Source organism: Mastigoproctus giganteus, chromosome 11, assembly GCF_048544385.1.
Source record: "Mastigoproctus giganteus isolate SK-2022 chromosome 11, ASM4854438v1, whole genome shotgun sequence".
Classification (NCBI taxonomy): domain Eukaryota; kingdom Metazoa; phylum Arthropoda; class Arachnida; order Uropygi; family Thelyphonidae; genus Mastigoproctus; species Mastigoproctus giganteus.
In genome coordinates, this window is record NC_143585.1 from 157,059,256 (window position 1) to 157,131,344 (window position 72,089).

General features: G+C 39.1%; 1 protein-coding gene across 1 annotated transcript; it reads right to left on the reverse strand.

Annotated features, from left to right (window-relative positions):
• Positions 1-28,802: 28,802 nt before the first annotated feature.
• LOC150078527 (protein MMS22-like) lies at positions 28,803-32,395 on the reverse strand. The gene has a single exon (XM_090384595.1). The coding sequence runs from the start codon at positions 32,393-32,395 to the stop codon at positions 28,811-28,813; it is 3,585 nt and encodes a 1,194-aa protein (XP_090240721.1). The 3' UTR covers positions 28,803-28,810.
• Positions 32,396-72,089: the final 39,694 nt, after the last annotated feature.

Genomic DNA, 72,089 nt, shown 5'->3' on the forward strand with positions numbered 1-72,089 from the left:
AGACAATGAACGACAGGCCATCAGCTATACATTTGTAGTGATGAAATTGTGTACAGGTACGATCATCAATTAGAATTGATGAATATTTAAGGATTACAATGGACGCATCAAAACTCAATACGGCAAAGAAACAATTGGACATACTGGAAATTTAGGAAAAGAGCGCTCCGTTTGTAGCGCAGTGGGTAATAGCACAATTCGATCATTTCTGCAAACCACAATGCAGGGAAAAACACATTATTTGCAAAATTCACAAGTGATGCAGTTTTTTTTTTTGTCCGCCACTGTATATCTTGTGCCACTGATTGAAGAAATTGGCTATGCTTGAAAAAACCTGTCACCATAGTGCACTGGACATGCTATCTGGTTATCATCAGCTAGCAATACATTGGTCATTGAGACACATGGCAGCATTTGTGATGTATCCCAATTCACAATGGGTTCAAAAGGTGACATAAGTAACTATAGCCCTGTTAGTTTAACTTGTGTTCCAGAGAAAATAACGGAGTCACTGGTTAAAGAGCATTGCAGGATCATATAGACGGATTTTATGAATATCATAGAATGCCATTCAGGTGAACCTACTAGCTTCATACGTGCATTAGACATTGTACCAAGAGGCCTGAAAGCTGGAAGTATCTTTATCTATCTGGTTGGCATTCTTATTTGTTCAGAAACCTTTGATGAGCACTTGAAAAACAGTAAATGTGTTTTTGTTAAATAGCTCACTTATTTGGGTATGGTGATTGCACGAGGTGTGTGTGCTGTGATCAAAGAAATATCCAAACAGTTATTGTTCCATTGGCCTGTTGCACCAAGTATTTGGACTCATTAGACCAGCACATTGAATGCCAGTATCCAATCAGTGCGTTAACACAGCATTCGACATCGACAATTAGTGGTGAGGAGAGGGTCTGTTGGAGAACCCATAAGTGTGATTGCGAGGCGCAGTCACTTGTGATTTTGTTCTTGCATTTCCCATTTTGTACTGCCATGTCATTCGCCACTATGATTCCAACTCCCAGTACCCTTTGCTACCGGCGCCTCCATAGCCAGGTGGGCAGAAGCAGCAGCAGCAGCAGCAGCAGTGCATAGCACACGCTTCTTGATTAGACCGGGGTTCGAGTCCGTGATCACCAAATACAGAGGATGCGGAAAGGTCAGGGAATAACCACTGCATATCCCCGGAGCAATATGGCCTTGGTTGCTAATGCTCCTAAAAACCAAATAACAACAACAACCTTTGCTACCCAAGAACATTCATATTTTATATTACTTTACAGTACTGTGGGTGGTTTGATTCTTCCGACACCATCCCCGATACCTTAATGACAGTGGGTCATGAGTAACCGACAAGACTTGCCGTTTATGATATGAAAGCACCCAACGCTTTCATATCAAATACAGAGGATGCGGAAAGGTCAGGGAATGATCACTACATATCCCCTGAGCAATATGGCCTTAGTTACTAATGCTCCTAAAAACCAAATAAGAACAACAACCTTTGCTACCCAAGAACATTCATATTTTATATTACTTTACTCGAATCAAACCACCCACAGTAGTGTGGGTGGTTTGATTCTTCCGACACCATCCCTGATACCTTAATGACAGTGGGTCATGAGTAACCGACAAGACTTGCTGTTTATGATATGAAAGCACCCAATGCACGATCATACCCTTTTGAAACCTTGATTCCTGTACTATGACGTATAATGGGTATTTATCGCTTTGACATGAAGTCAGATGCAAAAACCACTACTGTAGCATAAAGCTGTTGGGCTTTTTATAGTGCGACCTATGCGACATAGCCTACGAAGCTGTTGGGCTTTTCATAGTGCGACCTATGCGACATAGCCTACAATGAATGGACTAGGTCATCGATGGGACTCGAACTTACGTGAGCAATTTTTTAGGAACTTTTTCACATCGTGACTGAGTTAGTTGTCCTCAGGCGAGAGTAGTATGGCTTTTTAACTGGAAACGCCAATTTTTCTTCCAGCAAATGCAAAATCGACCACGGAATATACGCAATTTACACAGTATATACGAAGCAGTCTGGCCGTAGCTACTGATGGTCCTAAACACCTACATCAACATGAGAAAAGTGTATATGACAAGATTGAGCAAATTTTTTTAATAAAGATCAGAGAATACTCCAAGATGGTAAAGATATTTCATGAAAAAAAAGATCCAGACTTTTTCATTACTATAGTTAATTGCGAAGAAAATTATCTATTCCTGTATGACACAGAAGTTAGGAAAGATTCAACCAAAGACTGTTTTAATCCCAGATACCAAAAAAAAAAAAAAAAAAAAAAATCAAAAAATGAAAAACATGCTTCATTTTCTTTCATCATGAATGGAATTATTTAACAACACACATCCCATCAAATCAGACTGTCAATCAAACATACTATTATGCAGTTCTCGCTGAGATGCTTAAAAGATTCGTAGAAAAAAACTTAGCATTAGTATTGAAGCAATCTTATATGGCATCTAAAAAAACCTTTCCCATTTCACCTATCCATTCACTTCAAATGTTTGTCTTGTTCTTTAAATTTATTTAAGTAGTCGAGCATCATTATGACAGATGGAAGTTTGTTGCGACAAACAACCATCCGCTGGCTACAGGCAAATTTCGGCGCATCTGTTCTACAACTGACTTTCCACAATTTGAATTTATGTCCCTTCAAATGAGTAATCTGAGCAAAAGGAAGAATCCCATCAGCATTGAGCATGCTTAAATCATTCAAGGCCTAATACGTATCAATCAAGTAACCTTGAAGTTGCCTAGACTCTAGACACTGCAATTAGAACTAAAGCCTTTCTTGGTAACAGCAACCGTTTGTTCCATTTACCAGTCTTGTTAGCCTTCCAGTACTCATTTCAGCAGCTCTACACCCTTCCTAAATGAAGCCTCCAGAGCTGTATACAGTACACTAGGTGTGATCTCACCATTGCCTTTTTCAAGGGAATAATCGCCTCCTTGTCCCTGCTAGAAAAATTACTCAATATCATTGACAACTCCCGAAAAGGCTACTCTTGCAGCCCTTTTGTACTCCGAAAATTTCATATCTGACTGCACAAAATACCCCCATGCAGTAGCGTAGCTACCCTTATTCGGGCCCGGAGGTAAAGAACATGTTCGGGTCCCTACTTAATTAATGAAAATTGCAAAAACAGGAGACAGCCAAAGATGATGGGCCCAGGCAATTCCTTGCCTGCCTACATGGTAGCTACACCACTGCCATGTCTTTTTAATTCTCCACTACCTTGAATGAAGCACCACACAGTTGATACGTTGCTTTGGGGTTTACAGCTACCAAAATGCAACACTTTACATTTGTCAATGTAAAACTTCAGTTGCCACCTGACAGTCCATCTACTCAACTTTTCTAGATCCTGGTCAGTAGTGTACTCTCATAAGTGTCATTAACAACTGTGCTAACTTTCTTATTGCCTGCAATCTTAAGCCTGGCATACCTTCAATATTATTGATAAATACACAAAAGTACTAATGGACCCATCACCGAACCCTAGGGAACTCCACTAATAACATTAGCCCTCGTAGAGCAGTATCCATTGATTACCACTCTGTCGTTTCCCACACAGCCGTCAATTTATTCATCGCAGCAACTTGCGCATAATGCCATACCGGTTTACGGAAAAGTCGTCCCCCGCATTTCGCCTCCAGCACATTTGTCCCCCGGCACATTTCTCCCCCCGCATTTCGCCTCCAGCACATTTGGCCACGGCACATTTCTCCCCCCACATTTCGCCTCGCACATTTTTCCCCCAGTAGATAATGAGTAGGCTACAGAAATGTAAATACTGTACAGTCAACTCTCGATAACTCGAATTTTTATTGAAGTCCCAGCCCCTTTAGTGGAGATTCCATGTCTCGATTACTCGAACTGAACTTCTGATAACTCTAACTTTTCCGAACAAATTTTCAAAATGACATTCGTGTACAAATTGTCACGTAGCTTTTAAACTAATTTCTCCCCTTTTGTATGTCTTCAGGGTTCTCTTTCCATTGTGAAAGATTATCTAGAACTGTTAATCCTTTCACAATGGAAAGAATACATACTCAACCAAGAGGGCGATAGTCACGTGGTTAGTGACGGACATGGGGGAGGGAACAGTGACTAATCGTACAGTAGTCTTTTCAGTAACAAGTGAATCTTGTTCTGATTTGTCTAAATTCAAACAATAAAAGGTGCTGCATCTGGCTCCCCTCACATTTAGTGGCACAGTCGACAGCGCGCGTTTGCTGTTTTCGCCGCCTCCACAGAGAAGTAAGATACAGAGTGAACTCTTGCTCAATTCAAAAACGTTCCACCTGCAAAGGGCGTGTTTGGAAGGCCCAGTTGTGAAAGTCGTAACTAAACATAACCATGCAGCTCAAGCTGCAAGGTCGGAAGCATTGCAATTGATTGGTCAATTACGGCAACATGCAACAACCACGAACGAACGGCCACAGAAAATTGTTGCATCCGTTATTGCAGAGGCTCATACAAATGTCACGGCATTACTTCCTAAAAAGGATTCACTTAAACGAACCATTTGTCATGTTCGATGCAACAATGGTACTCCTGCTTTACCGAGCAATCTACAGGACCTAGTAATTCCACAAAATTATCAAGAAATTATTATCGATGGCAATGTACAACAGTTTTTAATTATATTATAAATCAACAGGGATTACCTTTATTTTAGATATAGGAAGCTTCTTTTCCAACTCTCCTAGTCCAGCACACTAATAATTCTTGAGGATGGTGATATCAGTGATTAATTGTGAGTTGCTCTATTCCTGTGAACATGAAGCCCGAAGAGTTCTAGTCCGACTTAACGAATGTAGAGAATAACCCCCCCCCATATCCAATTTTATTAGACCCCTAAATTTAACTCTAAAGTCCAGCTACAGGACCAAAAGAAATAATCGGTCCATATTTATTAAACAGTTTAGACCTTTAAAAATCTAATTTTATGCCAATCTACATAATGATTTCCTTGCTGCCAGAGATATGGTGTTTGAAGACAGAAGTCTTGAGTGCTCATTGTTGAGACCGCACGGTCTGAACACTACAGTTCTGACAGTGGGGAAGATGTCTCACCTGTTTTGCAAAATTGATATCGCCATCCTCAAGAATTATTACCGAGTTGGATTAGGAGAGTTAGAAAAGAAGCTTCCTATATCTAAAATAAAGGTAATTCCTGTTGATTTATAATATAATAGAATATAGGAATTATCGAGCACTTAATAGCTCTCAATTATCAAATCTATTAAACAGTTTTTAATGTATGATTTTTAATGTACGAACTGCTCCCGGGTCGCATGCTTATTTTTCCCACTAGTAACAATCTTCAGTTATTGGTGCGTAGCCAGGAGTGGTTTTCTGATTGAACAAGAAGTATGCTGCAATTTCTGTTAGAATCAAAAAGAATAGTCCAAGATTTTCAAAATCGTAATGTGATTGATTACCTTAGAGGCATTGCATACAACTTCGAGTTTTAAACAATAATAATGCGCATTTATTCTATGATTGATTACCTTTGATTTGATTACCTTTACCTTTGATTGATTAATTCTATTAAAACAAAATAAATTAGAATTAATAAAAAATTAGGTGTATTATTTACATTTCTATAGCCTGGGGGCGAAATGTGCCGGGGGCGTAATGCGAGGGGCAAAATGGGGGGGGCAACTTTTCCGTATCCCTGCCATACCACTCCAATTTATAGAGCAGTCTTCAATGTGCAACAGTATCAAAAGCTTTCCTGGAATCTAAGTATATGATATCAAAATTATTTTTGCATCCAGTTCCTTTGTGACCACATCATACACTGGTGTGCAAAACTTAAAGACCAACACTATTTCTAAAGGTTACAACCACAAAATCTTTACTTAAGGTACTTTACTAATGAGAGTAGATTTAGTCTCAGCAGTGATTCTGGACGTTGGCTAATCTGACGAGAGGTTGGCCCACAGTATCACCCCGCAAAGATCACTGAAAGGGATCAATATGGCATTCGAGGTGTTCTCACCTGGGGAGGTGTTATCTTGGATGGAAGTACACAACTCCAGATACTGGAAGGTGGTATTGTAACCTACTGTACCGAGGTAATCCTTCCCCACGTTGCTCTTTTCTGAGGTGCCATTCACCACGAGTTCATGTTTATGGTACTTTGTCAGATGATAACTACATCCCATCACACTGCAGCTGTTCATATGCTTTTGGAAACTGAGAACATTGTTTGTATGGATTGGCCTGCCCGTTTCTCCCAATCTAAATCACATCAAACACATATGGGACACTCTGGTGAGAAGCCTAGTGGCATGTCCACACCCACCAGAAAATGTTCACGAGCTGTATATAACGAAGAGGATAGAACGATGTTACCACAAGAACTTTTCAACATTGTTCTAAGTATGGACAGGTGGTGCAAAGCCTGTATCGACATTAGGAGTGGCCATATCTCCTACTGAGGACCACCTCTTCCCTTTGTTTAATCTTTAGCAGCGATGCATCTGTATTATGGCAGCCAGTGCTATGTGCCATTTTTGAATAAAGCCCCACTGTACCTTTTTGTTTCCGTTGTGTGGGTGTTATTTCCTTCATCATTTCTGTACCTCACGAGGTTGCTTTGGTATGCTTTTCCCACATCCAAGTCACCCCTATGAGAAGCTACAGCTGAAAACCTGACTGCTCCTTAAATTTTGCACACCAGTTTGGTATCTAATCATATTGGTCAGACAAGACCTCCCTTTAACAAACCCATGCTGTCTTAACTATTAACGCAGTCTTGTCTAGATGATACTGCATCACTTCTTTAACCAGTGCCTCCCATTATTTTCCCAGGAAAACAACTTAAACTAACAGGGCTATAGTTACTTGTGTCACATTTTGAACCCACTTTGTGAATTGATATACATCACAAATGCTGCCATGTGTCTCAGTGACCAATGTATTGCTAGCTGATGATAACCAGATAGCATGTCCAGTGCACTACAGTGCCAGGTTTTTTCAAGCATAGCAATCTCTTCAATCAATGGCAGAGGATATACAGTGGTGGACAAATAAACTGCATCACTTGTGAATTTTGCAATGTGTTTTGCTCTACATTGTGGGTTGCAGAAATGTTCGAATTACATTTGTTAGATGGGATATATACACCAATGAGCTAAAACATTATGACCACCTACCTAATATGAAGTTGATCCTCAAAGTGCAGTCAAAACAATTCTTACCAGGCATGGCATGGATGCTATAAGATTTCTAAATGTCTTGTGGTATGTGGTATCAACACATAACCAGTAGTTCCTTTAACTCCTGTAAGGTCCTGGTTGAGATCCTGCAGATCGGAGTTGCTGTTCCAACACAAACCACAGATAGGATTGATGTTTAGGGAATTTGGAGGCCAGGGCAATACCTGTAGGTGTTGTCGCCAGTGAACCATTGGCACTTGGAGCCACCTGGGGCTACACAGACCAGTTTTCAGCAGTGTTCGATGTTCTGTGTTGTGTCACATTACTCCCGTCACCAGCATTCCAGTTATCGGCGAGTTGCACACAGTAGCCCTTCTGTTGTTACATACCATCTGGCAAAGCCTTCGCTCACCTCGACGACCTTCTTCCAATTACCCAAGGTCTAGTTTCAATGCTCGCATGCCCATTGTAACTGCTGTCGCCAGTGAACCATGGTTAGGACGAGCACTCTGAGTCGCCTGCAGCTACACAGCCCAATTTTCAGCAGTGTTCGATGTTGTGTTATGACCCATTACTCCCGTCACCAGCATTCCAATTATCGGCAAGTTATGGAAAGTAGCCCTTTTGTTGCTACGTACCATCTGCAAGAGCCTTCGCTCACCTCCAGCATCGATGAGCCGTGGTCAAAGATACCTCTCTGGCGGTTCGTGGGTTCCCCCTCCTCAGACCACTCAGTAGGTCTGACCCAGTCATCTGGCCATTATAATTTTGCCTTTGTCAAACTAGCTTAAGTCTGCTGCCTTTCACATCTGAAAGAGAGTAACGATCATTAATGGAACTCAGTATCAGGTGGTTTTTATGCCATGTCCCTATCTGCGCACATGCCATACTTCATTTGCATAACTCACTGGTCATAATGTTTTGCCTCATCAGTGTATCATTGTGAATGAAATCCAATAAAAAGACTCCAACTGATATACCTAATTAATGGAAATATGAGAAATCATGCAACGGCAATCATGAGAACCAAACATACATTTTATTGCATTTACGTGTACAAATTGAAATTACAAGTTAACATAATGGTATCATGTACTGTAAATCAGCAAAATGTCCTCAATATTTTGTTGTACCACCTCGAACTCCAATTAGAGCCTTGCAACGATCTGGCCTAGTCAATCAAGTTCTGGATGCACAGTTGCCTAATTTTGTGGTACGACACCCTTACAATGCTTTCCTGAAGCTGAATCTGACTTGTTGGCTTCTTTTGAGCAATTTTGGACATTAAACTAACTGTAGAGGGGGGGAGGAATTAGATGGTCTTTTACTTTTTTAGTTTTGTGTATATTTTTTATTTAATGATTATTTATTTAAATATTATTTATTTTGTTCCCTATTATTTATATAGACCTCTTTTTTCTTATACCCCCACTTACACATCTGACTTAGACCTCACAGGAGAATTCCAGATTCAAGGGAACTTCTCAATTACATATAATTCCCTTAGGAAAGGCTGAATGTTCAAGAATGACAAAAGCACACGTTAATTTATAACATAACATAGTTTATTTACATATATATACACAACATGATAAAGTGATCAAAACTCAGGCACATACTAATATTATCCAAATTTGCCTATGTAGCATCAGATATATATATACAATTAAGTACATTGGTTGTGCACTAGAAGGGTTATTTCTTTCTACACAACAATCAATATCCTTACAAAAACTGCTATAGTTTCTTATTTCTACACACATGAACAATAAATACTTAAGAGGTTTAGTTAACATCCTTTATATACAACCTATGTAAATCAAATTCTTACCTTATAAATAGATTTAGGAATTTCACTCTTAACTTCTGATTTAATTAGTGCCCCATATTGTCTTGGGGAATATAATTTCACAATCTTTCTCTAATCAAGACAGACAGTACATTTAACATCAATTTCTGGACTAATGCTTGTCCAAAGGGTTAGCTATATTCATAAGGCTATTTCTTTCTCTGTATTTCTCTACCCTTCCCTTCCTAAATATATCATACATATATGTTATACAATAACTAATAACAAATCAAATTTCTCTCCCTTGCCTTTCTACATATGTCTAATTATACATTAATCACAACTCATAACTATCACCTGAATTATCTCTATATTTATGTATATATTTTTATATTTTAGTACATCCTTCCCTTAACGTCTTTCTAAATTTCTACTAATCTGATATTAGAGTTCCTACAGTCCTTTATAGGTAAGTGAGAATACCTTATAACTAGTCACTTACTTAATTTTACGAATTGGATTTCTCCGTTTTGGGGCCTTCACCTCCTTGTCTGGGAATGGCATCATCGTTTGCCAAGAGCATTCATCTCAGGACTTCTAGTTTCTCAAGGGGCTGTAGTCTACGTCTGGATAGGGCATCACTGTGTCTCTTAGGAATTTATGGGCTCGTCTTCGATACTGGTTCAGCTATTCTGGCGGACTCGGGCCTATGGTTCAGCTATTCTGGCGGACTCAGGATTACAACTTTACCTTCTCAACTCACTTATCTGCGCCTTTGCCTTTACCACTGCCTTCAGATAATGGACTAGGGTTATTTCTTTCCTTGGACTTTATCACTGCCTACAGATGATGGACTAGGGTTATTTTTCCTTGGCCTTTATCACTGCCTTCAGATGATGGAGTAGGGTTATTTTTCTCCTTACACTACTTATTTTCATGCTGGCCACTTTCACTACATTCCTATTACGGACTAGGTTTATTTCTCCGTACACTTCACTCATTTGCATATGGGCCACTACCCTTGCCTTCCTCTGATAACGGATTAGACTTATTTGCATATGGGCCACTACCTTTGCCTTCCTCCAATGACGGACTAGACTTATTGGCATACGGGCCACTACCCCTGCCTTCCGATACGGACAGACTTATTTGCATACGGGCCACTACCCTTGCCTTCCGATGAAGGACTACTCGACTGTTCTCTTCTATCATGAAACTCCTCTAACTTTTCTTAACTTACTGACTGCACTTAAAACTTCTCTAATCCTTCACTGCTCCATCTTAACTTTGTCAGATCTTTCCCAACTGGCTGACAGGACAGGATAGAACTTATCTAACCCTACACAACTTATTACTCCATCTTAACTTTGTCAGGACTTTCTCAACTGCTGACCTCAGTCATTATCTAACCCTACACACTTACTACTTCATCTTAACTTTGTCAGAACTTTCTCAACTGGCTGACTTTTTCTCGTTTCTATCTAACCCTACTCACTTTATTACTACATCTTAACTTTGTCAGATTTTTCTCAACTCCTGACCTGAGTACTTATCTAACCCTACACAACTTATTAACTCATTTTCCCACTAACACCGCCAAAAACTCAACTGTCTTTCCTAACTCATCTTCACAAAACACCAACAAAAACTCAACTCAGTGTCCTCTAACTCATTTCCATAAACACCCACATAAACTCACTCTGTGTTCTTTTTAATCCATTTTCACAAAACACTAACAAAAACTCAACTCAGTGACTTTGGCTGCGCACGCTCTTTTTGTTTTCCGAATTTGTGTACCGCCCTTTTGTGTTGGCCCACCGTCGCTCAGAAATTTAACCACTCGTACATCAATATTTAAATTTACATCCCGACTATTCGCTAGTGTGGGTTTCCCATGCTATCTCCATCCCCGATAGTTTCAACTTCCCATTTTAATATCACTATTTCTTTCCCAGGCTGTCTGTTCTCTTTTGAAAAAGGTCGACATAGGCGGCGTTACTACATTCACACCTACCCTAAATTTCTGCGGGTCAAGCTGTCGCAGACTACAAGACGCTAGCCCTATTGTTTTGGAAACAGTATTAGTCCTGTACTCACGTCCTGTTTGTCTCCAATCAAAGGGATCTTCCAACTAATTCGGCTTAACTTTCTTTGTTCTCAAGCGACTCCCGTTTGTCGCCTGTTCACCCATGGCTCTGTTACCCGTTTTAGACCTTCAGATTTGTTTATGGTACTTATAGCTGAGTGTTTATCCATCTGTTGGTAGAAATTTCGTGCAGTAATTCTCACGACTCTCCCTTCCCTTTGATTAGCCCCTTCCTTAATTTAATCTCCCCCATATTTTTAACGATCCACTTTGTTCAATTTATTTGATTTGTTATATTTTATTTTACAATATAACTGTTCCTAACGTATCCTTTCTTATTAAATTTCTCAGTTTGGGAACTACGATCTGTTATCTTTATATACAATTTACTTGTAAGATTTTACATCTTACATAACAATTTTCAATTGAGTTCAAATCTGCACTATTGCTGGGCCGGTCCAATACTGTAATACCAGCATTTCTGAGGTATGACTGCACTTTAAGGGAGAAAAACATTGGTGTAAGTATATTTTAAGCCTTGTGAGACAAGATGACAAACTCGTCATTAAATCGAAATAGCATAAAACTTACCAATTTTGCTGTGTTGCAAGGTGCTGAGTTGTAAAATGCAGTTTTAGATGTCTGTGTGCTGATCCCTAATAATGGGTTTCAGGCACTTCTCCAAGACAGCAGTGTAGGTTTCTGCATTCACCGCTCCATTAATAAACTTAATTCGCCCTACCCCTTTGCTTGTTATACATCCCCAGACCATCTAACTGGTGGCTAAATTTGGTGGGTGTTGTGCAGTCAGGATGGTATGCCACCGATTTTCGTCTTCTGACATATCGCTTCCCAACCAAACCATACAGGTTGCAATTACATTCGTCAAAAAAGATTGGTGATTCCCATGATCCTTTTGTGGGCTAAGACCCTAATTTTTTTGGAAAAATGAATGCTTTAAAACCGAAGCCCAACAGTTTTATACCACATCATTGCTGAATGGATGCTCATCTCGATCTAGTTTCTTTCTATGGGTTTTTCTGTTTATTTTCTGGTTGTTTGCTGCTGTAATCCGAAATATGGAAAGCAATAATGTAAGTATGCTTTTTCTTTGTAACGTCCGAATTTGTTTTTATTACTTTTTTTTACTTTAATAAAAAAAAAATTCAATTTTTTAGGTGTTTGAGAAATGGAATCAATTTCAGCTTAGATATTTGACCCTGTTGTGAAGTGGTAGTGTGGATTCAACACTCAGGTGAATTTTTATTGTTGATAAGCACTTCGTTTTTACAAGCGATATTTTAGAAAAATCACTAATCGATATGATAATTATCATTTTTAGTTGTCTTCATTGCTGTGCTTTCAAGTAAATAGCAATTATGTAATGCAAAGCTTTTTTTTTAGCTTCGCTAACTATTGGCAAATTGATTAATTCGCATGCATCAATTGTTTATATGCTTTTGTTACTGGGTGCAGTTGAAACGATTCTTTTAAATCACTGGCATGAATTTTAAACGATTTCAGAAGTTAAAATAATACGGTTTCGGGTTGAGCTCCAGTATAGCATACACCGATGAAAGACGGTGGTGACTGAAGCGTGAAGGCACCTTCCACTTAGTGCTGTGATTGACGGTCGAGTTGTATGATTGGGTGATTATTGTGAAGGCGTTTTCTTTCCGATTTTTTTTTTGTGTCGTCGAGGAGGGCTTATCTTAGGTAGGGGGTTTATCCCCCTATTCCACTGATTTAGAATCGGAAAATGGTTTGGGATCTAAAATCAGCGGCAAGTGTGGGGGGACACCCTAGGACAGCAGGTGCAGTCACAACTTGTCAATCACTGCTTTCCTACTGTTTTGCTTGCTGCCATTATGGACGGGGTACACTAATTTGGAGTTTTACCAGTTTTGTTATAGTCAACCAGCATTTTACGATATTAATCTGTTTATAAACACCATCATATTGTGAAAATATCGTAACGCAAACCCAATAGCATTGGTTTTTGGTAAGTTTTTCCAAGATATATAAAGTTGAAAATTTCGCTATACAGCTAAGCCATTTTTCTCTTGGAAATGGAATTTTTATACGGAAATTGTATGTTTTAAATAGAACAGGGGCGACACGTTTACAAGTGCTGAGAGGAAGGACTAAGTAGTCCAAGACAATCGTAAAGTGAAATAAGTAGGCAACGGTTAACATGATCATAGTTTAGCAGATTCAACAGCTTTATAGAATGGAACACATTTCAAACACCAAATCACTCCTTTCATTTTTTGGATATAAGAATGAATTTTGAACACATTTATATTTCTCGAGGTCACTACCATAAAACAATTTGCACTTTCCGGTTTATTGGACTTTTCTGTTATTGCAATCTATTATAAATGTGCAGTAAACGATCTTATTTAAGACAATAACAGCAGGGAACTCTAGGGGTTTTTCATTGAGTCTGTTTGGTGTGAAATAAGCACTGGCAAAGGAAAAATGAAAGTATGTGTGTGTTTTAGGGCAAATGAATGTGATCAGCATCATGAGCAATTCTGCAGATAAAAAGAGTGGGGCAGTAAATCAGAGTGTCTTATAATGGGGGATTTTAATTTCCCAGAGATTGACTGGAATTTTTGGGTTGGTCACTCACACATTAGCAAACCTTTTGTGGATTTATTGGATGATTATTTTCTACAGCAGCATGTTCGGGAGGGAACTAGAGGGAGTAATACTCTTGATCTGATTATCAGTAGTGATTTCTTCATGCATCAAGAATCTGCAGATAAAGGAACCACTAGGTAGCAGTAATCACAGTGTGCTGAAGTGGGATTTACTCAAAGGCAAAAACCCTTCCCTTTACCATCAAGGGTAAAGGGAAGGGTTTTTGCTTTCGTAAATGTGACTACAAGTGGTCTGAGACAGTATTTAAATTCCATACAGTGGGAACAACTGGAGATGCTACCAACAGCAAATTCAAAATGGAAAGCATTCAAAGAATTAATCTTGGAAGCTACTAGGCTTTTCATACATACAAACAAAGTATTGTTCAAGATTCGGACTTAAATGGATGTCAGACGAACTAATTAAACATGTGGCAAGAAAAATGCATGGGATACATATAAATTAACATGTGACACAGAAGCCTATGATAGATATAAGCTGGTCTGTAACCAGGTTACAAAGGAGGTCAGGCAGATGACTACGAATCTTTGGTAAAGGACGCAAAGAAAAACACCAGAGTTCTTTACTTATGTAAACTCCAGAAGGAAGTGGATGAATCCGATTGGTCCACTTGATCTTGATATCGATTGTTCAACTGTTGATGATCCTTCTCAGGTATCTAACAAACTAAATGAATATTTTGCATCTACACACACACACGAGTAGTTATTCAGGGAGGGGATGCCAGAGGTGTATCAACTCTGGCAGTAAGCTAGATAATCTTGTAATAACAGAGAGTAAAGTGGAGGAGAAATTGTTGAAGATAAACACAAGAAAGGCACCTGGGGTGGATGGAATCTATCCAGTTATATTAAAGGATGTGGCAAAGAAAGTAAGTAAACCCTTAGCTATAATTATGAGTGCTTTCCTGGACTCAGGGGAGGTAGCCATGGCCTGGAGATGTGCAAATGTGACCCAAATCCACAAAGGAGGATCAAAGGGAGACACAGGTAACTACAGACCTGTTAGTTTAACTTCTGTTGTAGGGAAATTAATGGAGGCACTGTTTAAATAAGCATTGCAGGATAATCTAGACAAGACTTCTGTTATAGCTTGGACACAGCATGGGTTTGTTAATGGGAAGTCTTGTCTGACTAATTTGACTGGATACTATGATGAAGTCACAAAGGAACTGGATGCAAAGAATAACTTTGATATCATATATTTGGATCTTAGAAAGGCCTTTGCACATGGAAGACTGCTGCACAAATTGGAGCAGTGTGGCATTGGAGGCAAATTGCTGCTATGGATAATGGGATGGTTGAGTGGGAGAAGACAGAATGGTAATCAATGGACACTGCTCTTCATGGACTAATGTTATTACTGCAGTCCCTCAGGGTTCAGTGTTGGGTCCATTGTTGTTTTCTGTATTTATAAATGATATTGATGATGGTATATCAAGCTTAAATGTCCACGTTTGCAGACGTTACAAAGGTTGTTAATGATACTGATGACAGTACACTGCTGAAACAGGATCTAGAAAAGTTGAGCAGATGGGCTGAGGTGGAAAATGAAGTGTAACATTGAGAAAAATATAAAGTGCTGCGTATGGGAAATAGTAATCCCAGAGTAACATATCAACTCTGTGATACTAGACGCCACTTTCAAAACAATCGAAGGCAACAATACTCCTGAACAGCAACTGCTATGCCAGGCCAATGAAGTATAAAAATTTACCCACCCAGCACTACAAACTGCTATAAGCAAGATAAGAAATAGGAAAACTCCAGGGCTAGATATGCTTGTGCCAGAGCTGGTTAGAAATGTGGCTGAGTACACCCCCAGACCTGCTCCTGGACGTTTACAACCACTGTCTCCATTCAGGCTGTTTCCCTCTCGACTGGAAAGTGGCAAACATCAAATTGATCCTAAAAAATCCAAACCACAGCATAAACCGGACTCCTATCGACCAATTGCCCTACTGTCTGTGCTCAGCAAAGTACTGGAGCAGCTGCTCAGACAGAGGATTGAAGTGCACTACACCACTGCTAGCTTAACAGCCAACAATTTGGATTTAAGCCAGGAAATTCCACCGTTGACGCACTGGAATCCATCCTTAACATGGCGGAGAGTTGTCGACAAAAATACTTTCTCCTCATCACTATTTACTTTGCGGGGGTGTTCGATGCCCTTTCGTGGCTGAGCGTCCTCGCAAGACTCAGGGCTGCCCAACTGCCGACAAACCTCTATGATTGCGGAAGAAGCTATTTGACCAAACGACGGGTCCTGGTACAGGCCCCCTATTGCAAGGTTGACCGGCAAATACACCGGGGATGCCCGCAGGGCTCTGTCTTAGGACCTCTCCTGTGGAACTATGTACAGGACGAGTTCCTCTCCGAGTTAGGTGGCATACAGGCATTGGCCTATGCAGACGACCTGTCCGTAACCCTTACTGCAGATTCAAGAGCCCAGCTAGAAACTCTCGCGAATGCAGCAGTAACCACACTGCGAGAATGGATGGAAAGGCATCGACTCATCATATCGGCCACCAAGACCAAATCCATCTTACTTAAGGGCTACCTAACCACAACTAGGCCGCTGCAAATAAGAATCAAAAATAGAACAATTCAGCTAGCCACAGAACTAAAGTATTTGGGTGCTATCCTGGACCGTAATCTATCTTTCACCGCACACATAAAATATACACAGGCTAAGATGAAAAATTATGCTGCCATGCATGCATAGTCACAACGTCGCGACTGGGGCCTAAAATGGCGCACCCTTGCGATCATTTATAAAGCAGCCATTATTCCGGCAATCACATATGCCTCCAGTGTCTGGTTCCACAAAGACTCAACAGTGGTAAACCGCAGACGACTGGATATTATACATAGACCCATCCTATTGACCCTCACCCGAGCATGCAAGACACTCTCTGCCCAAGCACTACAAGTGATCACGGGTGTTCTCCCTCTTGATCTTGAGGTGACTCGCACTGGCATGCTTCAGCAACTCAAATGCGGCAAAGCCACAACCTTCCAGGACCACACCACGGACCCAGCAAATAATTGTAAAGCTGAGAAGTACAGGCTGCAAACCTACTTAACATCAACATGGCAACAACGCTGGATGATGTCTGACAAAGGAGACGGCACCCCCAAACTTGCAACGAGTATACCCAAAATGTGCCTCATGGCTCTTGCCCTGGTCTCCATGTCACCTACCTTCTCACTGGACATGGAGCCATCCACTATAAGCTTAACCTCTTCGGACTAACAGATAACCCAGCATGTGTGTGTGTGGCTCCCTTGAAACCTGGGACCACCTGCTCCACAAGTGTGAGTTGTATGAAGATCTCTGGGGTCACTTCATCACACGAGTCCGCTTCAAACCTAAAAACCAATAGCACTACCTAATAGAAGACGAGGCAACCTACAATACCCTCACTAACTTTGCACAGTGCTTATTTGCAAGACGACAGACTCTACCTATGCCATCAAACCCAGAACAGCCAGAATAAAACAGCATACTGAAACTGAATATTGATCCACGGATGGGACACTGATCCCATGAGAGAACTGAACCAACGAATGACATAACCTGCATGGACCGCCACCCAAATCCTGGCTGACTGTCCGGATTTCCTACTTGCCAATCTATGGACAGTCACCACCGATGAGGACAAACTCGCTGAACAACGGACGGCACTTGTATCCCATGAGTGAATACGTAACCAGAACTTACAGAAATCACTACCAAACCTAAACCTTGGATGGAAACACCCTCGCTCAACCCTGTTGCCTCGGCACCTGGCTTGCAGCCTCTTGCATCCATGGCCTATTGGTGACCTGGGCCAGTCCCCTTGTCTGGCCTACTATTTTTCCCTCTCCCGGCGTGGGAGGGGGAGATGGTTTTGCTGTCCCCTCCCCCTTCTGCCATCCCTTTTCCCCCTCTGGTGGGGCATGGGCATGCCCCACTGTAAACTGGAGTTGCCTTCCCTTTCGGCTCCATATTTCTATCCATCTCCTCCCAGTCTTCAGCCTTCTCCCAACGGTATCTGACAGAAAAGTGAACACGCCCCACACAATCTAAATTAATTTCGCCGAATATTCTGGACTTCTCCCTAGTGCTTCCCACGTGTATACGATCATTTTTTTTTTAAAGGTCCTAGCCACTGAAATCTCAGGAAATTAGGTGGCAGGACCTGCCAGAATGAACTATATACTAGTGGGTACCTGGTCTGCCTCCACGGGGCGAAAGTGGGGCAATATCGGGCCTCAGTAGGGGTCTGGCGACTAAACGACCAGAAGAACAATGGTACACAACACTACACATGTACAATATCCATACATTTTAAATCTCTGGCTTTTCCAGTCAACTGGTTCACCCACAATGTAAACTACGCGGAGATGGGGGAAACCCCTGGTGCCGTTTGACCCTAAAGCCACTTTACACTGATAGTGGTAGAGAATGAAAAGGACCTGGGAGCAACTGTGCAGTCAGATATGAGGTTTTCCGTGCAATGCAGACAATGTGCAAGAGTAGCTCATGGTGTCTTCTCAATGATATACAGGAATTTTTCTAGCAGGGATAAGGAGGTGATTATCCCCTTGTATAAGGCAATAGTCAGGCAACACCTTGAGTACTGTATACAGGTCTGGAGGCCTCAATTCAAGAAGGATGTAGAGCTGCTGGAACGAGTAGAGAAGGGCAACAAGATTAGTGAACAGAACAAAGGGTTGCTCTTACAAAGAAAGGCTTAAGTTTTGCAAATTACAGCGTCTGGGGACAAGGCACCTGCAAGGCGATCCGATTGAGGTGCATAGAGCCTTGAACGGTTTGAGCATGTGCAATGCTGATGGGATTCTTCCTCAATGAATCAATCGTAAAGCACGAATCCACTGTATTTCTTTGCAATGATAATGAACTTTGATTGGTATTGAAACTTTTTTTTTTAAAGTAAATTGTTTTAAGATAATAAACACCATCAGGTGCTGAATTGGTTTTCTTGTTAACAATTGTATCTTTGTGCAAGTTAAGAATTATTTGAGCTTTATTGGTGACACCACTTTAGTTTTACAAGTGATATTTTAGAAAACTACACACTAATCAATACAATAATTATCATTTTAGTTCGAATACCTGTTTTATACTTTCAAGGAATGAGTTTCAAGTGAATTTTAAAATTGTTATCAGATTTTCTTTATACATTTTTTTGTGTATTGTGTAAGTTAAGAATTATTTGAGTTTTATTGGCAATCACTTCAGTTTTTCGAGCGATATTGCAGAAAAATTATACGAAAAACTATATGTATATCTTATTTAACTAAAAATTCATTTTATAGGTTTTGAGGGGTTAACAAATGAATTAATTTCAGCTTTTTGTATGTTTGAGCCGCACTATAACTGTGGAATCAACAGACCATTTTTATAGAAATTCTTTGTGGGATATTATTGATATTAAAAGTGCAGTTCCTGCTCTGCATTTAGATGTTTTACCCAGCTATTATTTATTTAATACTGATGTGTGTTTTTTTTTTTTTAGGATAATGCAATTAAAGATAAGGTTAACCAAACAGGTTCTAAATTTCAGGGTGAAAATTTTACTAATTCTTCAAATAGAAGTGATATTTCTCACATTATAACAGGTTTATGATTTTTGTGCTGGTGTAGAAAATTTCCCAGAAATACAAAGACCTTGACCAGCTGCCTGAAGAAAGATTTTTTTCGGTGTTCAGAGAAGTTATTGAAGAGATTATCTTGCTTCTTAACCAGGAGGGAAACTTTTCCCATATTAGACTGTGTGAGGGCCATTACACTTGACACCAACGTTAATTTTCCCTTTGTGATAATTGGTGACCTTACACTTGACATTTATGATGCTTTTTTTTTTTTTGACTGGTGTGGAACAGTCAAAACCCGGCTGACGATTTGCAAATAGATGTAATTTCAATAAATACTGCTAACTGTAGGGGAGGTTATCCCATTAACGTAAGAAAGGGCCACAGATAATTTGAGACACATGTTCAAAAGATGTGTCCTTTGTATAAAAACATATAACATGGACGTATGGACTGTTCGATTTCTGCTTTTGAAAACATTACACAAACATACCAGGTGTAAGAAGACAAGGTAGTCATTTTGTGCTATCAAGCTCCACAACATGCAGGAGTCCTGATAAAATGTGGTTTGTAGACAGTGGTGAGCTATAGTGGGCTCGCAAAAGCCCATTATTTTTTTTGAAAATTTGTGAGCCCATTGTTGAGTTTTTTTTTTTTTTTTTAATTTGCGAGCACAGTCGCGATTTATTTTACAAATGAAATCCTGAATGCAATTATTGAGTATAAAGAACTGAAACTATGGTGGTGCGAGAGGGACCCCATTCCCAGCATTTTAATGGCGCAATCGATCGGTTATGTATTTTTAAATCGCTTCAATTTTGATTTAATTACAGTCAGACCTCTGTTTAACGAACTTCTTTATAGTGAATTTTTTTTGATTCCCCTTGGTAATTACATTTAAAATAGTTTCTGACGAACAAAGAAAATTTCCATGTAAAGAACGGATTAGGAGAGAACTGTGTATGCATTGTTCTCATCTCTGGCTTTGAAGCAAAATTTAGGTAATTAGAAAGTGTGAATTACGAGTGAAAGGGATTACCGTTTCACAATGTTAGTGGTGTCCGTAAAACCTATGCAGTCATAACGAGAAGTCACACTAGTCAATATGCTTTCCATAGCCAGTCAGAGGATTAAGAAGATTCTCGACACGGATTACAGCCTCTGGTCAACCTGTGTTGTACTTTCCCTGTACTCTAACAAATGGACATGTATTTCGGAGAAGTGAGTGATCCACACCTTCCAGTAAATTTCTCCTGGCTGTTTACATGGTCACAGTAGCAGAATAGCCTACTGTAATTTAGACATTTTGCAGTATTCAAATTATTGAGTGAGCAACATAGGGGGGAAATGAGACAACTGAGATATTATATAAACTTTACAAAGTGAAATGTTGGCAGATTTTGTGGAGCCTTTCACGATGTAGAAAATGTTCTAAAATATAATGGCATACAGGCAATATTTTAAAAAATAAACTGTATCACCAATCTCCAAAATATTAGTGTGAATTAAGGATGATTCCTAAAGAACCTGATGCAGAAACTATAAAGATCAGTCGTGTGTTCGGGCCACGATGGGCAGCTTTTAGCTTGCGGACGGCAATTGTGGGTTGGAGAAATTATCCCGCTTTGTGCAAACATTTTGAATCAGAAGTTAAATATTTCGGATTATCAAACCGACTTTTAAATTTGGAATTTCTTAACCATTTAGCACTAATGATCGACATCCTGTAGGAGCTCTCTTACCTTTCAGAAGCTTTACAGAATCACAATGGTAAAAGCATATAAATTAATTATTCGAACTATCAATGCCCTTTATTCCTGGGCCTGTAAATATGTGTATACAGGCACCCTGAAGTTATTCTTTAAAACTTTGACTACACATCTGGTACACACTTTGACGTTTGCCACACCCAGTTGCAGCTCCCGATGAATTCCTTTTACAGGTTCTGCACATCAACAGCAATGATAAGCTGTTTTCCACTATGCAGGTGCTGTGCTGACGAATTTTTGCCCATGTCTCCTATGCAGACTGGTCGTTCACAGGAATATGGTGCACACCAGAACTCAAACCTTGCTGTCTCTCACAATTACAAAGTAATAGAATTTTATGAAGTCTGGCATTTTCTTAAAAACTTGACAATTTATTTGGAAGGCCATGGATACTTTTCTTGTGGTGAAACAAGAAGCTTCGGGCTGGTCTTGTAGTAAATATCCTGGTGAGTATATTCAGGAATTTTAACAGAGAGAAGGTATCAAATTAGATGCTGACTGAAAAAAGAACCCCGCAAAGCATTCATTAGCCAAGCTTCCCAAAATTCACTCTGCAATAGGGTGCAATTAAGCAATTGCACTTAACATTAGCAGTTAAGGCTATAATGAACCAACTCAATCTGGGATCATCTTGGCACGGACTCTGCATGTTGTTTCCTCTTATGAAAGTCTCATAGAGCTTTTTATACATAATACGAAGGTTATCCATGACACTAGTCTGGCATTTTCTGAAAAACTTGACAATTTATTTGGAAGTACATAGATACTTTTCTCATGGTGAAACAGGAAGCTTCAGGCTAGTCTAGTGGTAAATATCCCGGTGGCACATGAAAAAATGTTAGTGGTGTCTGGTCCTGTTGCCAGAAAAGAACCTGCATATAGGAAGGGCAACACTGTCATTGCTTCATTTATGGCAGCCTATGGATAAAAATTTATGGGGCTCTAGATTATCTCCACAAATGTTTAGTACCGTGACACATTGAGAGCATTTCACAGAAAAACCTGGCAAATACTCCCCTACCATTGGTTACTCCTCAGGGGAACTGACTAATGAGCTCAACAGTGGAGATTATACTGTCGAGTTTGTCAACACAGGCCCCAAAACTTATGCTTACAGGACCAAAAGAATAAGATTGTTATCAAACAAAATGGGATCGCTCTTAATTCCTATGTCAGCAAGTTAGTCAACATGAAATCAACGTATGCAAGTGCAATCCCATTTTCTGTCCAATGCGACAAATGGTTCTGTCATCTACTGGAGGCTTCCCTAACAAAGTGGTTTGGATACACCTTTAAAAAATCTCGTTGGAGATGACACACAAACCTACCCTCAGATATATTTGTGCGTAAAGGATAGCTACCTCACGCTACCCAAGCTACAGTGGGGTCTCATCCTGCACCTATATATACCCAAATGCTACAATCAGTTTTAAAAATGTTCATCCATCCTTTTACATCTATTCTAAACACCAGTTGAGAAATGTTTTTCTCAACTGGTGGCACCCAATTGAGAAAAACATGTGCTATCCCTTATTTGAAATAGGAACCTGACCTTCCAAAAGAATCATGTACTGCAATTCTGAAAATCAACAAAATGCCGCAGTTTCCAGAAATAGAATTTGTAAAGGGGGTGAAAACCTTCCCAGTTTGACTCAACATTGTCAATTTGCTTAATATAGATGACTTTATTTCTCTAGGCCAAAGACAATATTAAAGTAGCCAAAATTTTTATAAGTCACATCAGAGGTGTCATTCTGCTTACACAAAATTTATTCTGCCAGGTACAGTTCTGAACTATCAGCCTTAATGCACACTACCCAATAGCGTTAACCCATGGGGACTCGCCAGTTTATATTTTGACTGGACTTCAACTCCAAAAGCATGAAAATCTCATCAAGTTTATTTGATACCACTCCAAAACAAGCCACAACCATCTTAAAACAGGCTTCACCAGCACAAATCACTTCTTTGTGAAATTTGTCTCCTTTGTAGCAACATCGCTCTAAGTAGCAAACAGCATTCAGAGCTCTCTAGGAATCCACACCTGTAAGGAAATAGGGTAAACCACAGGCTATGGACAGCTTGTGCAGGATAACAGTAGGATTATATGTCCATTTTTGTCAAAGTATTTGTCATATTGTTCCTATAGAAATAAGGCAACAAAGTGCTGCCAAGGTAGACGAGAGGTGCATTGACAAGGGGACATGGTTTTGATAGCATCTGTGTAGGTAGTTCATCACATGCACACTCCCAGTGGAAATTTCGGTGTGTAGACATCCATCTGTAAAATCTATTTAGTGTTTATAATTCAGTAGTACTGAGCGATATCAGGTGATGGATAAGATGTTTTCAAACACTGCAAACAGCAGAAAAAGTAATGTTGTCGGGTAAGGAGCAGCAAAAAAGTGTTCGCCTATGGCATTATGGTCGGGAGAGAGGTAAAATCCATATAGTACACTGTCTTCCAAGTATTCTTTATATTATTTTCCACATCGCGTGTCCACTTGGTGATACGAAGGGAGAGAGGTATGATTGGTGTAATGACCCTCTTTATAATTAGATGTGAGGTTGACTTGGGTGTTGAATACCATTAGCTGCCACCACCAGATAACAAATTGAAGTGGACAAAATTGAATGGGTTGCAAATGTACAAGTCATTGAATGCTGCACTTACCACCAGACCAATGACTAGTCAAGATGGAATGTCTCCCACAGATGTCTCTTGTAGAATCACTCATCCCTTTAGGAGTCGAGTAATAGCCGATTTGCACCCTTTTATGGGGTAGTGAATAGCATTATTTTCAAGTACAGTCAAATGGGTTAGTGGAAGTTTAGGATTTAACCTTACTTTGTGCAGAAAGAGCTTCTGGGTTACTTCTCACCAGACACATATGTCATATCAACATATTATTAACATATCTTGCCTGGTGACAAATCCAAATGTAGGCACCCTACAAGTTCCACTCCTTGATTTTGCTATTGATTCCTGCCATCTGTCTTGGTAAACATTTCACTAATATCCACATTGTGTTTTACATAGTTGTTGTTAACTAGGGACATTTAGCACCATGATCATAATTAAAGTTTCTCTAAATATGCTCTGTAAGGATAAGTATCTGCTGATGCATTAATTTAGCTCATAAAAACAGATCCACTTGGCTAAAAAAAGGAATGAAAAAATTGTTCACTACACCGACAGAAGTGGCAGCTGTCTCTTTCCCATCACTGTGCAACACAAACTTTTTTTCATTGAGAATCTAAAGAATCTAAATATTCTTTCAAATGTACCTGAAAAAAAAAAAAAAAAAATTCAAATTTAAAAAATTCCATGATTAAAAAATATCTCTGCATTTCATCTTCCTTTCTGGTTCAGAATCTTTTTTGAAATGGTCTGGCTGACTTCTGATGCTGTTTATAAAGGATCGTTTGATGGATACACCCTCCAAAACATCACCAATCACATTTTGACTTGCTTTTAAGACTTGTTTACCCACAGATTTCAAAAGTGGAGTTAGAAAAGAGAATGCTACCTCCTGCTTACACCATGCAGTAATCAATGTATTCACTCATTTCTGCAAAATTCAAACTTCACTGTCTTCTCACTTCTGAAATCTATAAACTGTAAAATATCTGTATAAATACTGATGGATATTGTGTGAAAACGGTTTCTCAATAAGGAGTAATAATCTGGATTTTCGTAAATGTGTTCTGCTCAATGCAGGGAACATGTAACAGTGGAGCACAGGTGTCACCTACTATTTTGTCCTGAATCAGGTTGGAATAAATAAAATGTCGAGACACTACATTTTATATCTGTTGGGTACTTCCCACTGACAGCTCCTCTCAAGTTGGTGCCGATCTGGTGAACACCAAGCATAAGACCTAATCCAGACGAATCAGGATAAACACTAACAAAACGTTTTCTGGTATATGTGAAATCAGGATATCAAATGAATTCACATTTCCACTTAAACTAGTGCATACACTCAACATTGCAACAGATTATTGGAGATCAATTTAGTTTCCATAGGGAAGTACACACACCTGGTAACTGTCCACAGTAACAAAAGTAAAAACATTTCTTGCATTTGGCACAAAAGAAATCTGACCTTTGATGGTAATATGCTTGCAGTTGGGGAAATACCACTCATTAAACACTAATTATGTTCAAAACACTATACATTGTGTTAAAATAATACCATTCATTAAGCACTAATTAATTTGTTGGTTAAAAATCACTATCAGTTAACAAAATACCATTCATTAAGCACTTAAAAAATAATTAATACTTTAAAATAATAGACCCTGTAGCTGAGTGGGAGTGCAAATAAGCACACGCTCTGAGTAGACCAGGGTTTGTGCCTCAGAGTGCAAAATACACTCGATCTGCCAACCCTCACCGGACCAGCGTGGCAGATTATGGTCCATTTCCCTAAACATTAAATGTTCAAGAGGCTTTGATCCTACAGTGGATTGATAATGGCTGCAGTTTACATCTTGTTTTACTTTAAAAAAATTGTGTTCAAATATACGACTCATTAAATTGTTCAATACAACTAAATAATTACAAAAAATTGTATTCAAATTACATTCTAATATTTATTACATTACTGTTAAACCAGCAGTTAAGGCAAAAGTCCTGAAGCATGCAAACCTCCATTCAAACCCCCCCCCCCCCGAAAAAAGCATTTTTATGAAAAAAATACCCATAGCAGCATTCAGTAGCAAAATTAAAACATTAGGAGAGTACAACCCATGCAAAGGATCATGGGATGCAGCCCCCCATGCAAAGGATTATGGGAAACTGGCAGTGTCCCCCTGGCGGCAAAACGTAATGATCTAGAGGTGAGTCACATGATCATTGGGAAGTAGGCAGCTTCCCCTAGTGGTAAAAACACCAGTCCAGGTTTGTTTGTTTGTTTGAGAAATTTTTAGGTGCATGGTCATCCATGGCCATAGTGCGCTACCAGTCCAGGAAATGACAGTAACTTAATTGGCAACAATCATTGATGAAGCAACCCTCTAAAGGATCACGGGAGACAAAATCGGTTCAAATCACCCCATTCTGTAATACTGCATGTGCTCTCCTGAGCTTTCCTAGCACTTATTATTATTATCATTAGCCATATGGTGCAAGGAAGCCTGAGGCTTTTGCTGCACCAGCCAAAAAAAAAAAAAAAAAAATTCTAATTTACCCTAAGAGAGAGAGAAAGAAGTAGAAGGAAATCACCAAGGAAGAGAAGAATGATGATATCCAGCTCAGGACCCTGGGTGTGCCCAGCCCATGCTCACCAGATGTGAGCCCCTGGGGTTAATTATACATAGAGCTTTCTTTTGTGAAATTGTTAGTTTCAATGAATATGAATTAATAATAATAAAAAATAAGTATTCAAGATATTCATTCAATATACTATTATAAATAAAAAGTTGAGTTTATATGCACAGTTTTATAATTTAATACTGTTTATTTTAAAATAATGAAATAGAGGTGAGAAACTTTTCAAATACATCTTGTAATGTGGTTCAGGAGATATGCACTGAGTGGTAACTTTATTAGGCACACCACCTACTGTTTTCATGAAATTTTATATGCACAGTATCAGCATTATTCAGTGAGAGCATCATGTATTAGTACATGTCATATAAAGCAGGTGAGAAGATATGTAGGAAAGCTAATGTGCACAATGGTGTGTAAATAGTTAGAATTGTTGATGATTCTGCTCAGGTTGCTGACAAACTGAATAGGAATCCTTTTGTTTACAGTTTAAATTCCACTTTTGTTGTCAGAAATTATGACCGGAGTTTCAATGTGATAGGAACTTATGGTTGATATTCACTGCCTTTTAGCTTTAATTTAGTGTAAGTAGAAACATTAGTGAGCTCCTTGTGACATTAATTGTATAAGGATGAATATTTATTTGATAATGTACATTAAATTTCTGTTATAAAAAAGAAAATTGTTTTAATTTCTCTTTATTACATACTTGTGACATCAAATTTCTTTAAGCAAAAAAAGCATTTGGTGTTACCAAGTATGAATCAGTAGAGGAAGGGAAGGAATGGTTATCAATTACAGTATCTTCTGGATCTGGCACTAGGTGATATGCATTTCTAATGTAATATATGGCATGCTGCAAGAAAAAACACTCAAAAATATAATATTTGAGTACCTGGCCACCTCTTCCCAATACAGATAATTAAAAATTGAGAAGGTCACTAATGTTTTTAAGACTACTACTCATACATAAAAAAAAAGCCCGTGTGTACCCTTGTATGCACAAAAGACATGTGAAAACAACTTTGATGAAAATGACATCAGTACTGTCCATAACGTTGATTTGTTAGAGTAACAGGCTCCAAATGTATTTTTCAGAGTTTAATAAAACCTGCTTCTCAAGACTGAGAAGCAGATTTTATTCAAGTCTGCTTTTTTTTTTTTTTTTTTTTTTTTTTGTTCTCTATGTTTTTGAACTTGTTGTTTTGTTGACATGGGAGGCTTCTTCTGTGGATTTGAAGCTTTCATTCTTGCATACTTCTCTTGATTTCACTCAGCTGGAGTTTTAGCCTTATTTGAAATACTCCTATAGGTTGTTAACTGACATCAGATTTGGTAGTTTTACAATTATGTCATAATTGTTTTATTGCTGTGTGCTTGAATCAAAACTGTTTAAATTTTTAAAAGATTTTAGGAAGTGACATCATTTGCGTCATTTAAAATCTAACAGCCACCTAATAGGAAGTGACGTCATTTTCGTAAGAAAATTTTGTTACCAATCAGTTTTACTCCAGTGCCACCAGAGATGTTTTCACATCAAAGATATTGAAAAGTTACAATACCCCTTATCACTGATCAAAAAGCACAAAACCACAGGAACAAGTACACATGCATGAGGTTCAGATAAAGCAACCTATCAGATTACGGTTTAAATGTTCAGACCAGACCAGCTCAGCACCCAAACTAGTGGTGAGTTGGTCTGGTCTGATAACGCATATTTTAAAATATAATAAAATGTTGTTCACTAACATAAAATTATAGAAATGAATTTTTTTTTTTTCAGCTTTCATTAATCCAACAGTGATGTGGGTATTTATTCGGCAAATTTGTGAAACATACATATTTACTTTTGAGGGTACATAAACTATGATTAAAAATGTTTTGTTTGTTTAGGAAAAAAAAAATTTTAATACCTACTTAATAAAATCTTCCAAAAATAGTTCTTGGCCATTTTTATGGTACATTAACTGATCAAACAAGTAATTTACAAACAAGAGTATTTAAAGGATGTCTTATCCAGGGGAAATACACTACCAACATTTCAAAAGCAGAATCAATGCAAAATATCCTTCTTTTCAGCAGTGTCTTGCTGACTACGTGTGAGCCATTTGTTAAATATTTTTCAGCACATCCCAAATATGAAAAAATTCTACAATGAAAAAATGAAAGCTTAATGCACAAACAGCCCATTTTATTAACAGGAACCTTGCAAGCTGAGTAAAGTTAAGAGTTTGCCTAGATAGTGAGGAACAATAAAAACTTCTTCATATTTTGGCTTCATCACAATTTTTAATAGTCACTATTTCAACTAAATTACATCAATAATGAAATGCTGATCTAGAAAATTGGAGGTGTAACCTATTATACAGGAAATGATTAATGTCAAATATTCAAACCCAAGTACAATGCTATTAATGTAGCCGAGCAAGTAATTTTTGAAGTCCTTGACGCAAAGAATGGTCTAAACCTATACCTCTTTTTTGCTCAATTAATTCTAGAGATTTTGCTAAAAATGGAATGATATCAGCAACTAATGCCGGATAAATATCTGATATAAATTCCAGTACTTGAAAAATGCGACCTGCTGTCCAAGCAAGGTGGCGGTCACAGAATTGTTGCAAAACAGGTACAAAGTCATTTCTTCTTGTATCAGTATCGATGTGTTTTTCACAGATTGGTATAAGTTTTTGACAAAACTGCTTCACTTGCTCAGTAATATCATCTGAAGTCAAAAGCAAATTCAAAAGAGTAGGGAAAATTATCATAAGTAATTTGCTTTTTTTTACATCATTTTGCACAGAAAGTAATTTCGCAATAAACATCAACCCATTAGAAAACTGGGAATGAAAATTAGGTCCTCTCTTATTTAAAAAGTGATCTCTAATTATCTCCACGACAAAATACATTAATTCTGACTTTGAATCTTTGCAACCTGAATTTCTTGACACATCCATTAACAAAGTGAGAAGTGGATGGTGGTTATCAAGTGCATAATGAGGAAGATAATGCACAATGATTTCCTTTAACTTTCTCTGAATATATACATCACTTTTATAGTCTAAACATGCTAATCCATTAAAAAATAATGGTAAGTGATCTTTAACTGCCAATAATAAGGATGGTGACACAGACTTATCTTTGGAATATATCACTTGAGGTAGAATGAGAGAATCAATTAAGGATGGGAGAAGACAATCAGATTTTGATTTAACATACAATAAAGGAGCACAATACATCACAAGATAACCACCTATGCTATAAACATATTTCAAAAATTCTACAGACTTTTTGCTTTTTACTACAGCTATTAAAGCTGAAACAAAATCCTGAAGATACGAGTGAATTTTTTGACGAAAACAGGTCTTCTCATAGAGAGACTTCAAGTTTTTAAAATTTAAATTAATCCTTTTAAAAAACAATACAATCATGTTGTCATGGGTGCTAGATGAACATAAAGTGTCTCTATCTAGAATGATTTCTGACAATCCTGGCCAACCCAAAACAATTTTTGAGAGCTCTTGCATTTTACCACAAGGAGGAAGAATATAGACACAACATCTTAGCCATATCTTTACTAAAGTATCATGACTATTATGAATAACTTGTTGAATATGTTGGATGACATGCTCTTGGGTCAACAAATTACACAGATAACTGCAAGTAATGTTTGCATCAACAGTATTATTTGTTGAAAAATAACTAAAAAGAGAAGTAAATTTGGCAGATGAATTATTTGGTAAATCTCTTTCTGCATCAATTGCTAATAATGTGAGAGATACTCCAATATCAGCCAAAGTAACAGATGTTGCAGATGACATAGGCTTTACACAACAGTTCTGTACACCAGACAGCAAATGTTTCATTAAAAGTTCAACTACTATCTGATGTGAAGATATCCCATATGCATCCTGAATCGTATTTGTTTTCAGCAGCAGTTTTCGTATGGCAGTCAAAAGTCTCCCAACTGCACTGAGAAGAGAGGAGAGTTCATCTGGATCACATGTTTGCAACATAATTCCAAAACCTGGTCCAATAAGATGATATTCAGACAGTGTAAAAGAAGAAATTCTAGACAGCAGATTTTGAGTTCCATCAAGAAAAGTATTCACTAAAACAAAGTAATTATCATGTTCTATACTGTTAGAAGTTTGTGAGAAAGCCGTACACATATCACAGAAACATTTAGACATTTGTTGAGTTACATCTGACATGTCTACATTGTGAACATAGTATAAATGTAAAAGTGCGAACATTGCTTTCCATCCAATAACTTTCTTATTTGCTGGCAAGGAAGAAGAATTAACAACATTCACAAGGCTAAAAATTTTGCTTCCAACTTCTCTAAGATCTACTGCATGTGCCAAAGTAAGGAACAGGGTGAATGAGTTATGAAGTCCAATTTTTGTCAGTTCCTGCAATTTTTGATAATGAAATGCACTGTATATTCTTCCTTTTAGGCGCTTCCAAAGATTTCCATTGCCCTCCAGCTTACATATATGCAGCTGAGTATGAAGAATATGTAAATACAATTCAAAGGATGAAACGTTTGTTTTCCATACATCGAATGTTTGATCTTGTTGTGTGATCTGATTGATCCAAACAGCATCCGACTTGATTCCTATAGTAGTTTCATCTAATCCAAATCTCAGATGATTAAAATTATTATTTAATTGTTTTATAAAAAAATCTGTAAATGGTAGAAGTATATCACTATTTACCTCCCATAATTCAGACAACAAACAACAACAGCTCAGAACATATCGTAGTTGGGCTTCGTCACTATGTTTAATTTGTTGGCATACACTAAAAGTAATTAACCTCTTCAGCGATAGATAGTTACTACGTGCTTTAACTGAAAACTTGTATAGTCCTTGAAGGTTATATTTATACAGATGAGCAATGTTTGTTAATAACCAGAAGCTAAACCCAACAGAATCAGTACACACAAACGAGTTGGGAATCATAAGAAGGTTTTTAAGTTCACTCTGTTCAGGTTCTCCAGCTTTATTATTTTCCTCTGGTAAAATGCTGAGAAGGATATTATGAATATATGCCCAAAATGCAATGCCATTCTGATTCATTTCATGAGTATCCAATAAATGAAGTATCATTACCCACAAGTCTCTTACACAAGTACAAGGAAAAGGAGAGATTTTATAATAATCAGTGCTTGATATATGACTGCACCTCTTTGCTGATAAGCAGCAAAGATCCCACAAGGCTATCAGTGCCAGTTTTGAAAATGCAGAATCAAATCCAAGAGGAAAATTATTGAAAATATCAGTGGTATAAGTGACTGGCCATTCAGCAGCATCAATGTAATAAAATATTTCTAAAGCCATCCACCACATTTCCAAATAAAGATGAAATAAATGATATCCAGATGATGTACATTTTCTGCTGTATCTTGACACTGAACTTGTAATAACATAATCTGGGAGATCACTTAATTTACCATAAAATAGTAACAAATCTTTTATTTGTTTTAAAAATGTTTTGAAATAGTCTTGAAACTGATTATGACCTCTTATTTTCCCATAATCAAAAAGTCTGAAAAAATATGATTTAAAAGAATGAAGGCAAAATACAATTTCTTTTCTTACTTTTGAATAAGTATTTGAGCTTTCGTCAGAAAATAAGTGATGTTTCTGAATTCCCATTTTGAGATAGAATATATGACTTTTTATAAGAGACATAAGGTATTCAATATTTGTAAAAAGTGATGATATAGAATACAGTGTTCCAAACAGTTCCAGATCTTGTTCATAAGGACTACTTAAATGTAAAGCTTCTTTCCTTAACACCTTTTCTAGCTGACCATGCTTTAGATAACTACAGATATCATCATTTGCAAAATCTTTTGGATTTACATCACCTCCACAGAGGAAAAATAGGATATCGCAAGAATCATAATTCCTTCTAACATCTTGCTTTACTTCATGTAAGTCAGCACATATGGGAGAATGACCAAGTGTTGAGGAACAGTTTTCTTCCATGTCAGATCTATTTAAGAAGATTAATAGAAATGATTAATAACATAAAAATAGTGTTTAAATGATGTGGGTCACTCCATATGAAATGAGCAAACTGGCTGCATTTGCACAACACCAATATGATGATATACATGCAGATTCTACACATTTGAGAAGAAAGTAATTATTTCATATCAGAGTTGAATTGTCAGAATTAAGACATTTAAAAAAAATCAGGGTGACCCAAAGAACAAGCATGATTGCACATCAAGCTTTAATGATCTCTCTCTCTCTCTCATCTGAATTAGTGAATCAAATATAGAGACATTTTAGAAGTATAGGGATTTTATTTTTGCTAACCATATCTTGAAATCATGCTTACAAACTCACTCTGATTTCTTACTTGATATAACAAAAAAAAAATAATAATAAAATAAATAATAATAATAAATAAAATGACAATTAAATTAGAAATACTTCACTGAATGATATTAACATTATGTTATGAAAGTATTAACAAATAATAATTATTTCACTACAGCTACTGATATGAATATAATATTCTGGTATTATTGTTTATATGGTTATTAATGGAACTGATTTGATTTTATACATGTTTTGACAAGACAAGCTACATAAAATATAGAGAGTGCTAAAGAACAGTTGCAGGTATTGGAGTGTGTATTCACTGACTCTCACAATAATGAGAATTTAAAAATACAGGAATCCCTTACTGATCCATTCCTAAAAGTACCAGTAGGTTGGGTGGGGGGGAAATTTTGGCAATAAAAAAAAAAAAAAAAAAAAAATGGAAAAACGCAGCAAATTTAATTTTCCGTTACTGTATAATAAACACAGTAATTGTAAAAGCATTATTTAAAAGTACAAAATGTGTATGTATAAGTGGTCACCAACTGCCATATTGCCAATTATTTTCATAGGCTGCAAGTGATCAGAATCAAAGTGAATATAAATATATTTTTTTTGCATCAAGTCATTATTTTAGTTCCTTAACTCTAATGTGACATTTAAAAAAATGATCATATATTATACTGAATGCAGTTTTCTTCATTATGTAATAAAAGAAAATAAAAAATATTCCCATAATATTTACTTTATGTTTTATTAATTTTATTAATTAATAAAATTTATTAATTAATTTTACTGAAAAGGGGATCCAGACTGCACAGAAAATCAAATGGTTATTCCTGGTATATATATATAAAGTACCGAGGAGTGCATCATCAAGCGAGAAGAATTTAAATCCCAGTGCCTAATGCCCTGGGATTTAAATTCTATTTGCTTGTGCCTAATGAATTGGTGACGCCGATTTTGAAGTGCAGTAGTATGGTTGGTGCAGAATTCTCAATGACATGAGAATTCTCAGAACAACGGAGTTACCATTGGTTCAGGGCTCACATGGCCTTATTTTTACAGCCCCTAAAAAAATGTTCCAGGATTTTCAATCAACTTAAATCCAACACTGCCCACTATTGATCTCTCATGGGTAAAAGGTTGGTTAAAATCATTATCATCATCCTCCCACGCTGAGTGGAAAATGCCTGAGTTCAAATCCTGTCAATATGAAGAAATTTATGGGCTTTTTCACAAGATGGCTGAGTTAATATAGTTGGGGAAGGATGTTACGTGGTTGTTATCCATTAAGAATTATTAATATGTATAATTAACCACTCTTTTACCACGTGGAGTTTTTAATATATATTTTATTAAGCATAGCCTAAACTAATTATTATTATTATTATTAGCCATATAGTGCAAGGAAGCCTGAGGCTTATGATGCACCAGAAAAAAAAAAAAATTCGAGTTACCCTGAGAGGGAGAGTCAGAAGTAGAAAGTAATCACCAAGAAGAAAGAAGAATGATGATATCCAGCTCATGACCCTGGGTTTGCCATGCCCATACTCACCAGAGGTGAGCCCCTGGGTAATAAATACAATATTGTGACGTTTCGGGTATCTTGTTGATACTCATCATCAGAACGTGCTGCTGACCGCCCTCAGACACTATTTTTCTTCAGGTCTGAGGGTGGTTGTAGCACGATCTGATAATGGGTATCGACAAGATACCCGAAACGTCACACAATTGTATATATTAGTTTAGGCTATGCTTAATAAAATATATATTAAAAACTCCACATGGTAAAAGAGTGGTTAATTATACATATTAATAATTCTTGATGGCTGGTTAGTCGGCCTCAGGTGAGGATTGCAGGTTTTTATGTTCTTGTTTATACTCTGGCATAACCACCACGTCAGTGGAGTTTACAATAAATCATCAATACAAACGTTAATCGTATTAACCATCATGGGTCCACTTAAAGAGTAAGCTACTAGCACTCCTGCTCCTGACCATTATGTCAGTTATTAGATTTGTTGGTGCATCAGAAACTTAGGCTATAATGCAAGGCTATTTCAGGCCGAAAACACTACTTTTACATCCTGCAAACAGCAAACCAACCAACCAAAGAATACATGCAATTACAGACACAATACACCTCATCACTCACTAGATGCAATAATTGTCATGATCTTTTGTTTAAGGTGACAACTGAACTGCATATACATAAAAAAGTGGGGGCTATAAAATTCATATTTGTTGTATATGAATCTGTACAATTCGTTACCAACTCAGTCTGGTCAGGAATTCCTGTACAGCACTCTGATATCACCCTATATAAAATATTTTTCAAAAAGAAAAAAAAAAAAAAAAAACTGTAACAATAAGTCTTATTGAATTTATGAAATTTAACCAATTTTGTTGAGCTTTCAAATAAAAAAGGCTCAACAAAAATGAAAGATGCAAAATCCTGTAAGCATTAATAATTCTCTCAGCCTGCAATAAATACACTTAAAAAATAAATTACTCTATATGTATATATAAAATTAAGAGTTATGCTTTGAGTGTCACAAGATGGCAGCAGGCACACTCATGAATGGGTGTACCCTTGTATGAAATATGGTACAGCCATTTAAAAAATAAATCTATCAGACTGACATCAATGTCAATTTTCTTCCTCAATTATTGTTTCCTTTCAATCTGAAGTCTTAGAATTGAAGTAGTTTGACTGAGCAAAAAAAAAAAAAAAATAAAATAAAATAAAATAATAAATAAATAAATAATAAAAAATAAATAAATAATAATAAAATATATATAATAATAATAAAAAAAAACTAATTTTATTTTAGTATATTTTGTATGAGGCTTGCATAACATTATTTGTCTCAATTTGTGAAATGTGTACTAAAAACAGCATCTTTCTGGTACTCATTTGTTGATGTGCACCGGCTACACTACATTCCTATAGTAATCTACTTCACAGCAAAACTAGGATTGCTACAGAAATGGCAACTAGCTTATATATAAAGTATGCCATTTAGTGTATACATATAAAAAAATAAAATTTTACACATTCATAGCCGTGCTCACTATAGCATTAAAATAAAGGATGGCATCAAAACAGTCAACAGTTTAGAAATATTTCTTGCCTAATTTACTGTCTTCATACAAGGGTGTGCAGGCATGAAACTAGCATGCCAATCAAATGCCAAGTTGCTAATAAATCAATGTAGATGCACATGACATCTAATAAGGTAAAGGAATTTCTCATCTATTTCCTTTTACTATATCACAGAGGAAATTTAATTTTCTTGTTTTAAGGGAGCTAATTAATACATTTCTCTCTATTAATCATTTAGGTGCATATGTTATACACTGCCCTACCATTAATATCCAGATACCTGCATATCTACAAATAACCTTTATTTAAAGGAAAACTAATAAAGTGTGCTGAAACTTTTACAACAGCCAAATGGCAGTAAATATTGAAGGAACTTTTTGTAAATTTCCTTCAATATTTACTGCCATTTGATCTTCAAAGCAGAAACCAGTTGAGCTCTATTTTTTGGGCTGTCTCTCCTCACATGCATCTGACAATCCAATTCATCCCGGAAGTTCTCTACAGGACTGAGGTCAGTGCTCTACGCTGGCCAGTCAAACTGATTCTCTTGTCCTAAAACCAGTCCTTGAGGTTGTCACAGACATTCTCTCAGATATGCCAGACAAGCTGTACTTGCTACCTGGGAGTCTAAAATGCTGATGGAACTGATATTCGGGTGACACTCAAGTCAAGTGGACCCAATTTTGGCAAAGTCCAGACGGTCTGTGACAGCCAAATCCTCTGCTTGCACCTTCACGATGGTGGGACTGTTAGTAATCCTGGGTATAACCTCCATGCACAAGTACATGGTGGGTGACCACCCAGGTGTGAAACAATGTAAGCAGGGGTCAAGGTGTGGCGCCCACACCACATGGAGGAATGCCGCCCCTCTATGTTACCAGGAAGTACTAGGTGGTAGATGACTCTCTTCAACCGGTGCAATACCACCACTTTGCTTATTGGAGGCTTGAAGTGGTGGAACCCATGTTTAGTCTCTAGAGCTAAGTTCCAGTCAACCCTTCCCTATCTCTTCCATCATGCAGTATGATTGATGACTTTTGAGGTTATGATGAACATTGTGGCGAGATCCAATATTCCTTACATTTCGAGGGTACAGCTCCAAAACGGTGTTCGCAGGCCGGCTGATAGTTAGTACACTAGACTGAACCTATTGGTAACTCCCTAGGAGGCTTCCGGAACCGCTAGTGTATAATTTTGCTACCTCTACTCTGCCAGATAGTGACTGGAGGGAGTCCGAGTAGTGTGTATGCGGGGAGCATTGTCGAGGCCACGTTATGTCAAGGATCTGGGTATATTCTTGCTACATGTACGCCATATCCAAAAATTTCATTACTTCATACAGCATGTCCCACCCACTTTTTCTTACTATTGAATACACCATGAATTGTCAAACTAATAGAGCAAGCTTATCTGCGAAAAGATCTAAACCTCCCAAGCATTTCCTAATTCATTTCACAAATATACGTGGTCTCAATTCTAATCTCAACTATGTCAATTTCACTTGCAGTCTGCCAAACCTCATGTACTTTTTCTTACAGAATCTCAGTTATCGGTTGATTCAACTACTGCTCATCTGAGATGCCCAAATTATTCGCTGTATGATTCCTTTCGCCTCAAAGGTGGTACTTCTGCATATGTCCATTCTGATGTTCCCTGTCAGAGACTTGGCAATTTGGAATCTCCTCTCTTTGATCTTCTCTGGCTTAAAATGTTTGTACCTCATTGTGTCAAATTCATCTGTTGTTTCTACCATTCTCCCAACTCCACTAATCACTTGGAGCTCTTTGACTTCCTCTCTTTGCAACTTAACTTTCTCCAGTCCAACTTTCCTAACAGTGAGGTAATTTTCCTTGGTGATTTTAATGTTCACAACTCATAATCATATTATTCCCAACCTTGTGTTGTTTGGCATTACAAAAATGCGAAATGGGATGACCTGCGAGACTTTTTTCTTTGGTCGGATTACTGTTTCAAAACTTCTGATGTCAACGTTTGCTCAGATCTGGTCAGTGAAATTATTCTTGCAGGAATGGAATCCTTTATCCGACACTCCACTTTAAAATCTTGTCCTTTAAATAAACCTTGGTTTTCCAATAAATGTGCTAAGGCTGTTCAAGAGAAGAATGTCGAATATCGTAATTGGCTTGTTTCTAATTCTCCAGTTTCATTTTCTGCCTACGCCAAAGCTCGCAACAATTGTAAAGCAGTTATTAACCAGTCCAAACTAAAGTTTGAACAGGCTAAGAGTAGAAAACTTGCTTCTTGCATTAATGGTACCCGAGCATTCTGGTCTCTTGCAAAGCTATTAGCCGCAACTTTTGCCCATCTCTGTCCAAACCAGATGGTTCTGTTGTCACTTCAGCCAAGGATAAAGCTGACCTGCTAGCATCCCATTTTTCTTCCAACTCATAATAAATAAATTAATTAAATTTTCTGTTTATACTCCGGGACGACCAAACAGTCAGGAGTTCACATGATAGATTAAAATAGAAGAAACAGTACTGTATTCAGTAGTCACAGGCTTGAACCCCAGTCACTCAAGGCACGTGTACTTATGCATCTGCAAGCCTGACCAATCTTGGTAAAACACCTCCCACCATTTCCAACACGCCCCATTCAATGCCTCCTGTGGTCTTCCGTCAAAAGGATATCAGAAGGATTTTGACGAATCTTGATGCTAAGAAAGCTCCAGGTCCCGATGGTATTTCTCCACTTGTTCTCAAAACCGGTGCTCCTGAACTTACTCCTATTCTTTGCTGCCTTTTTTCACTTTCTTATTCCGAAGGTGTTTTTCCTTCTGCTTGGAAATTTTCTCATATCCAGCCAGTTCCTAAAAAGGGTGACAATTCCCTCCCAACCAATTATCGTCCCATTGCAATTACTTCTACTCTATCTAAAGTAATGGAGAAATCAATTAACCGCCAACTCTTAAACTACCTAGAAACCTTCCGTCTGATCAACGATCGGCAGTATGGATTCCGTCAGTGTCGATCTACTGGTGATATTCTGGCTTACGTTACCCATTTATGGACTATTTCAATGGAAAGGTTCGGTGAAACACAAGTAGTTGCTCTTGACATCTCAAAGGCTTTTGATCGTGTATGGCATAAAGGTCTTCTAAACAAGCTTCCATCCTATGGTTTGCCAACTGTTTTTAGTAATTGGTTATCGAGTTTTCTCTCTGATCGCTCACTGAGGGTGATGGTAGATGGCTCTCTGTCTTCTAACTTCTCCACTAATGCCGGTGTCCCCCCAAGGTTTAGTTCTTTCTCCCACTCTTTTCCTCTTGTATATTAATGACTTTCTTCCATTGACTGGAAATCCTATCCATAGTTTTGTCGATGATAGCACATTGCATTCCACTTTCCATTTTGAGAAACCCTGTTCTGCTCAATCAGCTTCAACTTCTCAAAAATCTGCTACCAATTCCTTAAATGCAGATCTTCGGGTAATTCTCCATTGGGGCAAAGACAACTTAGTTGATTTCAACCCTTCTAAAACTCAGTCTTGTCTTATGTCTCGCAAAAAGGATTCTTCTGCTGCTATGCTTATCTTTAGTGACACTCCGATTTCTAGGCAAAATGATATATCTCTTTTGGGGATTACCCTGTCTTCTAATTTCTCTTGGCACAAGCACATTACAAATATTGCTTCCTCTGCATCTAAAAAACTTGGTTTTCTCTTTCGTTCTCAACGTTACTTTTCTTCCAAACAGCTGCTCACTCTGTATAAATCGCAAATCCGCCCAGCCATGGAATATTGTTCCCACATCTGGGGTGGTGCCCCCAAAACCTCTCTCAGGCTTCTTGATTCCATTCAGAAGAGGGCAGTTAGGTTAATTAATGATTCATCTCTAACAGAGTCTCTCCACTTGCTGTCTTATAAATATACTGTTTCTGCTGCATGCCTCTTCTACAGATACTTCCATGGGTACTGTTCTTCTGAATTGGCTTCTATAATTCCCGCTCTCTCTTTCAAAACAGTCCGAACACGTGCCGCCACCACCACCAGCCAACATCCATTTACTGTCCAACTTTAAACTCACAGAACCAACTTTTCATCTTTCTCGTTTATTCATTCAACTGCCGTTTTCTGGAACAACCTTCCTTCATACGTATTTCCTGAAAATTACAGTCTACAGAAGTTCAAGTCCAATGTCAACAAATATCTTCTTTCATCTTCTCAATTTCCAACCCAAGCACGGTAATAAGTACTATAGGTTCTAATACCTCTCGTGTTTGGGTTTACATAAAAAAAAAGAAAAAAAAAAAAAGTTTGTCACAATATGAGCAGCGTAACATGAAGGACTGTCCTGCTGATAAAGATATAGGCAGCACTTATATAGCCTTCCCAGACATGCTGCCACAATGAAGGTAATGCATTACTGTCTAAGGTATTTATATAGACCTCGGCATTCATGGTTTTGTCCAAAACCATGAATGAAAAAAGCCCAAGATCATCTCCACCATCAGCCAAACCCAGACACAACCAGACTGGTAGATAGTGTGCAGCTATCCACACGCCACTAATCGGGGCAATTAGTGGCGTGTGGATAGCTGCACGACTGTGGTAACTCATTTCATATAATGTCTTGGATATTGTACTGGTGCTGATACATGTTCCAATTGTCTCACAGTGGGCTTGTGTGTATGTGTGCATGTTGCAATATCACACACACACACACACACACACACACACACACACACACACACACACACACACACACACACACACACACACACACACACACACACACACACACACACACACGGGACCCTCTTGTCACAATCTGTTAATGTCAGAGGTTTTCTGGGTCATTTTGTGCCTATTTCAGCAAGTTCCCTTACATTTGCAGATTACATGACAAATCAGCAATTGCCATCATCATCATCAGCCATTTTCAATCCACTGCAGGATGAAGGCCTCTCCAGCAACTTTCCAGTTCCTTCTGTTTTGAGCACTGGCCATCCATTTACTAGTCAAAAACTCATGAATTTCATCTATCCATATCTGCCTTTGTCTTTCAGGTTTTCTTCTAGCTCCTCTTGGGTACCATTCTGTTATTTTCTTAGTCCATCTGTCATCATGTCTTCGAGCTATGTGTCCTGCCCAAGACCATTTTAGTTCTTTAGTTTTGATAAGAATGTCCTTTACTTGAGTTTGCTGCCTAATCCATGTGTTTCTCAATATAATTCGTTCCATTCTTCGCTGTGTAGTTCTTAGCTTCTCTTCCATTCTTTTGGTGAGTGCCCAAGTTTCACTTCCATAAGTCACGGTGGGGAGTATACATTGATTCATTATTTTACGTTTCAGACAAACTGGAACATTGCTCTTCAGTATGTGACTATATTTCCTGAATGCTATCCATCCAAAATTTATTCTTCTCTTGACTTCCAGCCATTTATCATTATTACAGCTAATAACTTGTCCCAGATAAGTATATGACTCCACCTTTTCAATTACTGCTCCAATCATTATTTCCCTTTCTGTTGCATACTTGTTCATCATTACTTTTGTTTTAGCCATATTCATCTTTAGTCCAAAATCCTTACTAACTGTGCATAACTGATTAAGATTTTCCTCTAATTCTTTGGGATCGTGGCTTATGACCACAATGTCATCTGCAAATCGTAAATGGTTTAGGTACTCTCTGTTCACATTGACTCCTTTCTGCGACCAGTCTAATCTTCTGAAAGCTTCCTCAAGGGCAGCAGTAAACAGCTTCGGAGATATTGTGTCTCCTTGTCGAACTCCTTTCTCGATTTTAAATTTGCTACTGTCTTTGTCTAGTCTAATAAAGGATGTAGCACTCTCATATATTTTCTTCAAAATCATAATATATGGAGTATCTATGCCTTGTCTTTCCAGTGCCCGAAACATTGCCTTATGCTGTATGGAGTCAAACGCCTTTTCATAATCCACAAATGCCAGGCATAATGGTGTTTTATATTCATTTGCTTTCTCCATTAGCTGTGATATTACGTGAAGGTGATCCGTAGTTGAGAATCCTGTCCTAAAGCCAGCTTGCTCTTTCGGCTGATTCTCATCAAGTATTCTTTCTAATCTGTTAGTAATGACCCTTGTGAACAACTTGTAGATATGGGATAACAAGCTAATTGGTCTATAATTTCCAATTTCTGATTTATCTCCTTTCTTATGCAGCAAAACTATGATTGCATTATTCCACTGCTTAGGCATCACACCTTTTCTAATGCACTTTGTGAAGAGCCTTGCCAGTTTTTGTGTTATGTCTCTTCCTCCCAATTTTAACAACTCTACAGTAACTTCATCTTCCCCCGGGGCTTTCCGATTCTTCATTTTCTTCAATGCATGTTCTACCTCATCAGGAAGAATATCGGGTATGTCGTATGTGTTGCTACTTTGCAATCCATCTTCCCCACTGCTGGTATCATTCCCTCGCTCCTTGTATAATTCTCTATAGTAGTCTTCTGCTATTTGAATTATGCCTTCTCTGCTGTTTATAAGTACACCATCGCTATTCTTCAGTTTCAGTATCATTTGTCTTTCTGTATTACTGCTCATGGCTGCTGATTTAAATCCTTTGTTTTCCCTTAATGCTTGTTCTACTTTTCTTGTGTTAAATCTTCTTATGTCCTCTCTGAGTCTCTTTCTAATGGCTTTGCATAACTCAGTATACTCAATTTTCTCCCTGTCAGTGTTTTAATTGCTCTTCATTTGTCGTCTTTGGTTCACCATGACAAGTGTTTCTTGACTAATTTTTTCTTCTTTGGATTTCTGTTTCCCTATAGGTTTCTTGTGCTTTATCACTTTCAGAAAGTTGTAATATTCCTCGTCGATATCTTGGTCCTGAGCAGTCTGCAGAAGCTCAAACTTGTTCTTAAGTTCCAGTACATACTGCTTTTTCTCCTCCTCTGTTATTTCAAAGACCTTTGTATTATTTACTCGAGTCAGTTTTTTCCTTTCCTACATCTATATCAAGTGTACATCTTACCATTCTGTGATCACTTCCAACATTTACCTTATTAAGGACGGTAACATCATTCACAATATATCTTCTGTTAGTGAGGATGAAGTCGATTTCATTAGTTGTTAATCCATTTGGACTCTTCCATGTCCACTTTCTGTTCACCCTTTTCTTGAAAAAAGTGTTCATTACTGACATTCCTTGAGATTCTGCAAATTCCACAAGTCTTTCACCTCTTTTATTTCTTTCACCAATTCCAAAATTTCCTATAGTTCCTCTTTCTGCGCTGTTTTGCCTTTTTCCAACCTTAGCATTGATGTCCCCCATAATAATAGTGTAGTGGGTTTTCTGTTCATCTAGAAGACTCTCAATTTCAGTGTACATTTCTTCAACCTCTTCATCATCATGGCTCGATGTTGGTGCATAAATCATTATAATCTTTAGCTTGTACCTCTTAGAAATCTTGAGTATTAGTCTTGACACCCTTGGTGATGTACTTTTGAATTCCAAAATGTTGTTTTTAAAATCTTTATGGACCAGAAACCCAACTCCACCTTCACTCCTTTCACTGTTTCCATTGGTGTACAGCAGATTTCCACTTGATAAACTTATAAGTGATTCATTTCTTCTTCTTGTGCCAAACCGATGATATTCCAATTCACATTTTCTAATTCCTTTTCCAGCTCTAATATCCTGTCTTCACTGATGAGTGATCGTACATTATAACAGGCCAAGTTCAATTTCCGTGCATGGCAGCCTGGTCGTACCCAGAGATTCTTAGCACCCTCTGCTTCCACTCTGATCCTCTCGCTGCCGTAAGAGGGAGAGTGAAAGCTGCTGGGGACTGAGGGCCATTTGTATTGTTGTGCTCTTATTGCTGGAGGGTTTGGTCTTTTCCTCTTCACGCTGACCAGGCGTCTTGAATTGCCAGTGCCACTGAAATGTCACATATAGGCCAACTGCTTATGTGGCACCCTATTATCACTCATGATGGGAGACTAACTGTCAATCGTGGTCTCTTGCATTCACAATTATACTGCCATCTCACCAAACGGCTAGAAAGCATATTAATAGTTGGTGTCTGGCACGTGGTGCTTGGGTAGGATGTGACAAACTATCAATGGAGTGATGTTTGGATATCAATGGTAGGGTAGCATATATATATGATTTTTCACATGTCAATCAGTTTCCACTACTAATAAGTATTAGTAAAGGCAATTGGTGCAAGGATGCAAACTTGTGATCAGCTAAAACAACTAACCACATCATCTATCCATAAAAGGTAAACTGCAGCCATTACAATCCAATGCAGGATGGAAGCCTCCTGAACGATCCATGTTGAGGGAAATGGACCATAATCTGCTAGGCTGGTCCAGTGCAGGTTGGCAGATTGACTGTATTTAGCAGTGAGGAGCTTGAACCCTGGGTCTACTCAAAGAGCAGGAGCTACTGCACTCCTGCTCCTGACAACTTAGCTACATAGGCCCCATCTATCCATACTACCTAATAATTTCAACTGCTTACACAGCAGCCAAGTTTAGACATTTTAAAAAACCAGACAGCTGGCATCTGAAACAGGAGAAAAATAAGTTTTGTGTGAAAAAGCAGGTAAAACATGGAGGTGTTTTGAAAAAAACAAAAAAAAAAAAAAAAAAAAAAACAACAACAAGAGTACCTCCCACAGATGGTCGTTTTTTGTCTAGGCAAACTAATAAAAAAAAAATCAGCCAAAAAAAAAAAAAAACATCTGTCCATCTACTGTATAATAATTTTGTCTTTCGTCCTTGAATTTATTCAAACTCACTTCTACAACATCAACAGATGGGGCAGATCTTTCAAATAATTAACCACTCACAGGCTGAAGGCAAAACGTTTTTCACACATCTATCCTACAACCGTCCATCCTCAATTTGAATTTAGGTACCTTCAATGAAGAATGCCAACAGCACTGAGCTCACTAAATCCAATCAAAGCTTAAACACCTCAATCAGAATACCTTGAAGGTGATCTGATTACCTAGTCACGAGATGCTGCAATCTACACAACTGAATCCTTTCTTGGTATCCCTTCTGTTCCTTTTACTAATCTTGTTGCCCTTCTCTGCACCTGTTCCAGCAGATTTTTTTTTTTTTTTAATGAAATGCACAAGAAGTATTAGAAATTATAGTACTTATTAATGTACATGGATTTAAGGTTTAGAACAAGAAAGAAGATACGTGTTGACATTAGACTTGAATTTTTGTATATTGGAATTTTCGGGAAATACACATGAAGGGAGGTTATTCCAAAAGACAGAAGTTGAAAGAATAAATGAGGAAGAAGAAAAGCTGGTTCTGTGAGCTTGAAGTTGAACAATAAAAGGTTGCTGACTGGTTGCAGCACATGTTCAGACTGGTTTGGAAGAGAGAGAGTGGGAATTATAGAAAACAATTTAGAAGAACAGTGCACATGGAAGTCGAAAAGGCATGCAGCAGAAACAGAATGTCTAAGAGACAGAAAGTAGTGAGACTTTGCCAGAGATGGTTCATTAATTAATCTAATGGCTTGCTTTTGAACGGAATCTAGAAGCCTGAGAGAGGTACAATATTCCATGGTAGGGAGAATTCGCAATTTGTACTGCGTGAACAGCTGACTGGAGGAAAAGTAATACAGAGAGCAGAAGAGAAAAATTAATTTTTAGATGCAGAGGAAGCAATATTTGTGATGTGGTTATGATGAGAGGTTAAAAGGCAGGGTAATCCCTAATAGAGACGTGTGAACTTGTCAAGAAATCTGTGTCATCAAAGATAAGAACAGGAGCAGAAGAATCCTTTTTGTGAGATATAGGACAGGATAGTTTTACAAAGAGTAAAATTAACTAAGTTATCACTTCCCCACTGGAGAATTACCTGGAGATCAGAATTTAAGGAACTGGTAGAGGATATTTGAAGCTGTTTGTGCAGGGCAAGGTTCTCAAACTGGAAGGCGAAATGCAAGGTGCTATCATCAGCAACACTATGGATAGGATTCCTGGTCAATGGAAGAAAGTCGTTAATATACAAGAGGAAAAAAAGTGGAGAAAGAACTAAACCTTGGGGAACACCTGCATTAGTGAAGAATTTACAAGCAGAGAGTCATCCAATAACCAGCAGTGAGTGGCCAGATAGAAAATTGGATACCCAATTATAAAAAACAGTTGGCAACCCATAAGATAGAAGCTTATTTAGAAGACTTTATGCCAAACATAAGTCTATTATTGTGGATTATTGTTTGACACAGAGCGAAACGAAAGACAGAATAAATAATGATAAGGTTTAATACTAACTGTAAAACACACATATATTAAATACACACAGTATAAAAGCTTTCAGTTATTATGGCAACCTTCATCAGTCAAACTGACAGTTAAGAGTGCGGAACACGAGGGCGTGTACTGCCAGTCATGTATATGAAACTGCGTGATGCAATAGTTAATCGTTTGATGTTGAAGCCTGTGGCTGTGATGTATGTGAATGTTGCCAATGTTTGTCATTCATCAAAATGGTTGCGTCAATAATAGGGTGGACACAGCATCCACTGCTTCTGTTGACTGAGGTATTAGAGCATGTGATGTTCATAAAAATCTTTGAAATATCAAGGGCAATGTCTTGATTTTTGCCAAACGTTTTCACTGAATTTGTCTACAGATGGGTAACATAAGGCAGAATGTTACCCATCTGTACTAAACTGGTGATCATTGATGAAATGAAAGGTTCCTTCATAGTTTAAGAGTTGGTGGCTAATAGAGATTTCCCCATTACATTAGAAAGGGTAGAAGCACATGCAATGGGACGATAATTAGATGGGAGGGATTTGTCACCATTTTTAAGAAATGGCTGGATATGAGCAGATTTCCAAGCAGAAGGGAAAACACCTGTGGAATAAGAAAGTGAAAAAAAAAAAAAAAAAAAAAAGTGACAGAAGAAAGGAGTAAGCTCAGATTTTAAGAGCAGTGGAGAAATACCTGGAGCGTTCTTCACATCAAGACTGTTCAAAATTCTTCTGGCATCCTTTTGAAGGACGGCAACAGGAAGTTTTGAATGGAGTGTATTGGGAGGTAGTTTACCAAGATCATTAATACACAAGTTATATGTATTAATATGGTCAGCTTTATCTTTGGTTGAAGTGGCAATAGAACCATGTATTTCTACAGAGATGGGCAAAACTTGTGACCAATAGCTCTGGCACAATCTGAGCAAAGGTTGACTTCAGAAGATTTGAAACAATAATCCTACCAAGGAAAAGAAATCTCCTAGTTCATCCCATTTTACATTCTTGTATGCCAAACAACATGAGGCTGAGAATGGCCACAAGAGAAAAACTCCACTGGAGAAGAGATCATCAAGTTGTGATCTCAGATGCCTAGAGCACCACTCACCTCAACCATGTACTTAGGATTGTTTGTAAGAAAAAGATCAAGTGTGTTGGCTGCATGGTTAGCACTGTCTGCTATTCTGGTAGGTAAATCTGTGAGAGGACATTAGTATTTGCAAAAGCCTCGATCAGCTGGGTCCATGTAACTAGAAAATGGAAGCCAGCTGGAGTTGCGACCATTAAAATCGCCAAAGAAAATTGGACCGAAAAAAGTCAAGCTTAAAGTTTCGAGTGATTAGTGAGGTTTGGAGAACTATACAGGCAACAGATGAATATAAAGAATAATATTGGCCCGAAACTGTGCGATTTATTATTTTTCTCAATTTTTTATGGTAAAATGCAAATGAAAAGAAAATGTATAATTTTAACACTGCAACAATAAACAGAAATTATTAATAGAATTAGAAAAGGTGGAAATTTAGGAAATCTCTCCAAAGAGTTTAATTTGGAGACTTCAACAATTTATGACATCAAGAAAAATTCCAATGCGAAAACAGAATTTGTGTTGAATCTGGATAGTGAAGGAGGACCCAGCAGTAAAAAAAGACGATGTTGAAACCTGAACATACCGCTGTAGATAATGCACTTTATTTGTGGTTTCTTCAGAAGCGAAGTTTAGGTGAACCAGTGTCTAGCCCAATGCTGTGTGAAAAAGCATTGGATTTTAATTCAAAATTAAGAGGTAATGAAGATTTTAAGTAAAGCACAGGTTGGCTGTAAAACTTTAAACTGAGACGCAGTATATATGACCTAGATATTCAAGGTGAAAAACTTTCTGCAGACAAATTGGCAGTGGCGTCCTTTAAAAGGAAGTTTGCTTCGGTTATTGCAAATTAAGAGAAAGAAAGAAAAAATGTTGATGAGATGGGCTTATTATGGAAAGCTTTACTGAGAAAAAACTTAGCCGCTAGAAGAGAAACACCTGCACCAGGTTTTAAGATGAGAAAAGAGTGAGTTACAATTGCAATGTGTGCAAATGCTTTTGGGCTGCACAGATTGTCCATGCTCATTATCGCTAGTCGAAAAAACCGAGAGCATTTAAAAATCTAATTTTCCAGTTTTGTATAAAAATCATAAAAATGCCTGGATGGATGTGTCTGTTTTCCGAGATTAGTTTATAATTTTTTTTATTTAATTAATCTTAATTATTTAATGTAATCGTAAGGTAAGGTTAAATTTATTTGTCTTATTTATGTTCGATTATCGGGAAATTTGGCTATCCGGAAGAGATCTGACACAAATTATTCCGGATAAGTAATGCTCTATTGTATTCAAATAATGTAAACTTCATAGCATAACAGGTGCATAGTGTTATTACTGCATTAGGATATAAGTTTCTTGTAGTATTTTTAATTATATTGAATTGAAACCTAAATCATTCCTCAGAATAGAGCAGCAAAGCAAAAGGTTCAAGGTAGTGGGAATGCCGTGGCTCAGAGGAGAACTGGGGAGGGGGGAGAGTGGTTGCTCACTTAATCACAACCTTATGAAATGTACTTCTTGTTTGATGTTTGTGGAGCTATCAGGAATGCGACATAATAGGGCCAAGGGGGATTTTTTTGTGAGTGCTCCATGTAAAGTGTGTGTGTGAGGATGTTAAGTGCCAACTCAGCATTATTATGGGCCTTTATGAAAGCTTGAAGAACAAAGTGGATGCCCTAGAGGAATTTAAATTGGGGGTCCCATAAAGCTCCCAGTTGCCAACATCAATGCCAGCACTTGCAGTGGTATCACAGGAGCTAATTATTGTCTCTCTTGTCAGGGAAACAAGAAATATATTGTGCAAAATGGATGGGTGGAATAGAACCAGGGTATGTCTGCAAGAGGAAAAAGTTGATGACACTGTAGGGCAGATATCTTTCAAGAGCACAAAGTGTGATATTGTTGCAAACATTGCCACTAATGACATCAAGAGTTGGAGATCTGAGGACTAACTTAACAAGTACATGTCAATGTTGCATGCCACGGTAACATTTCAGAATGTCTGCAATTCTGCCCAGACACAATAGGAGGGAATATATGATGAGAGTTTTGTCAATCTCACCCCTGGAGAGAATTGTGCAAGGCTCATAGGACAGAATTTTTCCCAACATTGTCCGTACTTGTTAACAGGAGAGACTGCTTCTAAGAAGAAGGGATACTGTTAAATAGTAAACATGCAAGATTATTTGCTGATGCTATTGGGCTACATTAGGCACGTGGGAAAGCTGCTAGCTTGGATACACATATTAACAGATTGCCTCCGTAGCCGAGTGGGCAGGAGCGGGAGTGCAGTAGCACACGCTCTTTGAGTAGACCGGGGTTCAAGCCCCTGCCTGCTGAATACGGTCGATCTGCCAACCCGCACTGGACCAGCGTGGCAGATTATGGTCCATTTCCCTCAGCATGAATTGTTGAGGAGGCTTCCACCCTGCAGTGGGTTGATAATGGCTGCACTTTACTTTTTTACTTTTATTAACAGATTAACAACAGCGGGAGGCATGGGAGAAAGTGATTCTTGCACTGTTGGAACAAGGAAATACATTAAAGCAGGGTGCTGAGAATTTCAAGAACTGTTGGGAATCATTAGCAAAACTAGGGCATATGATATAAGAAAGCAAGCTTATATAGCATCAGCCAAAAAAAAAAAAAAAAAAAACCACCCGCCCCATTTCACCCATCTATTCACTGCAAATGTTTGCCTAGTTCTGCCTGGAACTTATTAAGTTGCTGACCTCCACTACAGCAGATGGAAGTTTGTTCCATCAACCACCTCATGGTTAAAGACAAATTTCTACATATCTATTCTACAATTGTCTTTCCATAACTTGAATTTATGCCTCCTCAGGTGAATAGTGCTAATGGCATTCAAATGCCATGAGCACTGAGCTTGCTCAATCTATTCAAGGCCATATACACCTCAATTAGATCACCTCACAAGTGCCTAGTCTCCAGAAGCTGCAACTTGCAGAACTTAACAATTCTTGGTAACACCAACCCTTTGTTCCACTCACCAATCTCATAGCCCTTCTCTGTACTCGTTCCAGCAGCTCTACATCTTTCCTAAAATGAGGCCTCCAGACCACTTACTCAAGGTGTGACCTAATCATTGCCTTATATTCCCTGCTAGTACAAAATTCCTGTATATCATTGACAAGACACCATGAGCTACTCTTGTAGCCTTTTGCACTGCTCAGAAAACTTCATATCTACCTGCACAATTATCCCCAGGTCCTTTTCATTCTCCACCACCACTGTCAGTGTAGTACCACAGAGTTGGTACGTTACTCTGAGGTTACTGCTACCCATATGCAGTACTTTACATTTGTCAAAGTTAAACTTCAGTTGCCACCCCTGCTCAACTTTTCCAGATCCTGTTGCAGTAGTGTACTATATTTACTTTCATTAACACACCTGCCAACCTTCGTATTGTCTGCAAACTTAGACATTAACCCTGATATACATTCATCAATATCACTGATAAATATCGAAAACAACAATGGGCCCAACACCAAACCCTGGGGCACTACACTAATAACATTAATCCATGAAGAGCAGTGTCCATTGATAACCACTCTCTTGTCTTCTGCCACTAAACAATCCTTTTATTCATTGTAGCAACTTTCCCTTAATGCCATACTGCTCAAATTTGTACTTTTGTAGATCCAATAAATCCACAAAAGTCTTGCTAGTGTGCAAGACTTTTGTGGATTTATTGTCACAAATTCCAGTCAATATCTGAAAAGTTAAATTCCCCCATTATAAAACATTCTGATTTACTGGCCCACTATTTCTCTGCATAATTGTTCATTATAGTCATCAGATCCATTAGGCTTACAATACCCACTTACTCTCATTTTCCCTTTCCAAGTGCTTACAGAATAGCATATATGTCACACCACACTGATTCAACATTGCATTGTCCACCAATGTCAAATGGATGCACTTCGTTAGATTTAATGTGTTTCTTAACTAACAGCATAACCCCTCCTCCCTTCCTGTCCTCTCTATCCTTTCTGTACACATTGTACTCCTAAAATTCCAATTATGCACACTGTTTATATCCGTGTGGCACCACGTCTCTGATATCCCAACAATATCTGCTTTTGATGTCTTGACCAGTACATCAAATTCTTCAAATTTATTTACTATACTCCTAGCATTGGGGTACATGCAAGTACAGGCACTTCCGGATTAACATAAGGGTTGCATTCCATGGAACTCTACATAAGTCGGAATTTTCTCCAAGCTTGTGCAGCACTCGCAACTGTGGTCGCTGAATTGATTGAATCAAAAAAGAAATGTTCGACGAACATTTGAATAAAATTATTTATTGTATTTATTCAATTTTTTATCTCATGTGCAGAAAAAATTACAAAAGCGTGCAATTAAAAAAATTTTAAATTTATAAAATTACAAAAAAAAAAAAAAAAAGAGACAGGCATAACGTCACTACGCTATACCTCTCGAGCATCGTTGCCAGAATCAACGTCTTCAGCTGATAAGTATGCCATTGTGGAGGTTCAGGGCTGTGGAGATTTAGAAGGGGTCGGCCGCTCAACCTTACGAAAGAATATATTAATGGATGACTGGACAGTGGCTTTTTTCTTTTCACCGTAGATTTGTTGGTAGCAAGCAACCATATCATTCACCCCTCTCTTAACTTTTAAGAATCATTCGCTGTCAGGATCCATCTACTCAAACCTCATCATCACCAATGCAATTTCACAAAATACCATTGCCACCTCTATCTGGTGATGAACCGCCTTGGCTCTTCATTTGGTTCATTTTGAGCTTCGTCAGCATTTTGTTCTTTCACTATCGCTGCCTGCAAGTCAATAAGTTCTTCATTAGATAATTCCTTCTCTTCTTCCTCTATTAACTCCTCCACATCTTTGACAACAACCTCCAACTGAAATAGTTCTGCAACCTTTACTATCTTATCTGTAACCTCTATATGATTCATCTTTTTCCAACCTTTCGAAGCCTTTTACGCGCCGTGGGTATATTTTCTTCCATGCGCCATTTAAACAACTTTTAGTAATTTCCGCACAAGCCTTATGATGTTTAAGATGCTGTGGTAAATATTGTAAGATTTCCAAGTCTCTTAACGTAAACTTTTTCTCACCATCTACTGCATTTTAAAATTCGAAATAGCACCCTGAGCCATAGTTTGGATGAGTGAAGTCATGTTTAATGGTAAAAATATGACTCTCATGTTCGAATTGAAATCATCTAGATGTGTAGGATATCCAGGGGCATTATCTAATAGAAACAAAATCTTGAAAGGAACATCGTTGTCTTTACAATATTTTTCAAACTTGGGAATGAAGCTCAGCGAGAGATATTGTTATCCATGCTCTCCGGTTCAATCGGAAATGCACGGGTAGGGTGGCTTTATTGATGCCCTTAAATGCACAAGGATTTCCAGAATTGTACATAAGCAGTGGTATTAATCTGTAATCTCCTGCTGCATTAGCCCCAAGCAAGAGTGTGGCCCTATCTCTTGAAGCCTTGAAACCTGGCATTGTCTTTTCCAATACAGAGCAATCTTGTCAACATTAAAAATTTTATGCATTGAATGATGTGGGCTCCAATAATATTTTCCAACACATCACAAAATTTCTCTGCAGCTGCAGAATCAGCACTGGCAACTTCACCGCATACTTTAATGTTTTGGTTTGGAACCCGGAGTGATGCTTGAACCTATTAAACCACCTGTTGCTTGCCACGAATGTGGATTGGGATTTTCTTTTGCTTGAATAGCCATCGGACACAGGGGCACTTGTTTCTGAATCTGATTTTCCAGCCATATTATTAATAGCTGTTCCATTTTCGATATAGCACCTAAACACTTTTTTGTGATCACTGTCGATCCTTTGACATGTTCTTTTATATGCGCATTATCCTTTAAAATAGTATTCACTGTTGAAGCAGCGAGACCTAATTCCCTTGCAATAGATGACAAACTTTGTCCTGTTTCGTACTTCTTAATCATTTTCATCTTCATTTCTAAATCAAATTTTGTTTCGTTTCCTGGCACTGCCAGCACTTGCACTTTCCATTGGTCCCTTTCCCTTCATCATTGTAATATATAAATAGGAATGAAGAGAAGTTTCTGAAAATGTTTTTATATAATTGAAGATTTCAATGAAGGGGAACTCCCTAATACCGTAACGTAAAAACCCACAGAATTCCAGTTATCGGTATTATCGCAAATGCAATAAGATCGAGTTTACTACCCGTTTATAATAGATTGCACTAACAGAAAAGCCCAATAAACTGGAAAGTGCATATTGTTTTTTGGTTGTGACCTCCAGAAACACTTTAGAAAAATAACACAAAGGCATTTAAAATTGATTTTTATAAGGGGAACATATGATAACGATGAAAGTGTAGTGCAATTTCCATTATATAAATAGCTTAGCAATATAGCGAAATTTTCAATTTCCAAGTACTTGGAACGAATTACAAAAAAAAAAAAAAAAAAAAACACACACATAATATGTTATTGGGTTCATATTAAAATATTTTTACAATACCTCCATTATTCCCTACAGATGAAAAATACATTTCCATATTTTCTTTCAGTTTGCACCGGCTGTCAAAAATTTGCGTAAGTTGAGCTCCTGTATACATACACCTATTCTTACTCTTAGTTACCCTAACACAACTCATGTATTTACTTGTTCCCTGATGAATCCCAGCAGCCCTTGAAACCCCCAGTGCCTCGCTTGAAAGACCTGCTCATTCCAATAGAAGCAGTGCAAGAATCACTTTCACCTCTGCCTGTGGCTACCATTAATCTATTAGTCTGTGAATCCCCCCCCCCCAAGCTAGCAGTTTTCCAACCCACCTAACACTGCCTTGATAGCATCAGCAAATATTCTTGCAACCTTTCTATTTATTGTATCCCATCCCTGTAGAAACCATCTCTCCTGTTAACAAGCACAGACCACCTGAAAAAAATTCTACCCCATGAGCATTGCACAATCTCTCCAGGGCCAAATTGATTGACAAGGTTCACATATTATATACTCCTTCCTATCATGTCTGGACAGAATCGCAGACGCTTACAAATTTAACCATAACTCGCGACTTTTTTCGAACACTGACCTGTACTTGTTAAGTAAGCCCTCAGACCTCCTAACATTAATGTCATTAGTGCCAATATGTACAACGATATCACCCTTTGTGTCCTTAAAAGATGATATCTGCTCTACAACATCATCAACCTTTGCCCCTGGCTGACCATACCTTAGTCCTATTTCATCATTATGGAATAAGGAAATACATGGGTTGTGTTACGATAAGATGCAGGTATACCAATGCTAGGAGTATGGTAAATAAATTAAATGAATTTGAAGTGCTGGTGAAGATATCAAAAGCATATATAGTTGCATTATTAGAAACATGGTGCAACACAGATATAAGGAAAGCAAAATTTGAACATGGGGAATACAATGTACAGGCAGCTCCCACTTCACTAGTTTTCGCTTTACAATTTCCCAGGTTTATGGTTTTTTTTTTTTTTTTTTTTTTTCAAGTCTCAACAAAATTGAAAATATGAACATTAAATGCAAAAAAATGAATGCTAAACATTCATAAATACTGTCATAAATAATTTCTTTATTATTATAATTTGCTTGATTTTACAGGTTACATTTTTATTTCTTTGGATAAATCAATCATTGAACATGGGGAATGATTGCTAGTTAGCTAATTAGTTTATATACATAAACTAGTTAGCTAATTAGTTTATATACATAAACTAATTAGCTAACTAATTTCATTGTTGAGAACATAACACCTATTTTTAATATTAGGTCTATGCAGGAAACAAATTATAGGAATGAATTAACTCGTAAAGTCGGGAACTACCTGTATACAGAAAGGACTGAAAGGATAGAAGGGGGTGGGGTTATGCTCTTAGTTGAGAAAGACAAAATCCCAGGCAGTGCATCCAGTTAAATTGGTGGCCAGTGCAAACTGTTGAATAACTTTGGCGTGCAATAAGCACAGGGAAAGCAAAATGAGGGTAGGTCAGGTAGCTGACAAAGTGAATGAGTATTTTGCATCTACGTTCAGAAATGAGGAATTCTGTAGGGAAGTGGAGGCAGGAAGTTCAACAAACTCTAAATGATTTTGTAATAAATGAGAGCAAAGTGGAGGAGAAACTGTTAAAGTTAAACATAAGAAAGGTAAATGGAGGGGAGATTGAATCTATCCAGATATATTATGGGAGACAGCAAAGGAAGTAAGCAAACCCTTAGCCATAATTATGAGAGCATCCTTGGATTCAGGGGAGAGCCCCACGGACTGAAGATATGCAAATGTATCTCCAATTCACAAAGGGGGATGAAAGGGTGGCACAAGTAATTACAGCCCTTTAACAGATATTTATTTAAAGTATACCCAGTAAAATAAAATAAAATAAAATATTTCCAGAAGCTTTCGGAACTCGTGTCCCTTTCTCAACTGACAGAATTTTTAAATACATTACAAGCAAACTGTGGCACGTTACTCATTCGTCATTGTTGTAGCACGGACGTGTGCTGCCTTGCGCCAGTGATCATCCATCAATAAAACGGTTGTCTCCAGGATTGGATGTATACGCATGCCTTTCTGGCGATTTAATGCCTTAGGGTTGTTCATTATGTTTAGTGACTCTAGCCATAGGCGGTGGCGAAAGTGTCGCGCGTGGTCCACTATCTCAAAGTCGCGCTTGGGGTCAAGATCGTGGTTGGTAGCCCAAAAATGTTCTGCAAGCGCGGACTGGTCAGTTTCGGCAAGCCGGATTGCTCTGTCGTGTTCCGTGAGGCGATCCTGGAGACGTCTCGATGTCTCACCTACGTAGCAACTGTTACAGGCCCTACAGGTGATACGGTACACTACATTGCTGCGTAAGACAGGTGTGACAGGGGTCTTCACACTGGAGACAAGTGAACGTAGGTTCCTACCTGGTAATTGTACACATTTTATGTTGTAACTTCTCAGGATCTTCGAGATACGTCCTGACACTCCTGGATAGTACGGAATGTAGGCGGATGATATGCCGACTTGCTTCGGAGGTCTTGGGTTGGAAGTAAGCTCTTGTGCCTGTAACAAGCATCTGTTTAGTACATGGGATGGATAACCGCATCTGGTTAAGTCCGCCTTCACACGGGAGATCTCGTTACGTCTAATTGTGTCGGTGCTGGAATGGCTCCAGGCCCTGGAGAACAGGGTGCGGGCAGTGCTATTGAGATGGCTTGGAGCGTGGCCGGACCCGTAGTTGGTGAATTGACCGCACCACATGGGTTTGCGGTATACTGAGGTCTCTAGATGTGGGCCTACGCGATGCACTAGCACGTCCAGAAACGGGAGCGAACCGTCCACCTCTGATTCTACGGTAAACTTGATGAAATTGGATAGAGAGTTGAGGTATTCTAGTAGTACCGTTTCAGAACCACGTGGTATTATGGTAAAAATATCGTCGACATATCTACACCACGTTGTAATAGGTGTAGGTGGGTTCTGGTGTATCTGCTTCTCCAGATCTTCCATGGCGATGTTAGCTACTACGGAACTGACAGGGGCACCCATAGCAGTGCCATGTACTTGTTTGTAGAGTGAGTCTTCAAAGGTGAAGATGCTGCTAGAGAGGCATAGGTTGAGGGCGGTACAGATGTCATCAGTGGATAGTGACGTCCTGGATTGGAGGCTTAAGTCGCTCTCAAGGAGCCTTCTGGCGCAGTGCACGGCCTGTTGGACGGGAATCGAGGTGAATAAAGAAACCACGTCAAATGATGCCATGACAGAGTTATCAGGGATTGAAATGTCCTTAATGGTGTTAATGAATTCACTGCTGTTTTTAACGGTGTGAGATGTATTACCTATAAGAGGCGAGAGGAGGCTCGCGATGTGTTTGGACAGTTCATACGTTGGGGCACTGCAGCAAGACACTATAGGTCTGAGAGGAATACCCGGTTTATGGATCTTTGGTAATCCGTAGAATTGTGGTAGTTGACAGCCAGTACCACGCAGAAGATGGTGAGTCGCGGTCGGGATCTTCTTATCTTTAAGCCATGCGTGGACAAGTTTATTAACATTTGCTTCCAGACGTTTCAAGACTTTAACGGGAGGATCAGGTAGAGGTTCATATACGTTAGGATCGAGTAATAGGGCCAAGGCTTTCTCTCGGTAGGCTGATCGGTCCAGCACAACAGTCCGGCGCCCTTTATCCGCAGGAAGTACAACGATGGAGTTGTCTTTTCTTATAGATGACAGGGCGGCACGTTGGCGGTGGTTGAGGTTTGAGCACGTTTTTCGAGTGTTGCGGAGGACTGCGGCAGTCTTGAATCGGATCTCGTTGGCAGTTTCTTCGGGAAGGTTGGTAATACTGGCTTCTATGCCCATAGCGAGCTGTGTGATGGGAGGTTTCGATGGTATAACGGCGAATTTCATACCGTTTGATAAAACACTCAGCTGCTCGTTGGACAGTTGTTTGTTACTTAGATTCAAGACGAAAGAAGTCGTGTCGTCTGAACGAGTGTTCGTCTTTAAGGAGTTAGTTTCTATGCTCAAGTTTATGAACTTGCGCTGTTGGCGTAAACGGTAGGTATCCGAGGTCTGACTAGCCCGATGGCAGATGGTATGTATAAGGTTTGTAAATACAATAGGCGAGACCTTACCTTGTATATGTTGTAACAGTCTGGACTTGTTGTAGTCAGCGTTCCTGATTTCATGGTGGAGATGGGATATCCATAAATTTAACGTGCGCAGGCTGAAGTTAAAGCAGGCACGATCCATATGAGAGTTGTGGAACGGGGCTTTGTATCGGAACCCTTTAGGTATAATTCGATTGCTTTTGCATCTGTGGGCGAAGCGTAAATGTTGCCTGTAGCGAGCTATTGAGAGGAAGCATTTTTGCAACTGTGCACAATCGTTGTAGGTATTATGGCCATAAAGTGATCGAATAGTGACAAATGGGCCTGGAGTACTGGGGTCCATAGTTTAACAGATATTTATTTAAAGTATACCCAGTAAAATAAAATAAAATAAAATATTTCCAGAAGCTTTCGGAACTCGTGTCCCTTTCTCAACTGACAGAATTTTTAAATACATTACAAGCAAACTGTGGCACGTTACTCATTCGTCATTGTTGTAGCACGGACGTGTGCTGTCTTGCGCCAGTGATCATCCATCAATAAAACGGTTGTCTCCAGGATTGGATGTATACGCATGCCTTTCTGGCGATTTAATGCCTTAGGGTTGTTCATTATGTTTAGTGACTCTAGCCATAGGCGGTGGCGAAAGTGTCGCGCGTGGTCCACTATCTCAAAGTCGCGCTTGGGGTCAAGATCGTGGTTGGTAGCCCAAAAATGTTCTGCAAGCGCGGACTGGTCAGTTTCGGCAAGCCGGATTGCTCTGTCGTGTTCCGTGAGGCGATCCTGGAGACGTCTCGATGTCTCACCTACGTAGCAACTGTTACAGGCCCTACAGGTGATACGGTACACTACATTGCTGCGTAAGACAGGTGTGACAGGGGTCTTCACACTGGAGACAAGTGAACGTAGGTTCCTACCTGGTAATTGTACACATTTTATGTTGTAACTTCTCAGGATCTTCGAGATACGTCCTGACACTCCTGGATAGTACGGAATGTAGGCGGATGATATGCCGACTTGCTTCGGAGGTCTTGGGTTGGAAGTAAGCTCTTGTGCCTGTAACAAGCATCTGTTTAGTACATGGGATGGATAACCGCATCTGGTTAAGTCCGCCTTCACACGGGAGATCTCGTTACGTCTAATTGTGTCGGTGCTGGAATGGCTCCAGGCCCTGGAGAACAGGGTGCGGGCAGTGCTATTGAGATGGCTTGGAGCGTGGCCGGACCCGTAGTTGGTGAATTGACCGCACCACATGGGTTTGCGGTATACTGAGGTCTCTAGATGTGGGCCTACGCGATGCACTAGCACGTCCAGAAACGGGAGCGAACCGTCCACCTCTGATTCTACGGTAAACTTGATGAAACTGGATAGAGAGTTGAGGTATTCTAGTAGTACCGTTTCAGAACCACGTGGTATTATGATACCACGTGGTATTATGATACCACGTGGTTCTGAAACGGTACTACTAGAATACCTCAACTCTCTATCCAGTTTCATCAAGTTTACCGTAGAATCAGAGGTGGACGGTTCGCTCCCGTTTCTGGACGTGCTAGTGCATCGCGTAGGCCCACATCTAGAGACCTCAGTATACCGCAAACCCATGTGGTGCGGTCAATTCACCAACTACGGGTCCGGCCACGCTCCAAGCCATCTCAATAGCACTGCCCGCACCCTGTTCTCCAGGGCCTGGAGCCATTCCAGCACCGACACAATTAGACGTAACGAGATCTCCCGTGTGAAGGCGGACTTAACCAGATGCGGTTATCCATCCCATGTACTAAACAGATGCTTGTTACAGGCACAAGAGCTTACTTCCAACCCAAGACCTCCGAAGCAAGTCGGCATATCATCCGCCTACATTCCGTACTATCCAGGAGTGTCAGGACGTATCTCGAAGATCCTGAGAAGTTACAACATAAAATGTGTACAATTACCAGGTAGGAACCTACGTTCACTTGTCTCCAGTGTGAAGACCCCTGTCACACCTGTCTTACGCAGCAATGTAGTGTACCGTATCACCTGTAGGGCCTGTAACAGTTGCTACGTAGGTGAGACATCGAGACGTCTCCAGGATCGCCTCACGGAACACGACAGAGCAATCCGGCTTGCCGAAACTGACCAGTCCGCGCTTGCAGAACATTTTTGGGCTACCAACCACGATCTTGACCCCAAGCGCGACTTTGAGATAGTGGACCACGCGCGACACTTTCGCCACCGCCTATGGCTAGAGTCACTAAACATAATGAACAACCCTAAGGCATTAAATCGCCAGAAAGGCATGCGTATACATCCAATCCTGGAGACAACCGTTTTATTGATGGATGATCACTGGCGCAAGGCAGCACACGTCCGTGCTACAACAATGACGAATGAGTAACGTGCCACAGTTTGCTTGTAATGTATTTAAAAATTCTGTCAGTTGAGAAAGGGACACGAGTTCCGAAAGCTTCTGGAAATATTTTATTTTATTTTATTTTACTGGGTATACTTTAAATAAATATCTGTTAAACTATGGACCCCAGTACTCCAGGCCCATTTGTCACTATTCGATCACTTTATGGCCATAATACCTACAACGATTGTGCACAGTTGCAAAAATGCTTCCTCTCAATAGCTCGCTACAGGCAACATTTACGCTTCGCCCACAGATGCAAAAGCAATCGAATTATACCTAAAGGGTTCCGATACAAAGCCCCGTTCCACAACTCTCATATGGATCGTGCCTGCTTTAACTTCAGCCTGCGCACGTTAAATTTATGGATATCCCATCTCCACCATGAAATCAGGAACGCTGACTACAACAAGTCCAGACTGTTACAACATATACAAGGTAAGGTCTCGCCTATTGTATTTACAAACCTTATACATACCATCTGCCATCGGGCTAGTCAGACCTCGGATACCTACCGTTTACGCCAACAGCGCAAGTTCATAAACTTGAGCATAGAAACTAACTCCTTAAAGACGAACACTCGTTCAGACGACACGACTTCTTTCGTCTTGAATCTAAGTAACAAACAACTGTCCAACGAGCAGCTGAGTGTTTTATCAAACGGTATGAAATTCGCCGTTATACCATCGAAACCTCCCATCACACAGCTCGCTATGGGCATAGAAGCCAGTATTACCAACCTTCCCGAAGAAACTGCCAACGAGATCCGATTCAAGACTGCCGCAGTCCTCCGCAACACTCGAAAAACGTGCTCAAACCTCAACCACCGCCAACGTGCCGCCCTGTCATCTATAAGAAAAGACAACTCCATCGTTGTACTTCCTGCGGATAAAGGGCGCCGGACTGTTGTGCTGGACCGATCAGCCTACCGAGAGAAAGCCTTGGCCCTATTACTCGATCCTAACGTATATGAACCTCTACCTGATCCTCCCGTTAAAGTCTTGAAACGTCTGGAAGCAAATGTTAATAAACTTGTCCACGCATGGCTTAAAGATAAGAAGATCCCGACCGCGACTCACCATCTTCTGCGTGGTACTGGCTGTCAACTACCACAATTCTACGGATTACCAAAGATCCATAAACCGGGTATTCCTCTCAGACCTATAGTGTCTTGCTGCAGTGCCCCAACGTATGAACTGTCCAAACACATCGCGAGCCTCCTCTCGCCTCTTATAGGTAATACATCTCACACCGTTAAAAACAGCAGTGAATTCATTAACACCATTAAGGACATTTCAATCCCTGATAACTCTGTCATGGCATCATTTGACGTGGTTTCTTTATTCACCTCGATTCCCGTCCAACAGGCCGTGCACTGCGCCAGAAGGCTCCTTGAGAGCGACTTAAGCCTCCAATCCAGGACGTCACTATCCACTGATGACATCTGTACCGCCCTCAACCTATGCCTCTCTAGCAGCATCTTCACCTTTGAAGACTCACTCTACAAACAAGTACATGGCACTGCTATGGGTGCCCCTGTCAGTTCCGTAGTAGCTAACATCGCCATGGAAGATCTGGAGAAGCAGATACACCAGAACCCACCTACACCTATTACAACGTGGTGTAGATATGTCGACGATATTTTTACCATAATACCACGTGGTTCTGAAACGGTACTACTAGAATACCTCAACTCTCTATCCAATTTCATCAAGTTTACCGTAGAATCAGAGGTGGACGGTTCGCTCCCGTTTCTGGACGTGCTAGTGCATCGCGTAGGCCCACATCTAGAGACCTCAGTATACCGCAAACCCATGTGGTGCGGTCAATTCACCAACTACGGGTCCGGCCACGCTCCAAGCCATCTCAATAGCACTGCCCGCACCCTGTTCTCCAGGGCCTGGAGCCATTCCAGCACCGACACAATTAGACGTAACGAGATCTCCCGTGTGAAGGCGGACTTAACCAGATGCGGTTATCCATCCCATGTACTAAACAGATGCTTGTTACAGGCACAAGAGCTTACTTCCAACCCAAGACCTCCGAAGCAAGTCGGCATATCATCCGCCTACATTCCGTACTATCCAGGAGTGTCAGGACGTATCTCGAAGATCCTGAGAAGTTACAACATAAAATGTGTACAATTACCAGGTAGGAACCTACGTTCACTTGTCTCCAGTGTGAAGACCCCTGTCACACCTGTCTTACGCAGCAATGTAGTGTACCGTATCACCTGTAGGGCCTGTAACAGTTGCTACGTAGGTGAGACATCGAGACGTCTCCAGGATCGCCTCACGGAACACGACAGAGCAATCCGGCTTGCCGAAACTGACCAGTCCGCGCTTGCAGAACATTTTTGGGCTACCAACCACGATCTTGACCCCAAGCGCGACTTTGAGATAGTGGACCACGCGCGACACTTTCGCCACCGCCTATGGCTAGAGTCACTAAACATAATGAACAACCCTAAGGCATTAAATCGCCAGAAAGGCATGCGTATACATCCAATCCTGGAGACAACCGTTTTATTGATGGATGATCACTGGCGCAAGGCAGCACACGTCCGTGCTACAACAATGACGAATGAGTAACGTGCCACAGTTTGCTTGTAATGTATTTAAAAATTCTGTCAGTTGAGAAAGGGACACGAGTTCCGAAAGCTTCTGGAAATATTTTATTTTATTTTATTTTACTGGGTATACTTTAAATAAATATCTGTTAAACTATGGACCCCAGTACTCCAGGCCCATTTGTCACTAATTACAGCCCTGTTAGTTTAAATTCTGTTCCAGGGAAAATAATGGAGGCACTGGTTAAAGAAGCACTGCAAGGTCATCTAGACAAGACTGCAGTCATAGTTTAGACACAGCATGAGTTTGTTAAGGGGAAATCGGGTCTGACCAATTTGATTGGATACTATGATGTGGTCAAAAAGGTACTGGATGCAAAAAATAATTTTGATCCCTTATACTCTAATTTCAGGAAAGCTTTTGATACTGTTGCTCATAAATGACTGCTGTACAAATTGGAGCAGTAAGGCATTAAAGGGTAAGTTGCTGCTGGGGATAAAGGGATGGTTGAGTCGGAGAACACAAAGTAGTAATCAATGGACACTGCTCTTCGTGGACAAATGTTATTAGTGGAGCTCTGGAGGGTTCAGTGTTGGGCCCATTGTTGTTTTGTATATTTATCAGTGATATTGATGAAGGTAAAAAAAAGGTAAAGTGCAGCCATTATCAACCCACTGCAGGATGGAAGCCTCCTCAACAATTCATGCTGAGGGAAATAGACCATAATCTGCCACGCTGGTCCATTGCGGGTTGGCAGATCGACCGTATTCAGCAGTCAGGGGCTTGAACCCCCGGTCTACTCAAAGAGCATATGCTACTGCCCATCCGCTCCTGACCACTTGGCTACGGAAGCCTTTGATGAAGGTATATCATGCTTAATGTCCAAGTTTGCAGATGATACAAAAGTTGGCAGGGTTGTTAATGACAGTATGGTGCTGCAACAGGATCTAGAAAAGTTGGGTAGATGGGCTGAGAAGTGGCAACTGAAGTTTAACATTGACAAATGCAAAGTACTGCATATAGTAGGGTAATGGAGAATTGAAAAGAGCTTGGGGGAGGGGGGTAATTGAGCAGTCTGATATGAAGTTTTCCAGTGCAAACAGTCTCCAGAGCCGCTCATGAGGTCTTGTCAATGATATATACAGGAACCTTTCTAGCAGGGATAAGGTGATTATTATTTTGTATACGGCAATGATAAGATCACACCTTGAGTACAATATACTGATCAGGAGGCCTCATTTTAGGAAGGATACAGAGCTGCAGGAATGAGTATAGAGAACAGCAACCAGATTCATGAGGGGAAACAACGTGGTGCTCTTACCAAGAAAGGCTTCCGATCTGCAAATTGCAGCATCTAAAGACTAGGCACCTACAAGGTGATCTGACTGAGGTGCATAAGGCTTTGAATGGTTTGAACAACCATTGAACAAGTGCAGTGCTACTGGAATTCATTGAGGATGGACTCTTTCTCAGATTACAACCTTGAGGGGGCATAAATTCAAATTGAGTTAGGACAGTTGTAGAACAGATGTGCGGAAATTTGCTTTTAGCCACGAATGGTTTAATGCTGGAACAAACTTTGGAGCAAATGTATAGGTGAAATGGGAAGTTTTTTGTTTTTTTTTGTCTGATGCTGTCCAACTTGCTTTCTTGCATCATATGCCACTATTAATGCTAATCCACGGTAGGGCTTGAAATCCCTTCTAGGCTGCTGCATGTTCAAATGTGAAAGTGTTTCTTTAACTCCAATATAAGCACTGCAAGAATCACTTTCACTTCTGCCTGCGGATATTGTTAATCTATTAGTTTGTGTATATCTCAAAAGCTATCAGAGATACAAAGACTAATACCTACCAAACACTGCCAGCATATATACTTCTGCCCCTTCTATTTAAGTGTATACCATAAGTGTAAAAATAGCAATCACAAACCATGCTGAGAAAAATTCTACCGCATGAGGCTTGTACAGTCTCTCCAGCGACAAATTGATTGAGAAGGCTCTCAACATGTATTCCCTCCTACTGTATCTCGGCTGGATTGCACACTTTCAAATTTAATTCTAACTAGTGACTTTTTCTCAACATTGCCCCTGTATTTAATGTTAGTAGTAGTGTTAATTGTGGCAAATGAAGCAAGAAAGCATGCTTATAGAGCATCAGCAAAAAAAAAAAAAAAAAAAAATTCCAATTTCAGCCATCCATTCTCTCCAATAGTTTGTCTAGTTCTTCTCTGAATTTATTGAAACCACCAACTTCCACAACAATGATGGGAAGCTGTTCCAGCAAGCAACTACCTATTGGCTGATAGGAAACCTCCACATTTCTATTCTGCAAGCTTTCTTCCTCAATTTGAATTTATGCCCCTTCATGTGCATAATCTGAGCAAGGGGAGAATCTCAACAGCACTGAATTTTTAATTAAGTTTTTTAAGTTACTTAGTTGTAAAGTAAGTCCTTGGATATCTTTAAGGGTAAGAAAGGTGATATTTGTTGACCATGTATACAACAATATCACCTTACATACCCTTAAAAGATATCTTCTCTCCAATGTCAACTACTTTTGCCCCTGGCAGACATATCCTGGTCCTATTCCACTTATTCTTTTTTGCACAACATATTTCTCGTTTGCCTGACAATAGTGTTACCAACAGTAACTACCTCCTTTGGGAGCAGTGCATTCTGCCTTGGGTATTGGCACTGTATTTTGTGATGCACAGTGAGGGCTCTGGCTTTGTGTTAGGCAGATGAGAGCTTCATGGGTCCCATTTTAATTCCTTTATGGGTATAAACCCCGTTCTTCAAGTGCTCATAAATGCCCACCAGAATGCTGAGTTCTCACCTAATTTCATCATACCTTTTGCATCAAACACACAGAAAGATATTTATCTTGGCTGTATCACATCCCATTTAAGATAGATCTGCAAATATCGCACAAGTCGAAGGCAGATTACAAGAGATCTTTGGCAAAGGGTGCAAAGAAAAACAGCAAAGAGTTACTTATGTAAACTCTAGAATGAAAGGAATGAATCAGATTGGACCACTTAACATAAATGGGTTGCCTATTGATGATTATGCTCAGGTAGCTGACAAACAATGATTATTTTGCAACTACACTCACACATCAGGAGTCATTCAATGAGGGGAGTGCCAGAAGTTTATTAAACGCTAACCGGGAGTCAAGCAATTTTTGTAATAACTGAGAGCAAAGTGGAGGAGAAATTGTTGAAATTAAACATAAGGAAGGCACCTGGGGGTGGATGGGATCTATCCAGTTATATTAAAGGAGACAGCAAAGGAAGTAAGCAAAACCTTAGCCATAATTATGAGAGCTTACTTCGACTCAAGGGAGGTCCCCATGGACTGGAGTTGTGCAAATTTATCACCATTTCACAAAGGGGGTTCAAAAGGTGACAAGTAACTGCAGACCTGTTAGGGGAAAATAATGGAATCACTTGTTAAAGAAGCATTGCAGGATCATCTAGAAAATACTACAGTAATAGTTAAGACACAGCATGGGTTTGTTAAAGGGAGGTCTTGTCTGACCAATTTGATTGGATGCTATGATGTGGTCACAAAGGAACTGAATATCAAAAATAATTTTGATATCATATACTTCGATTTCAGGAAAGCTTTTGATACTGTTGTACATGAAAGACTGCTGTACAAATTGGAGAGGTATGGCATTAAGGGTAAGTTGCTACAATGGATAAAGGAATGGTTGAGTGGGAGACAACAAAGAGTGGTAATTAATGGATACTGCTCTTTGTGGACAAATGACGTTAGTGGTGTTCTCCAAGGTTCGGTGTTGGGCCCATTGTTGTTCTCTATATTGATCAATGATACTGATAAAGGTAGGCAGGGTTGTTAACGTCAGTAAAGACAGTATGCTACTCCAACTGGATCTAGTAGTAGTAGTAATAGTGGTATGTGATGCAAGAAGGCAAGCGTATGAGCTTATGTACCATCAGCCAAAAAAAAAAAAAATTCCTCCTTAGATTTATTCAACCTATCAACTTCCACAACGACAGATGGAAGTTTGTTCCAGCAATTAACCACCCGCTGGCTAAACGCAAATTTCCGCACATCTATTCTACAGCTGTCTTTTCTCAATTTGAATTTATGTCCCCTTAGGTTCATAATCTAAACAAGTCGAAGAATCTCATCAGAATTCAGCATGCTCAACCCATTCAAGGCCTTATATACCTCAATCAGATCACCTCGCTGGTGCCTAGTCTCCAGTCGCTGCAATTTGCAGAACTTAAGCCTCTCTTGGTAAGAGGATCTGTTCATTACTGTCACCAATCTTGTTGCCCTTCTCTGTACACGCTCAAGCAAACCTACATCCTTCCTAAAACCTACATCCTCCAGACTTGTACACAGTACAGGTCTGGAGGCCTCATTTTCCCAACTATCTAGATAAGTTGGGAAAATGGACTGAGAAGTGGCAACTGAAGTTTAACATTGACAAATGAAAGTACTGCATATGGGTAGTGATAACCGAAGAGAAACGTACCAACTCTGTGGTACTACTCAAGGAAGTGGAAAGTGAAAAAGACCTGGGGGTAATTGTGCAGTCAAATATGAAGTGTGCTGAGCAGTGCCAATGGCTGCTAGGGCAGGTCATGGAGTCTTGTCAATGATATATAGGAATTTTGCTAGCAGGGACAAGGAGGTGATTATCCTGTTATACAAGGCAATGGTCAGGCTACACACAGTACTGTGTACAGGTCTGGAGGCCTCATTTTAGGAAGAATGTAGTTGCTAGAATGAGTTCAAAGAAGGGCAACAAGGTTGGTGAGAGGAACAAAGCGGTGGTCTTACCAAGAAAGGCTTAATTCTGCAGATTGCAGCACCTGGAGTATAGGCACCTGCGAAGTGATCTGATTGAGGTGTATAAGGCCTTCAATGGGGTGAGCAAGCTGAATGGTGATGGGATTCTTCCTCTTGCTCAGACTAAGAACCTGAGGGGGGGGGCACAGTTTCAAACTGAGGAGAGTTGTAGAATAGATGTGCGGAAATTTGCCTTTAGCCAGCAGGTGGTTGATTGGTGGAACAGCCTTCCATATTTTGCTGTGGAAGTTGATAGACTAAATAAATTTAAGGCTGAGCTATACAGGTATTTGGAACGAACGGAGGGGTGAAATGAGAGTGTTTTTTTTTTTGGCTGATGCTGCATAAGCTTGCTTTCTTGAATCATATGCTTCTACTAATGCTAAATCACATATTTCACAAGACTGCGATTCAAAAGAGAAATTCCCCTTTAGTTCCCCCACGGCATGGCACTCCCATACTTTGAACAAATTGCTTTACTGCTCTAGTATAGATACACAGACTAATACTTTAACTACAGCCACAAGCAGAGGTGAAAGTGATTCTTGCATTGCTACTATTGGTACATGCAGCAGCCTGGAAAGCAAGGTGTCTGGGATTTCAAGCCTTGCTGATGTTCATCATGGAACAAACAAATAGGGCTGTGTTGGAGTAACTAAGAGTAAGAACATGAGTATGTACACTAAATAATTTGATTTAGTAAGAACATGTGCAATACACTAAATTTGTAAATAAATTTGATGAATTTGAAGTACTGACTAAGTCGACGAATACAGACATTGCGAAGACGTGGTGCCACTCAGACATAAGTGAAGCTGAATTTTAATATGGGGAGCAGTGTATGCAGGAAGGACAGAAGAGGGGGTTTTATACTGGTTCTCATACAAGATTCATGTAGTGCAAGAACTGTGATCTCTTAGTTAAGAAGAATATTAAATATAAGGCAGTGCATCCAGTTGAATTGGGTGATGAGAGCAATACTGAATTAGTTTGTTGTGATATAAGTGCTGGGGAAAAAAAATTGAGAATGTGAGTGTGTCATAGGCCTAATGATTCTGATGAGTATACCAAACAGCTATCCAGGAAGATAGAGTGGGTCTGCAAATCAGAATGTCTCAATGGGGGATTTTAACTTTCCAGGTGTTGACTGGAATTTATGGGTTGCTCACTCACACATTAGCAAGACTTTTGTGGATTTCTTGGATGGCTGTTGTCTAGCAGCATGTTAGAGAAGGAACAAGAGGAAGCAATACTCTTGATGTGGTTATCAAGCAGTGATCTGCAGGTAAAACAGAATGAATCTGATGGTGAATAAGAATCTGCTGGTGAATTCCACATTAATACAGGTGATTGCTGCCACCTAGTGGTAGTGATCACCGTATATTAATGTGGAATTTATTTAAAGACGTACTACTATCAAGGGTAAAAGAAAAAGCCTTGCTTTTGTAAGGATGACTACAGAGGTCTCAGAGTTTTTTAATTGTGTGCAGTGGGACCAAATGATGACGTTACCAACAGCAAAAATTTAATAGGAAATAATCAAAGACACTACTAGCTTTTTATACCAACAGAGAAATACTGTTCAAGGCTTAGACCTAAATGGATGTCAGATGATCTATTGAGACACATGGCAGAGAAAGAAAGTGCATGGGATGCATACAAATTATCAGGTGATATAGAAGCCTATGGTAGATATAAATTATTCTGTAATCAAATCACAAAGGAGGTTACACAAGCTAAGACAGATTATGAGAAATCTCTAGCTTAATGAATAATAGATATAATTTTAGTTCTATGTTTCCCAGAGAAAGGAGTGCCATTAACTAGAACAAATCATAAAGAATGGCAGTTGAAAGCTTTGTGAAGTGTTTCCAGTGAGAAAGGTATGGGAGGGAGGGAGAGATATTTAATTAGTGGAGCTGACAAATAAATTTGTACAAATGTAATAATTAAACGAAGGCAAGGAGGAATGAGGCAAAATAAATACAGAGGGATTTGAATGGCCAGGTTGTGACTGTAGAAAAGGGGAAATAGTTCATGGAAGAAATATAATATACCAGGTGGTTATAAAACAAGTTTCTCTATTCAGGAGACCCTAGTGTCAAAACAGTTAGAGTTAACACTGTGGAAATCGCTGGGGGTGTGTCACTTAGGGTATGAGGAAGGGATTTGTAGAAGAAAGAAAAATTAGTTCAAAATTCTGGCACCAGGGAGAAAACGGTGCTGCACATATATAAAAGTTGTCATTTATTTCAAGACATGCTGCTTACACAAATGACATCCTGCTAAATAAAATAAAAGCAGAATGGCCACTGCTCCGACAATAACCATTATGGCTCTTACAAAAAAGAAACATGCTCTTTTAATAAAACTGTACCAGAATAATAGTAACAGTAATGCAGCATTACATGAATATCGGAAACTTAAATGTTTGCATAAAGGACCTTTGACCTTGTCAGTGGGGCTTCGAAAACTAATAAAGAAATCTGAAGCAACGACCAGGGAGTTAGGTGTAATTCCAGAAAGGGGACAACCACATATTGGAACAGAGGTAGTGAATGAAGTGGCAGTTGCAACTGCCTCCAGATCAGAATGCAAAACACTAACTATCGTTCAGTAGTGCCAGAGGTGTGTCAAGAGACTCGAACTTTCCCTGGTCTACTGTATGTAAAGTGCTTCGAATAATTTTACACTGGTTCTCGTACAAGATTCACATAGTGCAAGAACTAAAGTCTCGTGATCAGCAACAACAAATAGACTTTGCTCTACGATTTCTGGCTCATATGGAACGATGATATATGGGCTCGAACGATCTTGTGGTCTGATAAAGCACTCTTCATGGGGCTGTAAATGCACAAAACTGTCGAATAGGGGGAACTTCTCGTCCATCTGCTGTGCATGAAAGACCACTACAAAGTGTGGTGCGGATTCACTCTACACCTCAGAGCCCTGTAAGGTGTACGGTACTGCGCTCTTCAAAGAGATCAATCAAATCATTCCCACTTCGCAAGAAAGGCAATGATTGGAGATTATAGTGTACATGCAAGATGGTGCCCCCTCCCATGTTGGTCGCCAAATGAAGGAATTGCTCCGTTCAACATTCAGAAATGATCGCATCATTTCTAGAGACTTTCCACAGTTTTGGCCAGCCCAATCAAAAGATCTCAATCCCTGTGATTTCTAGCCATGGGGCCACCTGAAAGACAGTTTACCGTGGCAGCATACAGACACTTGTCGATTTGAAAGCAAGCATTAAACAGCATGTGTCCAACATCCCTAATCAGATGCTACGCAAAACTGTGTCGCATGCAGTCCTCCATTTTCAGAATGACATTGATCAATATCTGTAGATTTCTAAGTTCTGATATTAAAATCTAATCCTAAGTTAAGTATTCCATTTCACGTTTACAGTGCTAATTTCTCCCCTGGTGGCTGAAATTTGAACTAATATTTTTTCTTCTAGAAATCTCATCCCCATACCCTAAATGACATAGCCACCAATTTTCACAGCACTATCTCTAACCGTTTTGACACTAAGGTCGCCTGAATAGGGAAACTTATTTTATAACCACCAGATATATCTTCTGCGGTAAATTTCTCTATATTATATGGATTAAATGATAATACAAATTATTAATACAAAATATTACTATATAAATTATTAATAAAATATCATTATATAAATTATTAATAAAAATATCATTATATAAATTATTAATAAAAATATTTATTGTTATTATTTTTTATGTAAATCCCAAACACGAGAGGTATCAGAACCTATAGTACTTAGTACCGTGCTTGGGTTGCAGGTTGAGAAGATGAAAGAAGATATTTGTTGACATTGCAGGTTGAGAAGATGAAAGAAGATATTTGTTGACATTGTACTTGAACTTCTGTAGACTGTAATTTTCAGGAAATACGTATGAAAGAAGGTTGTTCCAGAAAACGGCAGTTGAATAAATAAATGAGGAAGATGAAAAGTTGGTTCTGAGAGTTTTAAGTTGGGCAATAAATGGATGTTGGCTGAAGGCGGAACGGGTTCAGACTGTTTTGAAAGAGAGAGAGAGAGAGAGAGAGGACGAGAATTATAGAAGCCAATTCACAAGAACAGTGCCCATGGAAATATCTGTAGAAAACGCAGCAGAAACAGTACGTCTATGAGACAGGGTGTGAAGAGACTGTTAGAGATGAATCATTAATTAACCTAACTGCATTTTTCTGAATGGAATAAAGAAGCCTGAGAGAGGTTTTGGGGGCACCACCCCAGATGTGGGAACAATATTCCATGGTAGGGCAGATTTGCGATTTGTAAAGAGTGAACAGCTGTTTGGAAGAAAAGTAACACCGAGAGCGAAAGAGAAACCAAGTTTTTTAGATGCAGAGGAAGCGATATTTGTGATGTGCTTGTGCCAAGAGAGAGATTAGAAGTCAGGGTAATCCCCAAAAGAGATATATCATTTTGCCTAGAAATCGGAATGTCACTA

Bases quoted from the DNA above. Each gene is read 5' to 3' on its own strand.
- LOC150078527 (XM_090384595.1), bottom strand. From the start codon at position 32,395: ATGGAAGAAAACTGTTCCTCAACACTTGGTCATTCTCCCATATGTGCT.